This window comes from Silene latifolia, chromosome Y (genome assembly GCF_048544455.1).
Source record: "Silene latifolia isolate original U9 population chromosome Y, ASM4854445v1, whole genome shotgun sequence".
In the NCBI taxonomy this organism is placed as follows: Eukaryota; Viridiplantae; Streptophyta; class Magnoliopsida; order Caryophyllales; family Caryophyllaceae; genus Silene; species Silene latifolia.
Genome location: NC_133538.1, coordinates 201,589,252 through 201,661,340, shown reverse-complemented (window position 1 = coordinate 201,661,340; position 72,089 = coordinate 201,589,252). Strand labels below are relative to the sequence as shown.

The following is a 72,089-nucleotide window of genomic DNA, read 5'->3' as shown; positions in this document are numbered from 1 at the left end:
TGTGAATACTAGACCGACTCATACTACACTATCATGTGAATCACATAACATCCAGGAATCAAACTCTATCAACCATAGCCGGCTTGCATCTCACCTTCTATGATTCATAGAATCATCAACAAGAAAGGACAATATATCTAGAGACAGGCATAAGTTCCTAGTACAGTCAATAATCACTCTGTAACTCGAGTCTATACCACGAGGTAAGGTAAACACCCTAGTCCTAAACCTGCGCAGACCTAGTGACATGCGGAAAGTACCGCATCCAAGACCCATGATCACACACATGAGTACCCCTAAGGAGTCAACCAAAGGGTTGGCTAGTACTTAAGCGGACCAGATACTTCTAAGAGTACGTCAGGAGGTCATGCCCTAACTTGGATATAAGCCCACCAAGCTAAGACACAAAGGCTATTAAGCTGTGAACATACACTCGTCAAAGACTATAAGGGCCTATCTATGACGAAGGCCGAAATACTCACCTAGGACCTAGTCCCAGCTTGAATACTTTAGCCCACACCACACAAGACAAGTAGGACACCCAATTAACCATAAGAGGTGCAAAGAGTCCAAACTTGCACACACGCAAATGATCATACACACCCTAGCATATGAAAGACTACGCAAGAGCATATTCAGCTGACAATCCAACAATATCTCCAATATCAATAATAATCCAAATTCCAGCTAACCAACAGTACCATAATCCATGAGAACAAGCTAAAATGGCAGAGAGGCAACAAGACTCAAGCATAAGGCATCCAAAGCATACAACAACCAACATGTGAAATGATAATTTCAAATATCAAGGCATAACATAAAACATCCAATAACAACCAATCTCACCTTAAAGACAAACCCTCGACCCGAGTCCCGCGACGGGTCATCGGTCAAATCGAGGCTGACCGGTTTAAATCTAGTTTGACCAAACTCGTTTGGTCAATCTGGCCCAGCTCAGAGTCTTGGCCTACTTTGGCCCAAATCACAAAATTCATCACAATATCATTCTCATACCATTTCCAATTTCTATCATGTCAAAAACTATTAACATAAGGAAATATATTCCAACTTACAAAATAACTAATTCCACAAAATTCTCGCATAATAAAATAGCATAAATAACCGTCTCACACAAGGGTAAACTTTTCTATAAATTTTTAATCGATAAAACGATGCCATTTACTCATACGGACTCCGAATTGAGTGATTCAAGTGGCTAAACCACCTAATTTTTCGATGCCGTTCAATCTGTCATATTTTTGGAAACATTGGAAACCATCTCGGTCCAGTACTGATGCGTTCCAGCCAAAACACGGACTTGTCACAACACATAATTTCTCATCCAAATTTGTTCCAAACAATAATATACAAATGGGTAACATAAATTAAACATAAGCATACTCATCTTACTCCATTCATTCATTTATCAACAAGATCGTCTCAAACAACAACAAACAACAACAAACAACAACAAACAATAACAAACAACAAATACAACTACTAATGTGACATTAATTCGTCGAGTAACTCGGAATAGTTACCTTAAGCTTGCAAAGAGACAAGTAATAACTTGAGAAAGCTTCTAAAACCCAAAATTACTCTTCATCTTCAACAACATATGAGTCACCTAACTCAACTTCAAATTCTTCACCTATAAGAACAACAAAAACACAATTATTAAGCTTTAAATTCGAAACCCTAAAAGATGAGTCTTAAAATAAAATTGGGGGAAATGAAAATAAATCTTACTAGTAGATGAGGATTGAAGAGATGATTCCAAATATATAATTTTTATGAGATTTGGTGGAGAAATGAAGGATTTATGAAGTATTTTGAGATTGTAAGGAGGTTATTTTGATAGATTTTTGGTGTTTGATGAAAGGAAGAGAGAGAGAGTGAATTATGGAGGAAATGAAAGATGAAGAGGAGACCCATGAAGGATGGAGGTGCATGGTTTGGGGTAGGGTGTTTGGGTGAGTTTCAATTGTTTACGTTTTGGTTCGTTTCGACGGAAATTAGAAATATTCGTCGAACGCGATTTCCGAGAAAATTAAAGTTCTTAAACACGATTTTACTAAAAGATTAAGTACTCATATGCCCAATATCCAAACTCGTTTACCCAACGACCGTAAGAAATGGGAAAATCCCAATTTTACGACTTTTATCCAAAATCTATTTTATCAAGGGAAAAGGTTTAAATATAGTTTAAATCACTTTTAAACATTTCTAAACTATCAAAAATAATTACATTTCTTCAAAATAAAATAAGATTATATTTTATCAAATAAATTTTATTTCAAATAAATTAATATAAAATTAAAATAGATTAAAATATTACTTTTAAAATATAATAAAGGTCTTCAAATTTACGGGATGTTACAATCATCCCTCCTTTTAAGAAGCTTCGTCCCCGAAACTTAGAAGAAGGAACATTGTATATATGTAGGTCTATCTCTTTAAAATCAAGTAAACAAAGTCTTCAAAATATGAACGTATGAAATATAAGTGTCTTTTCAATGGAACGGAATATTCTCGTCGGCCGTTCAAGAACATCAACATCCCAAATCAAAGACATAAAAATATATATTTTTACACCAACAAATGAGAAAACCAATTATCGGACGTCTCCAATAACGAGCTTTACCACTCATTGACGTTAAAACCAGTGGAAAACACTGAAACATTTTGAAAAATCTTTAGTTCGAAACTCTATAAAAAGGATAATAACTCCACTAGCTATGACCAAACTCAAACTACGACTTTTAAACAACTAAGCAAGGACTACTAACGCGGAGGGTATTTAAGAGAAGGAGAGGAACACTCGAAAGGATAGCTAAAACTCACAAGAATTAGATAAAGGAAAGAGGATTACCTCACGAGAAAAGTTCGGGATATTTAGCTAACATAGAGGATTCAGGCTCCCAAGTTTCTTCTTCGACATTTCCACAACGCCAAAGTATACGAACTAGGGGCACCACTTTGTTTCTAAGTTGCTTGTTTGCCCTTTCGAGGATTCGGATCGGCCTTTCTTCCAAAGCCAAGTTGGGTTCCAAATCTGGGATTTCTTCTTGTATAACATGGCTCGGATCACTAATGTACTTCCTCAACTGAGATACATGGAAGACATTATGAACCTTGCTCAAATTCGGGGGCAACTCCAAACGGTAAGCAACGGGGCCAATCTTCTCAAGTACACGGAAAGGTCCAATGTATTTGGGACTCTGCTTTCCTTTTACACCAAACCGTTTCACCCCTTTCATAGGTGATACCTTAAGGAACACTCGATCATCAACTTCAAAGGCAAGTGGTCGACGACGGACATCGGCGTAAGATTTCTGTCGGTCTTGAGCGGTTTTCATACGCTCTCGAATGATCTGAACTTGATTGATGGTCTCAGTCACCAAATCGGGTCCCAACACATGAACATCTTGGACCTGATCCCAACAGACCGGACTACGGCACTTCCTACCATACAAAGCTTCATAAGGTGACATCTTGATAGAAGTATGATAGCTATTGTTGTAGGAGAATTAAACAAGAGGTAAACATTTCTCCCAAGAAGTGTGGAAGTCTAAAGCACAAGCACGGAAGAGGTCCTCTAAAGTCTGGATAGTCCTCTCAGTCTGCCCATCTGTAGTGGCATGAAAAGCGGTACTCATCAGTAGCTTACTACCCATGGCTTCTTGCAAAGCATTCCAGAAACGGGAACAGAATCTAGGGTCACGATCTGAAACTATATCCTTAGGCACTCCATGGTAGCGTACTATCTCTTTCACGTAGGCACCAACTTGGACATCTAATTTCCATGTCTCCTTGATAGGTATAAACCTAGCACATTTGGTCAATCAATCTACAACCACCCAAACCGCATCTTTTCCGCTAGCAGTCTTAGGTAAAGCCAACACAAAGTCCATGGAGATGGACTCCCATTTCCAAAGGGGAACATCCAAAGGTTGTAGCAAACCCCCGGGTTTCTGATGCTCAATCTTCACTTTCTGACAGGTAAGACACTTGCTAACATACTCTAGGACATCAATCTTCATCCTAGGCCACCAAAACTGTAATCTCAAGTCTTTATACATCTTGTCACCACCAGGATGAATAGAGTAAGGAGAAAGGTGAGCTACATCAAGGATCTTCTTCCTCAACTCGGCTACTCTCGGAACATACATCCTACCTTGGTAACGAAGGTATCCATCACTATCCACCACACAATCCCTAGCTTGCCCAAGTTGGATTTTTACTTGAATGGACTTGAAAGTAGCATCCTCAGGTAGGCAAGTACGGATCTCACGGTAAAAATCGGGTTCTGCACTCAAGGCACTAAGATAGTCAAAGCCCTTCCCAACAAGGCTTATCCCTAACTTTTGAAATTCAGTGGTAAGTTCGTCAGGTAACACATGGATAGTGCTCAAAGAGTGACTAGTCTTCGTACTCAAAGCATCGGCCACCACATTTGCTTTCCCTTCATGATAAATCAACTCGGCATCATAATCATTCACCAACTCTAGCCATCTTCTTTGCCTCATATTCAATTATTTCTGGGTGAAGATACACCTCAAACTCTTATGATCGGTATAAATGCGGCAATGAACTCCAATAAGGTAATGCCTCCATGTCTTCAAGGCATGTACCACGGCGGCTAATTTAAGATCATGAGCAAGATGAAGCGAGGAAAGGAGGTGTGAACGGTAATGCTTATGGTCAAAGAAGAAAGAAAATTAGACAACAAGGAAACGCCAGGTACTCAAATCTCACACAACAACATCAACCTAAGCGGTTCCGAAAACTTCTTAGCAACAAAACTTATAACCACATCACTCCCAAGGATTTCCTCAAAACGCTCATGTTAGTTCATCCTAATCTATTCCCTGAAATAGGGTACTCCACTATAAGTGTGATTTCACCACTCCAAATCCTCAAACATCCACAAACAACTTCCACAAGATCAAGGTCAAAGTTCCAACAAAGCTATACTCATATCCAACTAGTGTCAACCATGGGTTTCTCAAAATAGTAAAATCCTCAATCAAAGATCCGAATACCAAGCTATAAATTCCCAGAAAGGGTTCCTCAAATATTCCACCATTCAATTCCATCCATTTAAAGTCAAGTACCAAGCACTAGTATCCCAAGACATGTCTCACTACACTCCCCAAGGCTCTCAAATCCCAAACCTAAACAACAAAGCCAAGTTCTATAGCCTTAAGAACAAACGCAACTCACACTTGACAACACAAAATCCACCAATCAAGAATACTCACTTTATCAAGGAACTAGGTATAGGAATCACCAAGTGTGTCTCATCATCCTACCTCAGTCTTCCTAACATCACAACCTCTCAAAACCAGGGTTATGGGTTAACCACAAACAATCTCCTCAAAAGTCGAATTTTCCAACCAAGGCCAACATTTCTTAAAAAAAAGAGTACTATCAAAAGGCGTTAAGGGAGGATAAGCATGGAACAACGGACAAGTTAGGAGGGTACAAGAGTAACTTTCAAGGAAAGAGAAGAGGGAGTTTAGAAGAAGAATAGGCGCCAAGAGATAAAAAGAATAAGGCAAGGTACACAAAGAATGAGAAACATCTTCGAGGAAGTAGAAGCATTCTTCAAAGGTGAACAAATCTTCAGTCCTTGGCAATAGGCACCAAATCTTGATCTTCATGTAGGTAAGCTCGCTGTCATTGATCCAAGGGTACAAAAATAATTGACAATCAACAAACATGTTAGAACCTACCACGAAGCATACACAAAGAGACTACAACATAAGGTCCTAAGTCTACCCATCCTACCCATCTCTCAAGTTTATTATTTTAAGGTCAAGTTATTTATATTGGGGTTGCACAAACGTGCGTTGGGAGCAAATATGCTCTGATACCAACTGTGACACCCTCATTCATTGCGGAAAAATAAACACGTAATTCTAGAATAAAACTGCATGGATATGTTTGTAATAGGTTCATTTGGGTAAAAACCTGTAATTTTTAAAACCTGAACCTGTTATAAAAATATCCAAATGGGAAGGTGTCACACATGCAAGGTCTAAAATAAATCTCATAATAAAACATCGCTAAAGTCGCGAAACAAAGTTATACAACCCAAATATGATAAAGAGAGACATATGTCCCTAAAGAGTATATAACATAAAAATTGTTTACGGGTCAAAATAAAATAAAGCCAATCTAGGTCCAAAGGTTACTTTGCTCGCTAGCTCGTCCATGTACCCGATATATGCATCACCTACCTGTCAATCGCATTTTATACAAATACGAAAGCCACAGTCAGTGGGGAGTAACTCCGAGTTCTCCCAGCCACGAAATGTCATAATTAATATAACATGTAAACATAAGAATATGAATATGAATAACACATAGCCTTAGCATATAGATGCTAGACAATCGTACTCATCATGTGAACAACAATATAACAACACATAGTCCTAGCATGTGAATACTAGACCTACTCATACTACACTATCATGTGAATCACATAACATCCAGGAATCCAAACTCTATCAACCATAGGCGGCTTGCATCTCACCTTCTATGATTCATAGAAACATCAACAAGAAAGGACAATATATCTAGAGACAGGCATAAGTTCCTAGTACAGTCAATAGTCACTCTGTAACTCGAGTCTATACCACGAGGTAAGGTAAACACCCTAGTCCTAAACCTGCGCAGACCTAGCGACATGCGAAAAGTACCGCATCCAAGACCCATAATCACACACATGAGTACCCCTAAGGAATCAACCAATGGGTTGGCTAGTACTTAAGCTGACCACATACTTCTAAGAGTACGTCAGGAGGTCATGCCTAACTTGGATATAAGCCCACCAAGCTAAGACACAAAGGCTATTAAGCTGTGAACATACACTCGTCAAAGACTATAAGGGCCTATCTATGACGAAGGCCGAAATACTCACCTAGGACCTAGTCCCAGCTTGAATACTTTAGCCCACACCACACAAGACAAGTAGGACACCCAATTAACCATAAGAGGGGCAAAGAGTCCAAACTTGCACACACACAAATGATCATACACACCCTAGCATATGAAAGACTACGCAAGAGCATATTCAGCTGACAATCCAACAATATCTCCAATATCAATAATAATCCAAATTCCAGCTAACCAACAGTACCATAATCCATGAGAACAAGCTAAAATGGCAGAGAGACAACAAGACTCAAGCATAAGGCATCCAAAGCATCCAACAACCAACATGTGAAATGATAATTACAAATATCAAGGCATAACATAAAACATCCAATAACAACCAATCTCACCTCAAAGACAAACCCTCGACCCGAGTCCCGCGACGGGTCATCGGTCAAATCGAGGCTGGCCGGTTTAAACCTAGTTTGACCAAACTCGTTCAGTCAATCTGGCCCAGCACAGAGTCTTGGCCTACTTTGGCCCAAATCACAAAATTCATAACAATATCATTCTCATACCATTTCCAATTTCTATCATGTGAAAAACAATTAACATATTTCCCAACTTACAAAATAACTAATTCCACAAAATTCTCGCATAATAAAATAGCATAAATAACCGTCTCACACAAGGGTAAACTTTTCTATAAATTTTTAATCGATAAAACGATGCCATTTACTCATACGGACTCCTAATTGAGTGATTCAAGTGGCTAAACCACCTAATTTTTCAATGCCGTTCAATCTGTCATATTTTTGGAAACATTGGAAACCGTCTCGGTCCGGTACTAATGCGTTCCAGCCAAAACACGGACTTGTCACAACACATAATTCCTCATCCAAATTTGTTCCAAACAATAATATACAAATGGGTAACATAAATTAAACATAAGCATACTCATCTTACTCCATTCATTCATTTATCAACAAGATCGTCTCAAACAACAACAAACAACAACAAACAACAAATACAACTACTAATGTGACATTAATTCGTCGAGTAACTCGGAATAGTTACCTTAAGCTAGCAAAGAGACAAGTAATAACTTGAGAAAGCTTCTAAAACCCAAAATTACTCTTCATCTTCAACAACATATGAGTCACCTAACTCAACTTCAAATTCTTCACCTATAAGAACAACAAAAACACAATTATTAAGCTTTAAATTCGAAACCCTAAAAGATGAGTCTTAAAACAAAATTGGGGGAAATGAAAATAAATCTTACTAGTAGATGAGGATTGAAGAGAGGATTCCAAATATATAATTTTTATGAGATTTGGTGGAGAAATGAAGGATTTATGAAGGTTTTAGGGATTGTAAGGAGGTTATTTTGATAGATTTTTGGTGTTTGATGAAAGGAAGAGAGAGAGAGTGAATTATGGAGGAAATGAAATCTGAAGAGGAGACCCATGGAGGATGGAGGTGCATGGTTTGGGGTAGGGTGTTTGGGTGAGTTTCAATTGTTTACGTTTTGGTTCGTTTCGACGGAAATTAGAAATATTCGTCGAACGCGATTTCCGAGAAAATTAAAGTTCTTAAACACGATTTTACTAAAATATTAAGTACTCATATGCCCAATATCCAAACTCGTTTACCCAACGACCGTAAGAAATGGGAACATCCCAATTTTACGACTTTTATCCGAAATCTATTTTATTAAGGGAAAAGGTTTAAATATAGTTTAAATCACTTTTAAACATTTTTAAACTATCAAAAATAATTACATTTCTTCAAAATAAAATAAGATTATATTTTATCAAATAAATTTTATTTCAAATAAATTAATATAAAATTAAAATAGATTAAAATATTACTTTTAAAATATAATAAAGGTCTTCAAATTTACGGGATGTTACACAGATGTGAGCTGGCTCGCTCCTTCTCTCGACACATAGGGGCATCGATGTTATGTCATCAGGTATATTGACGAGCGCGGCAAGTTTTGCTAGGGCATCAGCAAATTGATTTTCCTCCCGCGACAAGTGGAAATAATCCACTTGGTCGAAGAACTCGGCCTCTTGATTGATCTTTGCTCGGTAGGGAGCTAAGCTGTCGGATCGGATTTTCCATGATCCGGACACCTGATTGATGATGAGCGAGGAATCGCCGTGGACCCTCAGTCTCTTGATGCCAAGTGTGATGGCTGCTTGTAGGCCGATGAGACATGCTTCATATTCAGCGGCATTGTTGGTGACGGTGAAGTTTAGTTTGACCGAGATCGGAACATGTTCTCCCTCCGGTGATATTAGAAGGATTCCTACCCCGAAGCCTCTCAGATTAGATACACCGTCGAAGTATAGGTCCCATGCGTTGGAATCAGCACAAAGGATGTCTTCGTCAGGAAGTGACCACGTGTCAGTCGTTGGATCCTCGTTGTCGGGATTTTCAGCTAGGAAATTGGCAACCGCTCTTCCCTTGATAACCTTGAGGGGTACAAACTTGAGATCAAACTCAGACAGCATGAGCGTCTACCTAGAAAGCCTTCCTTTAGTATGGGTTTTTCGAAGATGTATTTGACCAGGTCCATCTTGGAGCAGATGTGGACCGTGTAGCTGAGCATGTAATGCCGCAACTTCTTTGTTGACCATACTAGGGCAAGGCATGTCTTTTCCAGTTGGGTATACCTCGTCTCGTACTCAATGAACTTTTTGCTGATGTAGTAGATGGCTCGTTCTTCGCCGTCGATTGTTTGCGCTAACATTGCTCCCATGGCTGTGTTGGTAATAGTTAGGTATATGGATAAAGGGATCTCCGGTTGAGTTGGCATAAGGACAGGAGGTTTGGATAAGATTTCATTTATCCTGTCGAAGGCCTTTTGACAATCGTTGTCCCAATCGGTGTGATCGGAGGCGCGAAGCTTCTTGAATATCGGTTCACAAATCATGGTGAGCTTGGCAATGAAGCGGCTGATGTATTGGACCTGGCCGAGAAATCCCCGCATCTCCTTCTCTTTCCTAGGCCGAGGCATTTGCTGAAGGGCTTTGATTTTGGTTGGATCAATCTCAATGCCTCTTTTGCTGACGACATGTCCCAAGAGTTTTTCGGAGGTGACCCCGAATGCACACTTCTGAGGATTTAGTCTTATGTTATATTTTCGCAGACGGGCGAAGAATTTCCGAAGGGCACCGATGTGGCCGTCCTGTTCTTTTGATTTGACAATCATCTCATCGACATACACCTCTACCTCCTTGTGCATCATATCATGTAGGAGAGTGGTAGTGGTTCTTTGATAAGTAGCCCCGGCATTGATGAGACTGAAGGGCATGACCGTGTAGCAATATGTACCCCACTGTGTAGTGAATGCTGTCTTGTGAATGTCTTCCTCAGCCATTTTAATCTGGTTGTATCCGGCATACCCGTCCATGAATGATAGGAGGGCATGTTCGGTGGTGTTGTCTACCAGAATGTCAACATGTGGCAAGGGGAAGTTGTCCTTTGGACTCGCCTTGTTCAGATCCCTGAAATCGACGCAAACCATAATTCTTCTGTCTTTCTTTGGTACGGGCACAATGTTGGCCACCAAATCAGAGTAATCAGACACTTTGATGAAACCAGCCTTGAACTGTTTATCCACTTCTTCCTTGATTTTTAGGACCCATTCAGGACGCATTCGGCGTAGCTTCTGTTTCACGGGTTTAGCTCCGGGTTTAATGGGTATCCAAAGTGCTCGCAATTTCCTGTCAATCCCGGCATGTCTCTGTAAGACCAGGCGAATACGTCCTTGTATTCGTGGAGGAGGTCAATGAACTGTTGTCTTTCCGAGGGGTCCAGGGTTGTCCCTATCCTAAGTTCTTGAGGTGTATTGTCGGTCCCTATGTTAATAGGTTCGGTCTCCTTAATGATGGGGGTCCTGGTTTCCCATTTGTCAAGTTCTTTGGCTAGGTGAGGTGGGTAGTCACTCAAGTCAAATTCCTCATAGTCATTCAGAATTACATTGCAGTTAAATTGAGATGAGTCATAAGCAAACTTAGCGTTCATTAAGTTGACAGGAGCGAAAAGCTCGGAGAGGACAGACATCTTGTGGTCAGTCAGAGGCGACACAGCAGAGGAGGTGACCCCTGGAACAGGCTCCAGGTTGTCACCTTTCATGGGAGTGGGGGTGACCCTAGTAGATTCGGCCTCTGAATCAGCCACAACTTTGTGATAGGATAGTGGGAATGGGACTTTGACTGGGACATCAGGAGTGTTAGGAGCTATGACAGACTCTGACTCCGACTCAGACTTAGATTCGGATTCTTCTTCACTTCCCTCCTTGAACATAGGGCCTTCTCCAGTTGTGATCTTGAGAATGCGGCCTTCGCGATCGGTCCACTTGACGGTCTTCCTCTAGCCCTGTACAGCTTTCTCTGGGTCAGTGTCAGAGATCAAGGCGGTTGGGTCAAATTGATTGTCCTTCAGGGCGATGTTGATGATGTCCTCATAGTCGAGGTGCTTAATGTTATCTTCCCCAAAGAGGAGAGTGACAACTTGTCCGTCGAGGCATGACGACGGCTTAGACTCGGTTGAAGCAGCTTCGGTGTTGTTGGGGATGAAGTAGCAGTCCTGGAAGACTTCCACACCCGGGTACCTGGCCTTGGCCACAGAGTCATAGATCGGCTCCAGAAAGCCATGGTAGAGCTCGGACTCTCCCTCGGGGACAAAGTATCCATTGAGAGTCAGATGATAGGGACGGAGGATAACTCCGTGCTTCTTGCGTTTTCGGACTAGGAGATTCATCTCCTGGATATCTTCATTGGTAGGTTCAAATCCCAACCCGAAGGGAATGTTGGGGACCTTAGCCTGTTTCAAGGGAGGTAAGGTGCTCTTCAGTGGATTGAGGGCAAACCCGGGAAGTAACCCTGGCGCATCATGATACGGTTGACTGTGAGGTTGGCAAACGGGTCACAATCAGAGGGTGTTGATTCATCAGTTATGGCATTCACGGTTCGGAATCCCCACATTTCATTATCATCTTCCTCAATGGCCTGTGAAGCTATTCTCTTTCTCATGACAGCTTTGATCGGGGAAGCAGGAATTATGATTGTTTTCCCGTTGAAGGGGACCCTGATCTTCTGGTGGAGAGTTGAGGTAACCGCCTTGACGGCGTGAATCCAGGGACGTCCCAAGAGCATATTGAAAGAGGCGTCGATGTCGACCACTTGAAAACTGGTTTGTCTTTCCAGTGGTCTGGTTGTGACGGTTAGAGTGATGAGCCCCGTGACCTTGCGACGAGTGCTGTCGTATGCGCGTACTCCTTGATTTGTCGGGACCAAATCAGCTTTCTTAATACCCAGCTTGTGAGCAGTCTTGAGGGGAATGACATTCACCGCGGATCCGTCATCCACAAGGACCATGGGCACATTCTTCTTGAGACATTGTACGGTAATGTACAGAGCAAGGTTATGATTGGCTCCGAAGGGAGGGATATCTTCGTCAGAAAAGACGACTGGGTTGTTCAAGTCAGGGGCGTCCCTTGTCATATGTGCCACTATTTCTTCAGGGGAAGAGGTGGAGGGCACGATTAATTTTCCCAAGGCCTGTAGCAAAGCCTGTCGATGCTCAAAGGACGTTGCGATCAGTTTCCAGATTGAGATCTCGGCTTTTGTCTTCTGAAGCTGTTTGAGGATTGAATTCTCCGGAGCCCTCGGTTCAGTGTCTACTTCCGGGACGACTTGGTCATTCGTCATTGGAACGACCGTTGGATCGTTCGGATTCTGATAGGGGCGTCCGGACCGGGTAAGGTGACCGATCTCTTTCGCCCGTTTCTCTTTCTCTGGGACAAGGTAGACCTCTTCAACGTCGTCTCTCCAGATGCCGTTGATTTCAGGATCTCGAAGGCACCTTGGAGGGGTATTCCTTGGTGAGTAGTTTTTGTGAGGGATATTTTTGTGAGGGTAATTTTTATGGGGGTAGTTTTTGTGGGGTTGATTATTGTGAGGTGCATGCCAGAATGGTCGCGGGAGCAATCCGTCCTGGTGTGGGTAGTTTTGGGCGCTCGGGGGACTTTCCCTCGGGCGTGGTGGCGGAGGATTGAAGATAAGTCGACGGTAGGCATCGTGAAGTCGGGTGATCCTCTCGGAGAGACTGGCTATGGCTTCCTCAACCTGTTGGAACATAGTGAGCATAGTGGCAGCACTGAACACAAACACTCCATTTGAGGGATCTTTCTCCAAGGCATTCACCTCGTCATCAACTGGCAGGATGAGGTGTGAGCAATCTAATGTTGTCTCATCATCAGAGATGGCTTGGATCCCCATACAGTTTGTTTTGTTTTTTGGCTTAGTCGGCGGGGGTAAAGGCAAATCCCCTTTCTCAATCATGTCTTGGATGATGTGTTTGAGTTCGAAGCAGGTTTCAATATCATGCCCCATCCCTTGATGGTACTGACAGTAGGCGTTGGGGTTCCAGAACCGGGACTTCTTATCATCGGTCGGATCCGGGGTGGGTCCGATTGGTTGTAACTTTCCCTGGTCCATGAGCCTCTTCAGAGCACTTGCGTAAGTTGACCCTATATTAGTGAACACTCTCTAGGGGTGCTCAGCTCTCTTAGCAGATGGTTCATCGATTTTGTTTATTTGGCCGTAGGGATGGGATCCGGTTGAGGTGGATCCTTGGTAGCCTCTGCCAGTAGTCTTGGCCAAGATACCCTTCCGGAGGTCATCTTCAATGCGTGTCCCCAGAATTTGCAGATCCTGGAAGGTCTTGATATTTTGATACCTTAGTAAGTTGGCATACACTGGGCGGAGATTGTTGACGAACTTTTCCACCAAAGTTGATTCACTCAGTTTACTGACCAATTGAGTACTCACCTTCCTCCAACGGGTTAAGAACTCGGTGAACCCTTCCTTATCGTTCTGGGTTAGAACCTCAAGAGTACGGGTATTGGCTTGGATTTCAACATTGTCAGCGTATTGTTTGGCGAATTCAACTGCGACCTCATCCCAAGTGGTAAGGTTTTTCAGATCAAGGGAGTAATACCACTGGCGAGGGATTGGTTCCAAAGAGGATGGAAAGATCCGGGTCATGTAGTCTTTGAAGGCACGGATATGATTGAGTGGGTCCTCCACTCCTTTGAACTTAGGTACGTCAGTTAGGGTGAAGTTGTCAGGTAATTGATCCCCAACAGGCTCGAACCTTCGGTTGTTTTCAAGATGGATATTGTTACCCCGGGCTAGGAGCTATTCTTCCAAGAGCTTTAGCCTCTTCTCAGTTTCAGTCAGAGGTGGAGTATTATGTTCTCCAGTTTCTTTGTTTTCCAGGGCATCGATACCGGTCTCGACGGGATCCAGGGTGACCTTAAGAGCGGTGAGCAGGTTGGCTAGCTGATCGGTCGTGACATCTCTGTTGTTATCATTGTTGTTGTGGTTGAAAGACGAAGTTGAAGATGAGGCCATGGCTCTGAGGCAGAAAAACGGCTCACATTACAACTCAATCCGACACGATTCGAATACTGAATGCAGACAACACAAAGGACGAGACAAAGATCAGACACAAAAGACGAGGGTGATTGTGTGTGGTCCCTCGGTGCTGACTCGATTTATGACGTGACATTGTTGACCGAACTTTTGACACGAGTCCAACATAACGGCCCGACGCCATTGGACGGGTCTCGTGGTGAGACGACTCATAAGTAAAAACCCATAAGTACGTTTGCTTCGACTCGATAGACACGAGGCGGAATTGGAATGGTGGACTGAAGTTTTCGAAAAAAGAAATTTTTAAAAAGATTCATTCGTCGCTTTGTGGATGGCTTCCGAAGATAGAGATCTCTACAAGTCGATCAGTTGAAAGGGTTGTCTTAAGTTAATTTGCAAAAGACGGTTTGAGTTTGAATCGGCTCGTAAAACAGTGTATTGTTTCCCAAGACGGCTTTGAAATTCAAAATTATATGTTTTGAAAAACGAGTTTGAAATGTTTGAAGAGGTCTCGGGGACGGTGCATGGTCCTCGGGATCTCGAAAGTGTCTCGAGAAAAGGGTGTGTGCTTTTCTCGGGTTTTGAAAGAGCCATTGTCGGCGCAAAATGGGTTAAAGTACGTGTCTAGACGCGGCGATTATAACGGCGTAAAAAGGTGATTTGAAATGGTTGTGAAAAACCGGGTTTGAAAATCGTAATTATGACGGCCTAGAAAGGCGTGTTGAAATTGTTATAAAAACCGGGTTTGAAAATCGTCATTACGACGGCCTAGAAAGGCGTGTTGAAATGGTTATAAAAATCGGGTTTAAAAATCGTCATTACGACAGCCTAGAAAGGCGTGTTGAAATGGTTATAAAAAAACCGGGTTTGAAAATCGTCATTACGACGGCCTAGAAAGGGTTTGCAACGGTCGGCGAAAGACCGAGGTTTGAAATGGCCATTATAACGGCGCAACAGGGTGTTTTTTGAAAATGAAACAGAAGGACTTATGATCAAGTAGCACATAAGCACTCACAGTTCATTATATTATGCATTATGCTGACACGGGTTTTGGCTTAGAAGGGTGAAGGTACGTATTGGGAAGCCCGTTAATCAGACACCCAATCCCGCCCGCGGTAGCGGCCTCTACTGATCGATCTTGGTTGGTTGAATGCAAAAGTTGATAAAACGGTTTAAATGCATGAATGCGCATCCAATAATTTAAACCTAACATGTGAGAGCTTTAAAAGTCGGTTGATTTAATCCAAGTATCAAGTATAAGATGTCGAGTTGGATTAATGATTGATTTTCATGCAAAACTAAAATTAAACATCCATTTACCGTATTAGGTTTAGGGTGCATAATGTGATCCGTTTGTCTTAGTAAAGCATTTTTCAAATATGATTTTGAACGAACGAATAGTCGTCTGATCCGTCCTATATCCAGGCTAACCGGAGTCGTTATCTTCCTAGACTAATGCTGGAAAGGGAATATGCCCTGTACCAGAAGACTACATGAGGCGCGAGCCAGCCGGCTGTGTAAAGGGGCCTCCCCTGGTTCTGAAAATAAGAAAGAAAAGGTCTGCTTGAGGCGCGGGTCAGCCTACGGTTATATGCCATGTTCTGATCTTTTGAAAACGTTATAAAACGTGTTGAGAAATGGGTATTTGAACCCGATTTGGTTTGAAAGGGTTGTTTAGACCGCATTTGTTAATTTGAAGAACTAGACTCGAATAATCATCATTATTTTGATAATATTCGGTGTCGGGTTCGACTTGACAAGCTTCTCATGAATAGTTTTGAAAGTGATTATGAACTAATTGTTTTAAGTTCATTTGACTATAATTAGTCGATACTCATCATCGTACCCAGGTTAAAATCCGGCATGGTATGTAGAACCAAGGATGACTTTGTGTTGGTGACTAATATATTTGTTTCGAAGATGTAAAGAAATGATGAAAGGGTTTAAAATACCTCCCAAAATGTAAAGAAATGAAATAAAAGGTTTTAAATGCCTTTTAAATTTCATTAACCAAATATTGTCACCGAAACACGGATTTAACCGTCATGGTATGAGGAACCAAGGGTGAAAAATATTTTATGGTTAAAACAAATGAAATAAAATAAAAAGGGTTTGAAAATATTTGAAATGGTAAAAACCGATTACAAATATGAAAACGAATTAAAGGGGAAAGACGAGAACAAACACGGTTGATCTCTGACCTGAACACCCCATTTAGGCGCAGGCAAACCGGCGAACCAAGGGGCTTCTGTCTCAGGCCAAAAATCAGTTTTGGCTCATTTATCCCATGTTTCGGTTCATGTTATGCACGTTTTAGCATGTTATAGTCATGAAACAAATGAAAACATGATAAAAAGAGGATTTTTACACACTCATACTTACATGTTTGGTTATGGCGAGTGACTGACGTAAGTGTAACAACTCATATGGTCGGAAAAAACTCGGTTTAAAACCGTTTTGGTAAGTAAAAAGAGTGTTTTAAGATTAGTGATGGTGTAGTGGTCGAAGTGGTCGGTCAAGTGATTTAATGCACGATGACGATACCAAAAAATGTGTAAAGCTTGTATTTACGATCGGTAGGTCTTAAATACGCGTCGGATTGTGACTTAAGAAGTCGAGTCGAGAATTTTAAGGGAGAAAAGAGGGGGCGGACACTCGCGTAAGTCTTAAATGGGGGACATTTAGGGCTATTTATAGGGAAATGAGTGGTTGTGTGAGTTTTGAGCGACGTGGCCACCTGGGCTACTCAAAGAGGCGCGAGCCACGTCGCGGGTCTTCGAGGTGAGTTGTCGCTTTCACACAAACGCAATCATGATTTGTTCTATCCTAGGTTTTGTAGTCATATGTTTGGTACTTGACCAAACATAAATCCGGGAAAACTTAAGGTAGAAGGTTTGAAATGTTTTGTTTTTGGTGGTTGACTCGGTTTGACTCGTTGTTGGAGTCGGGATTTGAATTTTTGAGTCGGTTTTTGGCCCGGTGGAGGTTTTGACTCTAGTTAGTGTCATTGCGACCCCGTCGTCGTGCATCAAACACTCCAGGTATTTTTGAAATGTTTTGTAATGTCTTATTTTCGAAATCGTTTTAAGTTTTCCGACGTAAAGTTGTACACAAACTGTCGATCAAACGCCGCGATTCCAAAACATGTTGTAGTCCGATAATCCTCGGGTGTTTGTTGGAGTCTCAACAGATACTGGGTATCTACAGAGATATACGTGACGAGCAAGAGCATCACGACGCACTCATAATAACTCTGTCAATGGCCAACTGCACGGTAAAAAAGGTCCTAGTGGATACTGGTAGCTCGGTCAACTTAATCATGCTAAAAACCATAGAAAACATGGGGTTCAGCGAGAAGGATTTGCAGAAGAAGACCATCCCGCTGGTAGGGTTCAATGTTGAGACAGCCAACTCATTGGGTAAGATAGTAATCCCAACCTACGTGGGAGGAGTCAACAAACAGGTAAGGTACTTGGTCAGAGATGGACCCTCTACCTACAACATCATTCTTGGAAGACCATGGTTGCACCTGATGAAGGCAGTTCCCTCAACATATCACCAATGCATAAAATTTCCCACACCATGGGGAGTAGAAATAATACGAGGAGACCATGAGGAAGCTAGAGGATGCTACAAGAAAGCATTGAAATGCACAACCAGCCCCCCAGCATAGCAATTACAGAAGCAGCATGTCCAGGACGAATACATTAAGCCCCCAGCCGAGGAGTTGGATCAGATCAACTTGGACAAGCTGCACCCTGAAAGGGTCGTGCTAATAGGGGCAGGATGCACAGGAAACCTTAGACAACACATAGTCAAGTTCCTGCAAGCCAATATGGATTGTTTCGCACGGTCGCAGGACGACATGATAGGGATAGATCCATCTATCATAACACACAAACTCAGTGTGGACCCAAGATGCAAACCGAACGAGCAGAGACAAAGAAAGTTCGCAGCTGAGAGAAATATGGTGATCAACTAGGAGGTAGACAGCCTGCTAGCAGCAAACAAGATAAGAGAGGTGAAGTACCCAGAATGGTTGTCAAATGTGGTGGTCGTACCCAAGAAGAATGGAAAGTGGAGAGTATGCATAGACTTCACTGACCTCAACAAAGCATGTCCCAAAGATCCCTTCCCACTACCACACATTGACGCAATGGTGGATGCAACAGCTGGACACGAGATGTTGACATTCCTGGATGCTTGGAGTGGGTACAATCAAATCAAGATGGATCCTGCAGACTAAGAGAAGACATCATTCATGTCTGAGAGAGGAATATACTGCTACAATGTCATGCCCTTCGGCCTGAAAAACGCAGGATCCACATATCAAAGACTGGTCAACCGTATGTTCAAAGAACAAATAGGAAGAACCATGGAGGTATATATTGACGATATGGTGGTGAAATCAGAGAAAGCTACGGATCACATGCGGCATCTGGCAGAAACATTCAGCACCCTCAGAGAATACAAAATGAAGCTAAACCCGTCCAAGTGCACCTTTGGAGTTTCCTCCAGCAAATTCTTAGGCTATATTGTTACTCAAAGAGGAATAGAAGCCAGCACTGAGCAGAATAAGGCCGTATTATAGCTGGAGTCACCAGAAAAACCAAAGGATGTACAAAGACTAGCTGGTAAAGTGGCAGCTTTGAGCAGGTTCATCTCAAGATCCTTAGACAAGGAGCAAGAGGAACCATTGTACCTATATCTAGCTGTCACAGAGGTAGCAGTAAGCGCAGTTCTAGTCAGGGAGCAAGATAAGGAGCAAAAGCCAGTCTACTACGTAAGCAAGTCTCTGCTGCCAGCAGAGACCAGGTACACATCTGTCGAAAAGTTAGTACTAGCACTGGTAGTTGCATCTTACAAATTGCGCCCGTACTTTGAGTCCCACACCATACATGTTGTAGCCAATTACCCATTGAAATCCGTAATGAAGCCTGAGCTGTCAGGCAGAATGTCTAAATGGTCCGTACATCATAGTGGATACGACATCAAGTATGATCCAAGAACAGCAATAAAGTCGCAGGCACTGGCAGACTTTGTGTCAGACTTCAGCCCAGCTATTCAAAATCTGGCAGACGAAGAGATTTTAACCCTCAAAGGGAACAAGGAGGCAATAGTCTGGCAGATGCACATCGATGGAGCCTCCAACCAAAGGGGGGCAGGTATAGGACTATTCATGCGGTCACCGCAAAGAGATCTGATAGCACAAGCAGTGAGATGTGAATTCAAGGCAACTAACAATGAAACAAAATACGAAGCCTTGATACTAGGAATGAAGCTAGCTCTGGAGTTGGGAGTCAGGAACCTGCAAATATCCAGTGACTCTTTGCTAATAGTTAACCACGTGAATGATGAATTCATAGCTAGGGACTCGAAGATGATCGCCTACTTGAAAGTGGCAAAGGAGCTGAAGTAGAAATTCAAGGATTGCAAGCTCAAGCAGATCCCCAGAGGTCAAAATGTGGAGGCAGATGCCCTAGCAACTCTGGGGGGAACTTTCAAGCCAACCGAACTGTCCAGCATCCCTATCGCGTATATGCTGGAACCTTTTATCCAAAAAGTAGAAGAGGTGGACAGGGGAGAACTGGAGGACCAGCAAGATGAGGTGGCAATTCAGACAACTACAGATGGCCAGGCAGCTGCCTAGCCAGACGACCAGCTAGCTGGCTAGACAGTTGACCAGCCAGATGATCAGCCAGATGATCAGCCAGCTGACCAGTCAGATGACTGGGACTGGCGGACACCCTACCTAGATTGGTTGTGACACAACTAGCTGCCATATGACAAGAAGGAAATAAGAGGTTTTAAAATGAAAGCCTCCAGATTCAGACTAATTGATGATATACTTTTCAGAAAATCATTGGCAGGACCCTACTTACGGTGCCTGGACAAGCAAGAAGCATAGACTGTGTTGCATGCCCTCCATAGTAGCGAATGTGGAAACCATGCAGGGGACAGGAGTCTGTCAAATAAAGCCCTCAGACAAGGCTACTTCTGGCCCATAATGAGGGCAGACTCAGCAGAATATGCCCGCAAGTGTGATGCCTGCCAGCGCTCAGCGCCAATGATCCATCAGCCGGCAAAGCCCCTACACCCCATCATTTCTCCTTGGCCATTCATGACATGGGGAATAGGTATAGTGGGTCCTCTGCCTAGAGCCATAAGAAACAGGATATGGATGCTAGCAATGACATATTATTTCTCCAAATGGATAGAAGCAGAATCATTCATAGAAGTAAAAGACAAGCAGGTCATCTCTTTTATTAAGCGAAATATCATCTGTAGGTTTGGTATCCCATCAGAAATCATATGAGACAATGGGTCACAATTCATCTCAAATGATGCCGAGGGATACTGTGCCAGATGGAACATCACCCTAAAGAAATCAGCACCCAGGACTCCAAAATCCAACGGGCAAGCTGAATTCAGCAACAAAATAATCAAGGATAACTTGAGAAGGAGGCTACAGGTTTAAGGAGGAAAGTGGACAGATGAATTGTCACTAGTATTATGCTCAGATAGAACGACACCAAAGACAGCGACATGCCAAACACCCTTCAGCCTGGTGTTTGGTGCAGAAGCAGTAATTCCGTCATAGGTTCTAGTTCCAACTCACACGTATGGATGTATCACAGGGGAACTGTACAGTGCAGAGATGGTCAGAACCCTGGACACGGTAGACGAGCTGCGAGCAAGTACAAAAATACGTCTGGCTGCCTACAAGCAGTCAGTCGCCAGAAGCTACAACAACAATGTAAAAGTCAGGCTCCTGGAGGTAGGAGACCTGGTTCTCTATGAAGTGTTTCAAAACACCAAAAATCGAAAGGCAGGCAAATTCGCCTACAAATGGGAAGGACCAGACCAGGTAGAAGGCGTTGTTGGCCATGGGGCGTACAGATTAATGACCATGGACGGTCAGATCATACACAAACCATGGAACATACTTCACCTAAAGAGGTATCACTTTTAATAATAAGTAGAATTTAGTGTACAGAGTAGTGTGTTAAGAAGAGCCAAAAAAGAAAAAAAAAACGGTGGTAGACATACTACCAATTTTGTGTCGTTTTCTTTTCTTTTATTTCTTTTGAACTTTAAAAAGCTACTATTGGAGTTGTGTGGTCTGTAAGCTTCCTGGGACCACAATTGCTCTGGCACCCCATGAGATGGCATCAGGTATTTCACATCGCTCTGATAAGATTTTCTATTTTCAGGCTTCTTCAAAATGCATCACTTTGAACTCTAATATCTATGGTACATTGAAAGTGTATCTAGCAGGACTATCAACTGCAAACGCGGGGTGACAAGGCACATGGCACTCCAACATGCCTAACCTACATTTCTCCATTAGGAGCACCCTCACCAGGCGTCCTGTGGAACATACGAATGGGAGCCTGGCTGACAGCTGAAAACTTATCCTGCTACCCTGGATACCACCCCCTGGACGTAGATCGCAATCAACGCAATTAATCAGGACCCCAGCATGCATGCACACACATATGGAGCACAGGGATCTCTGAGCTACCAGAATCCTACAACGTTCCATTGGTCCTAGAATGACGATAAACTTGCCTAAGGTACGCCCCCGTTGGCTTTAAATATGATGAACACACCTTGCGTCATGAAGAAGGTTAAGTAGTTAAGTGCAGCGCACGCCTAAATCAGTCGTCAGAATGACACGACAGCTAGCTGTGTCTAAATCAGCCTCCTCAAGCTGACATGATTGGTCTAAATCAGCCTTAAAGGTTGACACGACCATCTCACTCCAAATGTAGCATAAGCCTAAATCAGCCAGCAGGCTGATACGGCAGCTAGCTGAGTCTAAATCAGTCCTTTCACACGCTGACACGACTAGCCTAAATCAGCCAGAAGGCTGACACGGCAGCTTCCTAAGCTAAGTATAAAACAAAACACACAAGATATGATAAAGCTTGCCAAAATAAGGCAAGGGGCATTTCAAAAGTTGGCCAAAAACATGGCCCCAAGTTCCAAAACCGCCACCACGGCGGGAAGACGCAAATAGAAAACTGTTTAAAAATTTTTACAAGTCTGCCCACAAAGGGTCAGACCACCATCCAAGAGTTCAAAATAGAAACTTTTAACTTTAGGTCACATTGATGACCTCAACTTAAGGCACCTCCTCTGCCTCCTTCTGCTTACTCCCCATTTCAGGTATAGGACCAGCTTGCACGCCCTCGGCAACAACGGCCTCCTGAGCTCCCTCAGCAATAGCAGCCTCCTGAAACGAGCCAGCATCCCCAGCAGCTACCTGCTCCGCCAGTGCATGAGAATTCACCTCGCCAATTTCAGGCATCAGGACGCTCAAATCAGGCTGAACCGGGTACAGGGTCTCTAGCTGCCTTTCTTCCTCCTCAATAGCTTACAGAGTTGGAGGCTCGTCGAGTGCAACACACATCCCATTGATCTTTCCCCGCCAGGTAGCATAGGCAACAATATTGGTGGCCAGGGAGATCAGCTCGCTGATCCTCTCGTCAAAGCGCTTGAGAGAGTTAGAGAAGGTAGTGCAGACTTCCTGGGTATGCGCCAGCTGGTCAGCTCCCTCCTTTAGCTTCTTATTGGTGCCCGCAAGCTCAGCTTTCAGCTCCACCACCCGTCCCCTCAAGTCAGAATGCTGCTGCTCCAACTCAGCAATAGTCCCCATCAGCTCCTGGTTCTTGGCATTGGTAGCACGACTGGTGGTCTGTACCACGTTGATCATCTTCCTGTTGTAGAGGCCTGACTGAAAGGCCTGAAGGCAGAAAAAGAAGAGTTAGCATGATGGATATGAATAGTTCAGAGGGGGTAAAGGAGGAAGGACGCTCACCATAAAAGCGTTGTGCACATCATTTTCAGCCATCTCCTCTGGGGGAGAATTCTGAGAAAGCCTCTACCAGTGAAGGGAAGAGAATCTGGTCGATTTCAAGCCACTAGGGCACCTTGTAACCGTCCCCAAAACCTTCAAGGAAGTGGGCAATAATGCCGCCACTAACAGCAGCAGGAGGACTAGCAGGTGGGATAAGAGGATGACAGGACAATGGCCTGACTTCTAAGGGCTCAGAACGAGCAGCGCTGGAGGGGGTAGAGGGAGACTGGAAGGAAGAAGCAGGGGCACTCCTCTTGGAGACAGAAGCTATGTCGGGGCTCGCAGTAGATCGCTTTCTTTTAGCACTCTGGAGGATGGCCTCTAAAGGGTCAACTTTTGAACCTGCAAGCAGCCAAAATTTTAGATGCCAGAAGCACCAGATAGGCAGCAAGATTACGTATAAGCAAAGATAGCACGAAGTGGCTTACCAGAGGACATGCTGTGGGCTGATTGCTGTGGATTGGAAGAGGAGGCAGGTGAGAAGTCGGGGCAATAGGTCAGGGAATTTTCTCTCAGACTGGGGGATGCAGAATAGCTTGTTGCAAGCAGATATTGGGTCGCCCAGATGAGTCAGGTGGCAGGGACCTACACGAAAGCAACAAAGTAAGCCAGTAAGCATTAAGATGAACAAATCAGGCGTCAGGAGAGCCACTTACTCGAAGTAATGACTCATTTCTCGAAGATGTAGTCAGCAGGCGGTTGAATAGAAGCCTTCCTCATATAGAAGAAGTCTTCAAACCATTTCTCATCCCTGGATTTTGACACGTGCCTGAAGGGGGTCTCACCAGAGCCCCAGAAGGAAAATTGGCCTCTTCCCAGAGACCTCATCTCGTACATATGGGCCAGGTCGCCCAAGGAGATAGAGCTGCCGGTATCCTGACTAGTAGTCAGAGAGTAGAGGAGAACCCTCCAAATGTCGGCAGAATGTTGTGCCATGGCAAAGTTGTTGGTGCAAAGGAAGTCTTGCATAAGTTTTGGGAAAGGAAAACAAAGGTCCTACCTAAACGGATAAAGGTAAAAGCAGACCCATCCCGGCCGAATGGCATCCGCCTTCTGACCTGGCTCCGGGATAGCAATATCAACCCCGTCACCGAGACCAAGCAAACCCTTAATCAAGGGGATATCGGCGGTAGTCAAAGAAGAATTGCAATCATTGGGGTGAACGAAAAGATTCCGGAAAGGGAAGATGGGTCTGGCTTTTGGTCGATTAGGGCAGAAGTTGACGCGGCATGATGAGTTTTACCCATGGTCGGAAGGGAGAGAAAGGAAAGGATTAAAGAAAATGTGCAAGAAAAATACCTGAAAAGGGGAGGCGAAGTTGGCGGCAGGGGAGACGGAGTCCGACGAAGGGATAGAAAGGAGGAGAAGGGTTTTGGGGAGATAAGGGGGTTTGATTTTTGAAATTAATGAAAGTGGAAGGGAGAGTTGAGGTTATAAAGGAGGAGAGAGAGAGGGGGCGCGAGAAATGAGAAAGGGTAATGATGAGTGTTTGGGAAGTTGTGTGGAAGACGGCGCGGGACTTTTAAAAAATGTATGCGTAATTCCTTATTCGACGCCTCGAGACGTATCTCATAAGGAATTAGGGGCAAACTGTTTGGGCTAAAATCTGCACTTTAGCCTAGCAGGAGATGGACCCCTTTGAAGAATTGGGCCGCGGGGGTAGGTCAATCACAGGAAGCCCAAAGGCAAGAGGAATCCACTTAAGGAGTTGGGCCAAGAAAGCAAGCAATATAGGAGAAGCCTGCTGATAGAGGAGTCCCGTGTTTTGGAAAGCCTTCAGAAAGATCTTAGGGAGAATTCAGGGAGATCAAGGAGAGTGGAGGGAGACGACCCGTTATGGAAAGAGTTGCAGTAGAAGTAATATTCTTTACCATAAACGAGAATTCAGGGAGATCAAGGAAGAGCATATCCCCGGTGGCGCCCAATTTGAGTACCACCCCGTGGCGCCATCTCATTTTTCATATTTAAACCCCAAACACTTAGGTCACTCGAATATTATTAAATATTCTAACATTCTCGCACTTGGCCTTTGTGTTGACTTGATGGTTCAATAAGTATAATGTGCATTTTTATGTTAAGCTCGGTAACTTTTATATCCTTAATCGAATTAGAATTAATGGGATCATGGCGGTCACACGTCATTTATTAATCCACATGATTTCTTTTATGTATCACAAATCAATTCTAAATCTAAGTCACCTTTAATTTGAGAAGAACATTAATTCTCACAATTAGTCACATGTAGTCTAATAACTGTAATGTATACATATACTATAATGATTAACATGTCTGTTATAACATAAACAATACTATAAGTGAATTCTAGATGTCACTTTATTACAAGCATATTAACTTTACAATAATAAGGCCGCCTTTGATACAACACTCATGCGCTCTACATGGCCAATGAACGCCTTTGGTGTTAATCCCTTAGTTAATGGATCTGCTACCATCTTATCGGTTCTTATATGTTCAAACAACACTCTTTGCTTCTGTTCCTCCTCCTTGACCGATAAGAACTTTAATTCCATGTGCTTAGCACCCTTGGAGTATTTATCGTTCTTAGAGAAGAAGACGGCTGCAGAATTATCACAATAAATTCTCAACGGCTTGGTTATGCTATCGACAATCCCAAGTCCCGAGATAAAGTTTCGCAACCACAATGCATGAATAATGGCGTTAAAGCATGCCACAAATTCGGCTTCCATAATAGAAGTAGCAATAACAAACTGCTTTCCACTTTTCTATGATACTGCCCCTTCAGCTAAAAGGAACAAGTCTACAAATATTATTATAGCTTGTCTAAAAATAATAAGCTTATTTTCTTTTTTGCGCATCTTATAGATGACAATAACACGGGATATCGAAGAACGTTGAGAGGCATCTCCTTGAACGACTATGATGGTGTAACTGCCAATACCAAGCACGACCCTCGCCCTCACAGTCGAGGTGGTCGTGGTGGTGGAAGACCAAGGAAACCATAGATTGAATTTTTATGTGTTCTAAGTTCTAACTAACTACAAGCATTATTTTTTCCTATTCTTATTCAGGATGAATTTATTTGAAATACCCTTTTTAGGTGATTATGTAATTGATAGTAGTAAATTTGTAACAAACAGAATACACGCATAATCAAAATTCAAAGTTTTATATATGTACCTTGATGAACCAAACGAGTTTTAAATAATATTTCCTCCATTCAACTCCACACTACACATTTGCTTTTTTACATTTGTCAACGCGTGTTTTATACTGTAAATATCTTTAACTACATATTTGCAGAAAATATAAAAGATATTTTTAATATACTCCTAAAGACAAACCAAACAAGATTCCACATAAATATATTTTCAATTATCTATTGATAGAAAATTGAAATTGAATGCTCACTTGTGAATAGTGTGCAAAATAGAAATGTGTAGTGTGGAGTTGAATGGAGGGAATAGATGTCCGATAAGTCTGAATGAGAGGGGGGGGATTATGAATAGCTGAGTACACTGTACATACATCATATTATTCATTTGCAATACGATCGACAAGTACGTAATTTGTAACTTGATGTACCAAATTTACAGTGTTATTTAGGATAAATTAATCTTTACACCTTTATAAAATCAACTTTTTAAACTTACACCCTTATAAATTTTTTTAATATTTTACACCCTTATAAAATACTTCTGTTAAATCTTCCCAACTTAGTCGGATTCCAATGAAAAAAATGGAATATTCCGTCAAATTTTAAATATTCCTTTTAAAACCCATAATTTGTGACGAAAATGCCCCTACCCTTATTTCTTTCTTCAATATCTCCCTCTCTTTCCTTCTCTCTTGTAACTATTTCCTTCTTTCTACCTTCTTTATCTTTCATTCTATCATCTATCTATCTATCTATCTATCTCCTTTCTTCTACAATCTAATCACTCTATCAATCTTGCGACAAAAGTATAGTACATGAAAAATAAATGCAACGATTTGTAGAAATCAAAAATAACATTGAGAATTTTTTTATTATCAGTTAGACACTACTTTTTGTTTATCCAATCTTTTTGTGAATACTTAGAAACAAGTGCCAAAAGTGTTACCAAGTGCTCTGATGAAACGATATCCTCTAGCTTAACTAAATTGGAGAGATCTCTCACGACTAAGCTGAGAAAGTAGTCAGCCAAAAATGTAGTGTAGGAGAAGGAAGTCGACAAAAGACAAAAGAGAATAAGAGTATGAATATGAGCTTAAGTAGGGATAATATTGTAAATTCAACATGTTTTACAGCGGAATCAGAGTAAAGGTAGCAATATTTGATATAAGTGTTTTATAAGGGTAGTGTAAAATATTGAAAAAAATTTATAAGGTGTAAATTTAGAAAAGTTGATTTTATAAGAGTGTAAAGATTAACTGACTTGTATGATTGGTTACCCCTCTCCTATGATAAGTGCAAGGGACTTAGGCATACAACTGATTTGTGCAGGGCTGATGGCAAAAAGCCTCAAAAAGTTTGGCGGCCAAAGGCAAAACCACAGGTTAAACCTGTTGTTGCTAGCACAAAAAATGCCAAGGCAACTCAGACACCCACTGCAAAGCCTGTACCTAAGCATGTATCTCCTCCTATTACAGTGGTCACTGTAACACCTGCGAAATTCCCATTTTGACAATTATAATTTATTAAACCGTTTAATCACTCTATTTTATATTTTTGAATTATTCAATTTAATTAATGTTATTTCAAACACGATTTTCATAAAAGTAATATATATAAAAACTCATTTATATAAAAATACGTATTATTAAATTATATTTTTGAGGCATAATTTATATAAGAATACATGCATACATATTTTTGGTCGGACATTATTATTATTGTCTTAATTTCCGTCTAGCTATAGACCGTCACATTTCCACTTGTGAGACTAATCTTTTCTCGACCTATCCCATATCGACAACACATCACACCCACCTACCCTCTTACACTCTACCTTTATACATAATATTATAATTCATTTATTATTATTATTATGGGTAATGATAAATACAACCCATTGGGTTGTATTTAAGAAACCAAAAGAGAAAATAATTTCTTAATATATGCATTAATTGTATTGGTTAATGTGTAATTTAATTCCTAATTCCTAAATTAATACCCAAATTAGAAGGTATTTAATGCTTAAATACAACCCACTGGGTTGTATTTAGCATTACCCTATTATTATATATTATTATTACTAACCCTTGTGTAATACGTGACCCCCACCCCTTCCTTTCCCCTTTCTTTTTCGTTGATGTTGAATCAGCAGCACAACAACAACATTCAACACAACCTCACGCCATTTCTGCCGTCCTTACTCCGATCCCGTCCCTATTTCTCAACCAAATTCGATAATTTTTGTACCACTCTCTTCCCCTTTCCTTCCTCCTCCTTTCAAGGTAAGAAAGTCTTGTTTTTGTGGTAATTTCAGTTAGACCCGTCTCATGAAAGATCTGATTTTTTTTAGCTCTTTTATCTCGTTTTATTTCCTCTAGTTGAAGAAACTGAAGACCCGGTGGGAGGCTCGTACTTCTTAGACGTTTTCCTCGGAGTTTTGAAGGGCAAAAAGGTAACGGTGATAGGTTACTCGACAAAATGTCGACTCCGTCTTATATGTCATTTTATATACTCTTGTTTGATAAAGTTTGAGTCTTGGAGTTTTTCTCATTTGTATGTTAATTTCCGTCTCGAATATGCCCTTTGATTTCCCGTCTGAAAACGTGCGCTGCTAGGCTGCTCATTCCTATCTTATTTTCTGTTTTGCTGCGTTTGTTCTCTGTTTTGGGACGGACGAATCAGTCCCTTTGACTTATTTTCTTGCTTATTTGCTTCATGTAAATATCGTCATGTGTATACTTGAAATTCTTGCTTTAAATTGTCGTGCCTTGAACGTATGTTGCTGCGGTTTTCTTTCCTTTTCTTGTGAATGACAGTTTCTATCTCTGAACTCTTATATTCCATTAGCTTGGTATTACTTCATTTGTCAAGACTCTGGTCAGTGCTGTAGATTTTATTGCCCTTGTTGGAGTAGCTAGCTGTTAAAGTGGAGAGTGGAGAGTAGAGGCATAGTAAAATGCCCACTGAAGGTTATCCGGGGGTTTTGTGAAATATGTAGCTGCAGGGACATCTTTGCCATTTAGGCTAGAATGCTAGATGGATTACTAGCTAAGTTGAGTTCCCCTTAACTTACTCTCATGACTGAATTTGGGACTGTTTTTGAGTCCGCTTTGCAGGTACTTTGGGACAGTTTCGGGACAGATAAAATGGTGTCCTTCGGGACTGTGTTTGGGGTGTGAGAGTGACTGTTGTGGGACGGGTTCTCTGTGCATTTTTGGGACCGTTTTAGACAACCCATTCACAGCTGCAATTAGTCCGTATTGGGACAACTTTCCATGATGAATATGGGTTATTTATGGGACGGTCTAATGAGTATTATGCGAGTTGTTTTGGGACTGTTTTGGCGCCGATTTTGGGTCGGTGTAATGCTTTCTTGTGGGAATGTTTTGAGTCAGTTTTGCAGGTTTTCTGGGCAGGTTTCTTGGCTGGCCTGACATGTTCATATTGGGCAAGAGTGCGGACGGTTTGGGACGGTGTTAGGATGGTAGAAGTGGGCTGTTTTAGGACAGTCAAGCATGGGTTTTCGATGGCTGAGATGGGTAGTTGTTTAGGTAGAGTGTTGGAGCGGCCTATGGCCCGAGCCGGGCGCTGAGGCCTGGTCCAGGGCCGCTGCGACCTTGGACAATGGCTAGGGCTGGCCAGTTATGGCCCTAGTCATGAGGTTGAGCCGTGGCCTAGCCTCGGGTTGTGTACCTTCTTGAGTCGATATAAATTCGTGTTTGGTCTATTTAAAACCCGTCTCACGCTTTATATAACTTAATTCGTTAAATACCGTTCATTCATATATTTTTCTCACATTAATCATAAATGTGGAATTTATTATTTATTCAAGTCAAAATTTGATGAAATGTCTTATTTACCTATAATATGAATTTTTAATCCGTTCATTCTCATTTATTTATCGTATCTCAAATACGAGTGAATTATTCTACTTGTTTAATTAAATTGAGTCATTTGTAATAATGCTTGTTTTGCTTGTTATAAATGGTTTATTTCCATTAATTTACATTTTTATTCAAGTGACAAATATTGAAGAAATGGGTTACCTATTCATGTTTATGAATATAATTTGGCATGAAATGTCTTATTTGGATTATCATCGGCTCATTACATTATTAGTCCCTTTTCAAGTTGATTCGTATTTCTTGGTTGAGTCGTATTCTCTTGATAATGCCTTTATGCTATACCTTTTTGCTTGACTTGTCTTTACGCCTCTTTCGGACTGTCCTGCCGATTGTGGGTTTAACTCATATCTTCCGCCTCTTTCGGACTGTCCTGCCGATTGTGGGTTCTCGATTTCCGATCTGTCTTGAGTCTTGGATGCGGACTGTTCTCGCCGCATGTCGAATCGGGAATCTGTCTTGTCCCGAGAGTCTCGGCCAGATTTAGACTAGGGTCGAGTCTTAGGAGTACCATTGTCATCCTACCAGGGGAATTATATATTTATATATGAGTAGTAAAGGTCTTGCTTGGTTATAGATATTGGTATTTATCTTTCAAAGCAAGAGTTATGCCTTGTGTTATTTGTCTTGGTCCTATCGGATACTAGGGGTGAGCTATAAGCCCTCTAGTTGCGATATGATCGTCGGGATTGATGCTCCCATCCGTTATTATGGTGAGATGCAAGCCATAAGTATGAATGTGACATTAGTGGCCACGTCCCGTGAATTGTTTGCTAAGTGGTTTTCCAAGTAATGGCTACAGTTTCTATTCTTGTAATTTGCATTGATTGATCCCTACTTAATCGCTCCACATGGTTCAGATTCTATCTCATATATATGTTGTAATTTCTTGAAATGTGTGTTTTTGCATAAATGACTGTATCCTTGTCTTTCATATTATTTAATTGTCTCACATTAATAATTGAATCTTTATTATGCTAATGTTGGTCTATCTTGTTCCATCTCATTTAACTGCCATGTTTACATATAAACTTGATCTTCTTATCTTTTGTAAGTATCTGATATGACTTACTTATTTTAGTTCTTTGTTATGTTCGTTTCGACATTTTGTGGCTGGGAGAACCTTGAGTTACTCCCCACTGACTATGGCATTCATGTTTACAAGAATGACAGGTATTAGATGGTGCATCTATGGGTTGAAGACATGTGTGAGCTAGCGAGCACTTTGGCCGAGTAGTTGGTTTATTAGGATTGTTTAGACTCACCTTTTATTGTATTGTCAATCGTGGGATATATTTTCCCTCACCTTGACTATCACGTTTGTATAATTTAAACTTTATTTCCGCATTCTTTACTTATGTTTTGGATTTTAATGAACCCGCGCTTTAAATGTTAAAAGTTTCAAAAAATTTCCTAATTTCCGCTTTAATTTATTAGTTATATTTTCCGCTTTATCGCGGGGTGTCACAGTTGGTATCAGAGCCTATGTTTCTCCCGACGCACACACGTGTACCCCAAATTTAAATTTGGACTTGACCTTGAATAATAAATGAGAGATGGGTAGAAATAAGGACCTAAGTTGGTAGTCTCTTTGTGTATGCTTCGTGGTAGGTTCTAACATGTTTGTTGATTGTCAATTATTTTTGTACCCTTTGATCAATCACCGTGAGCTTACCCGCGTTGCGATCAAGACTTGGTGCTTATTGCCGAAGATGGAAGGTTTGTTCAACCTTTTGAAGAATGTTTTTTCTTCCTCGAAGATGTTCCTTATTCTTTGTGTATTTTGCCTTATTTTTTTTACCTCTTGGTTCCTATCCTTCTTCTAAACTCTGTTTTCTTTTTCCTTGGAAGTTACTTTTGTACCCTCCTAACTTGTCCTTGGTTCCTTGTTTATCCTCCCTTGACGCCATGTAGATATTTCTCTTTCTTTTGTGGAATGTTAACCTTGGTTGAAGAATTTGACTTTTGAGGAGATTGTTTGTGGTTGACCCATAACCCTGGTTTTGAGAGGTTGTGATGCTAGAAAGACCTGGGTGCATGGTGTGATGAGACATACTTGGTGATTTCTATACCTAGTTCCTTGATAAAGTGAGTACAATTGATCGGTGGATTCTGTGTGTCAAGTGTGAGTTGCCTATGTTACTAAAGTTATAGGACTTGGTTTTGTTATTTATGTTTGGGATTTGAAAGCTTAATAGGTTAGCGTTGTTACCTTAGGAGTAAACATGGAGTAAGGTTTATGATGTGATTTTGGAAAGATATACCTTTAGGATGTTGATAGCCATACATAGATTGGTGTTTCCTTTTGACGTTTGTTGGGTATGAGTATATCCTTGTTAGTAATTTTGATCTTGTTTTGTGGAAGTCGTTGTGAATGTTTAGTGATTGTGAATTGTTGAATCACAAGTGTGGTGAAGTACCTTGTTTCATGGAATAGATTAGATGTAGAGTAGCGTAAGTTATCTTAAGGAATCCTTGGAACTAATGTGGTAGAGAGATTGATTTTTATTAGGAAGTTTTCGAAACCGTTTGGGATGAGGTAGTGGTTGAGATTTGAGTACCTGGCGTTTCCTTGCTGTCTAATTTCCTCTTTTCCTTGACCATAAGCGTTACCGTTCATACCGCTCTTTCTCACTTCATCATGCTCCTCCTTTAAATTGGATGCTGGTAACCTATAAAATTCTATCTTTGACATCCTTGTTGACCTTACTTTACTTCAATTCTTACCCCTAGGAAGTTCATCATAGCTATTTTGTTGGTTAGATTTGAACCCTCTTAGCGTACTTTGTATTTATGATTTCTAAGTTACTTTTCATTTCATACAATTTCTAAACAATTGAAGCTATCATTTTTTTTTATTCGTTGTTAAGAGTTTATGTTACTTTTACAAAACCTTACCTATTTTAAAGGTTTGAAAATGAAAATTTAATTTAGTTCCCTATTTGTTCTTTGAGTATAAACTTATTTACCATAATTTTAATTGCCAAACCCGAGTACTTTTAATTTTGCTCAATTTCTGACTAACTTCGATCTATTTACGATTTCTTTGTCAAAGTTTAATATTATATTTTCAGAATTTGACTCCTTTTTGAAGTTCAACGGTGAATCTTTCAATTTCCATTTGGCTTTTGCAAGAAAATTTGAGTGAATTACTTTTCCTTTTGATTTTAACGTTGATGGGATGTTAGGACACGTTATTAAAAGCGTCTAATAACCTGTCCTACGCTTGTCGGCGAATGATTTTTGTTTTAAATTTGTCTTTGACTTGGAAAGTTAGCGTTCTTGTGTGCACAACAAGAGGAATTTCGTTCCATGAATGAGACTTATACTTTTGAAAACTCTTCATTAATTTTATTGAAAGTATTTTGATTTTCGATTTATACAAATGATTTGCTTTTTGACCTTATCTTTGATTTGGAATGTGATGTTCTTGAATGCGCAACGAGAGCACTTCCGTTCCTTTGATGATAATCTGGTTCTGTCAAAAAAATTTATTTGAAACTTTGAAAGAATTTTAATTCTTACTATTCGTAACCTTTTAATGTTGTGGGTTACCAATTTCAAAAGTCCAGTTTTACCTTTAACCTTTCATTCCTACTTTCAAGTTTCGAGGACGAAACTTTTTAAAAGATGGGGTGATTGTAACACCCGCGAAATTCCCATTTTGACAATTATAATTTATTAAAACGTTTAATCACTCTATTTTATATTTTTGAATTATTCAATTTAATTAATGTTATTTCAAACACGATTTTCATAAAAGTAATATATATAAAAACACATTTATATAAAAATACGTATTATTAAATTATATTTTTGAGGCATAATTTATATAAGAATACATGTATACATATTTTTGGCCGGACAGTATTATTACTGTCTTAATTTCCGTCTAGCTATAGACCGTCACATTTCCACTTGTGAGACTAATCTTTTCTCGACCTATCCCATATCGAAAACACATCACACCCACCTACCCTCTTACACTCTACCTTTATACATAATATTATAATTCATTTATTATTATTATTATTATTATATATTATTATTACTAACCCTTGTGTAATACGTGACCCCTACCCCTTCCTTTCCCCTTTCTTTTTCGTTGATGTTGAATCAACAGCACAACAACAACATTCAACACAACCTCACGCCATTTCTGTCGTCCTTACTCCGATCTGTTGGAAAAATAGAAGCAGTAACTAGAGAAGGACCAGAAATACCGAATATGAAAGGTAGTGACGTGGTGCGGAACCACTGCCTTGAAAACTATTATTCCGGTACGACCGTGGTGGCGATCAGCAACGACCGGTAGTTCCCCAAGGATTACACTACTGCTGCCCTTCAGAATCGCCCACTCAAAACTGACGGACCTGGAACTTATCAGAACTATACCCAGAAATTTTGAGAATAGAGAAAGAGAAAGAAAAGAGGAAGTGTGTGTAATTGTGTGTTGATCTCGCAAGGGACCGGTGTCTTTGTATTTATAGGAAAATACGAGACGGTTTTAGGAGCAAAACGATCTCCTAAAACGCAGCCTTCAACCCGAATAGTGGGAGTAAGACTCTCTCCCACTAACAGATTATTGATCGGATCGTTACACAAGTCCAGATGAACCTGGACAAAGACACACACACAAGACCAAAAAGGTAAAAGAGGGCCTTTGGCCCGCCCCGCAGGGGCTCTACCCAAACCCAAACCCTAGCCTGAGCTCGAGCCGGGCCGGGACGGCGCGCGCGCGCGTGTGTGTTTGGACCCAAACCCACAGGCCCAACAAACACAACAAAACCCACCTTGGTCCATTCTCTTATCCATACAAAGGACAAAGGGATATATAAATCCCACAACTTTGTTGTTCACCACCGATGTGGGATACATAACAAAGCAAAAAGTGGAATTGCCTTTTCTCAAGGCATCAAATCCAACAATCCCCCACAGATGGCTAAGAGAAAAGGAAAGAAATTTCTGAGTAAAGGAAGGATTGGATACTTAGGTATCAATATCTTTCGATTTGAATTGACACTTTAGTGAAGTGAGGAAACAACTTACTTACAGCGAGAGAATATCTTGTGATTTGAATTCTTAACTGAGCTTCAGTCGATACCCCCCACAACACATATCATACCTTCGAATTTGATCGTTCCGCGATTTCAGAGTGCAACGCGCTCTGTAGAGCTTATGCGTTACCTTGGTACTAATAGATGTGTTCACAAGACTTCTCATAGTCTTGGGATCATCACAGCTACGTAGGTGGCTCAAGTGCTTCCCAGTAGCACTTCTCACACGAGCCATTAAGGACATAAGTCCAACCTGGTGTATAATTCATCAAGTGCGTCTCAAAAGCACCACCATAAAGGCTATGAATCATACTACGCCATAGGAATAGAAACTTTGGACCTAGTCAGATATCAATCTTGATTTAAGGACCTAAGCCCCATTCCCTCGACGTGTCAACGACTAATCTCTTAGTCAGCCCCTTAGTAAAGGGATCGGCAAGATTACTTTCGGACTTCACATAGTCCACAGTAATCACTCCGTTCTCAAGGAGTTGTTTAACTGCAGCGTGCCTTATTCGCATGTATCTCTTTTTCGCATTATAGACACTATTCTTTGCAACGCCAATAGCAGCTTTCGAGTCACACAGCATGGAGCCCGGTGTAAGCCGTCCTCCCCATACTGGTACATCAGCCAATAGGTTTTTCAACCACTCAGCTTCTTGTCCTGCCAACTCAAGAGCTATGAACTCCGACTCCATGGTAGAGCGTGCTATACAAGTCTGTTTAGAAGACTTCCACGATATGGCACCTTCACCCATGGTGAAGATATAACCACTAGTAGAACAGATCTCATCGTTACCTGCAACCCAATTTGCATCACAATATCCTTCTAACACAGCAGGAAATTTACCATAATGCAAACACAGATCAACTGTTCCTCTTAGGTATTTTAACAAGCGACGAAGAGCATTCCAGTGTTCAATGTTAGGGTTATGTGTATAACGACTCGCCTACTAACCGCATATGCAATATCTGGTCGAGTACAGTTCATCAAAAACATCACACTACCTAGGATTTTAGCATACTCTTCTTGGGAAACACTGTTACCCGAGTTTTTACACAAATGTATACTAGAATCATAGGGTGTTCTAGCAGGCACAACATCAAAGCAGTTAAAATTTTTCAACACTTTTTCAACATATTGAGATTGACTTATACATATTCCATTGGGGTTTCGGATGACCTTAACTCCTAGGATAACATCAGCTTCTCCTAAGTCCTTCATCTCAAAATGTGATGACAAAAATTCTTTGGTTCTAATTATCACCTCCAAATTATTACCAAGTATTAACATGTCATCAACATATAGGCATATAATTACACAATCAGATCCCATCAATTTTGAATAAACACATGAATCAGAATTGTTAACCACATACCCATTACTTATCAAAGTGTTGTTAAATTTTTCATACCACTGTTTAGGTGCTTGTTTCAGTCCACAAAGCGACTTGTTCAGTTTACACACTTTACTCTCTTGACCCTCAATCACAAAACCTTCAGGTTGAGACATGTAGATCTCTTCCCTTAGTTCACCATTCAAAAAAGCAGTTTTAACATCCATCTGATGTATAACAAGGTTATGAATAACAGCTAAGGCGACAAGAGTCCTAATAGTCGAAATTTTGGTCACAGGAGAGTAAGTATCAAAATAATCAATACCCTTCTTTTGTGTAAAGCCTCTAACTACAAGTCTAGCTTTGAACCTCTCTATTGTACCGTCAGGTCTCATTTTCTTTTAAAGATCCATTTACTTGTAATGGGTTTACTACCTTTAGGTAAATCAGTCAACTCCCAAGTCTGATTTGACACAATAGAGTCAAGTTCACTTTTAATAGCATCTTTCCAAAAATTAGCATCAATGGATTTCATTGCCTCACTATAGGTTTTTGGGTCATCTTCTATTAAAAAAGCTGAAACAAACTCATCACTAGCACAAACAGTGTATCCAAGTTCAGTCAACATAGTTGTATCATAATCATCACCAAAGTTCTTTGGGCATCTAGGTCTTTTACTTCTTCTAGGTTCAACAGGAACATCAATAGAAGTGCTACTACTGCTAGCATGTGAAGACAAATCATGAGATGCAACAGATAAACTAGGAGATGGTACAACAGTTTTCTGAAAAGGAAAAACATGCTCAAAGAATTCGGCATCTCTAGCCTCAGATATAGAACGGTCACTCAAAGACATAAATCTATAAGCAGAGCTATTTTGAGCATAACCTATAAACACACAATCATAGGTCTTAGGTCCAACGGTAGGTCTCCTAAAATCAGGTAAGCCCACTTTAGCTAAACACCCCCATACCCTAAGGAAGCTCAGGTTAGGAGGATAGCCCTTCCAAATCTCGTAGGGTGTCTTGTCAATTTTCTTATGAGGTACACAGTTAAGAATGTGACAAGCTGAAAGAATTACTTCCCCCCACATATCGTCAGATAGGCCAGAACTTAAAAGCATAACATTCATCATCTCTTTTAAGGAGGTATTTTTACGTTCAGCTACACCATTGGATTGGGGTAAGTAAGGTGGACTAGTCTCATGTATTAAACCGTTTGCAGCACAAAAGTCGGCTAGATAACTGGATTTATACTCACCACCTCTATCGACCTTACCCTTTTAATTTTTCTCATTAAGTTGGTTCTCAACTTCATTTTTAAAGTTTATAAAAGATTGTTCAGCTTCATCTTTAGTCTTAAGCAAATAGACACGGGTGTATCTAGAACAGTCATCTATAAACGTAACATAATAATTCTTGCCACCTCTACTTGCAACATTTTTAAAGTCAGCTAGGTCGGTGTGAATTAACTCAAGAAGACTCGTGTTCCTAGTAGTCACAGGTTTACTAGGCTTCTTTGTAAACTTAGCCTCAACACAGCTAGCACACTTAGAGAATTCTTGATTCGTCAAACTCGGAATTAAGCTCATAGTTCTAAGTTTTTTAATGTAATCCACATTCACATGACCTAATCTACCATGCCAAACATCAATAGACTCAACGATATAAGCAGAAGAAGATGCAATATTATTAATAGCAGAATCAGTGTTTAATACAAAAAGACCCCCAGAAAGATAACCCTTGCCCACAAATTCCCCATTACGCGACATTACCACCTTATCAGCCTCAAAAACAAGTTTCAAACCAGCTTTGTTTAACAAGGCACCAGACACAAGGTTTCGACGCAATGAGGGTACAAATAAAACATTACTGAGGGCAAGTGTTTTCCCCGAGGTGAGTTTGAGAAAGATCTTGCCTTTGCCTGTGATCTTTGCAGATGAAGAATTACCTATGTAGACGCATTCCCCATCAGCAACTTCCTCGAATTTAGCAAATAAACCCCTATCAGCACAGAGGTGTCTCGAAGCTCCAGATCCAAGACCCATTCAAAGAACATTACCCACCGATTAGTTTCCACAACCACAGCTGCAATAACATCATCAGTCACAACAACATTGGCCTCAGCAGATTTCTTCTCAGAGCATTGGTAGGCTTTGTGCCCAGGTTTTCCACAGACATAGCAGACAATAGGACCCTTAGCAGCTTTCTAAATCTTAGGAACCGGTTTGGTATGCTTCCCTGGACCATTCTTCTTAGCAGGACCCTGGTTCTTACCCTGACCAACCTTGGCCTTACCCTTACCCTTATATTTCTCAAAGATTAGACTGGACCACCGGACTCAACCAAATTAGCTTTAACAAAGAAGAATAACGAGAAATAGTCACAGATTGACTAGCAGGAAGGTCTTTAAGGCGATTAGCCTCCTCGGTCATCATATGTCCTATAAGTTCTTTAAGGGACAAGTCTTTCTTTTTGTGCTTAAGTTGGTTTCGGTAATCAGACCAGGCGGGAGGGAATTTCTCTAGCAGAACATTAGCTACAAAGATATCATCAAGTTTCATGCCCTCATTCACAACATCAGCACATAAGTTTTCATAGACATGGACTTGATCCATGATAGGTTTTCCGTCAGCCATTTGAAATCCCAACCATTTTCCCACAACATACTTCTTTTTCCCCGCATCATTAGCCCCATACTTAGTTTCTAAAGACTCCCGAATAAACTTAGCAGACTTATTAACAGCAAATAAGTCGAACAAGGTGTTTGTCATATTATTCAGAATGTGCCACCTAGCAGTTTTGTTGTCTTTCACAAATTTTGCAATATCCTCTTCATTAGACTTAACATCTTTAGCAGCAGGAGGGGTCGTTTCAACATCAGTGGGTGGGATAGGTTTAGGCGGGTCATTAAATAAAACATAATCAATTTCTAACTGCTCAAAATACATCAATAATTTCTGGGACCAACGCTTATAATTGTGACCATCCAACGACTCTAGTTTCGCCAATTCAGGAATAATTTTCGAGATAACAGACATGACTACTGCAATAATAATTGTTTTCAAATTGTTGGAAAAATAGAAGCAATAGCTAGAGAAGGACCAGAAATACCGAATATGAAAGGTAGTGACGTGGTGCGGAACCACTGCCTTGAAAACTATTATTCCAGTACGACCGTGGTGGCGATTAGCAATGACCGGTAGTTCCCCAAGGATTACACTCTCGCGCCTTCTTCGAATCGCCCACTCGAAACTGACGGACCTGGAACTGATCAGAACTATACCCAGAAATTTTGAGAAGAGAGAAAGAGAAAGAAAAGAGGAAGTGTGTGTAATTGTGTGTTGATCTGCAGGGGACTGGTGCTGTATTTATAGGAAAATACAGACGGTTTTAGGAGCAAAAACGATCTCCTAAAACGCAACCTTCAACCCGGAATAGTGGGAGTAAGACTCTCTCCCACTAACAATGTGAGTTATGATCGATCATCACACAAGTCCAGATGAACCTGGACAAAGACACACACACAGGACCAAAAAGGTAAAAGAGGGCCTTTGGCCCGCCCCGCAGGGGCTCTACCCAAACCCAAATCCAAACCCGAGCCCGAGCTCGAGCTGGTCCGAGCCGGTGGGCGCGTGCGTGTGTATTTGGACCCAAACCCACAGGCCCAACAAACACAACAAAACCCACCTTGGTCCATTCTCTTATCCATACAAAGGACAAAGGGATATATAAATCCCACAACTTTGTTGTTCACCACCGATGTGAGATACATAACAAAGCAAAAAGTGGAATTGCCTTTTCTCAAGGCATCAAACCCAACACGATCCCGTCCCTATTTCTCAACCAAATTCGATAATTTTTGTACCACTCTCTTCCCCTTTCCTTCCTCTTCCTTTCAAGGTAAGAAAGTCTTGTTTTTGTGGTGATTTCAGTTAGACCCGTCTCATGAAAGATCTGATTTTTTTTAGCTCTTTTATCTCATTTTATTTCCTCTAGTTGAAGAAACTGAAGACCCGGTGGGAGGCTCGTACTTCTTAGACGTTTTCCTCGGAGTTTTGAAGGGAAAAAAGGTAACGATGATAGGTTACTCGACAAAATGTCGACTCCGTCTTATATGTCGTTTTATATACTCTTGTTTGCTAAAGTTTGAGTCTTGGAGTTTTTCTCATTTGTATGTTAATTTCCGTCTCGAATATGCCCTTTGATTTCGCGTCTGAAAACGTGCACTGCTAGGCTGCTCATTCCTATCTTATTTTCTGTTTTTCTGCTTTTTTTCTCTGTTTTGGGACGGACGAATCAGTCCCTTTGACTTATTTTCTTACTTATTTTCTTCATGTAAATATCGTCATGTGTATACTTGAAATTCTTGCTTTAAATTGTCGTGCCTTGAACGTATGTTGCTGCGGTTTTCTTTCCTTTTCTCGTGAATGACAGTTTCTATCTCTGAACTCTTATATTCCATTAGCTTGGTATTACTTCATTTGTCAAGACTCTGGTCAGTGCTATAGATTTTATTGCCCTTCTTAGAGTAGCTAGCTGTTTAAGTGGAGAGTGGAGAGTAGAGGCATAGTAAAATGCCCACTGAAGGTTATCCGGGGTTTTTGTGAAATCTGTAGCGGCAGGGACATCTTTGCCATTTAGGCTAGAATGCTAGATGGATTACTAGCTAAGTTGAGTTCCCCTTAACTTACTCTCATGACTGAATTTGGGACTGTTTTTGAGTCCGCTTTGCAGGTACTTTGGGACAGTTTCGGGACGGATAAAATGGTGTGCTTCGGGACTGTGTTTGGGGTGTGAGAGTGACTGTTGTGGGACGGGTTCTCTGTGCAATTTTGGGACTGTTTTGGACAGCCCATTCACGGCTGTAATTAGTCCGTATTGAGACAACTTTCCATGATGAATATGGGTTATTTATGGGACGGTCTCATGAGTGTTATGCGAGTTATTTTGGGACTGTTTTGGCGCCGATTTTGGGTCGGTGTAATGCTTTCTTGTGGGAATGTTTTGAGTCAGTTTTGCAGGTTTTCTGGGCAGGTTTCTTGGCTGGCCTGACATGTTCATATTAGGCAAGAGTGTGGACGGTTTGGGACGGTGTAAGGATGGTAGAAGTGGGCTGTTTTAGGACAGTTAAGCATGGGTTTTCGATGGCTGAGATGGGTAGTTGTTTAGGTAGAGTGTTGGAGCGGCCTATGGCCTGAGCAGGAGCGGCCTATGGCCTGAGCTGGGGCTGTCTGAGGCCTGGTCTGGGGCTGCCTGCGACCTTGGACAGTGGCTAGGGCTGGCCAGTTATGGCCCTAGTCATGAGGTTGAGCCGTGGCCTAGCCTCGGGTTGTGTACCTTCTTGAGTCGATATAAATTCGTGTTTGGTCTATTTAAAACCCGTCTCACGCTTTATATAACTTAATTCGTTAAATATCGTTCATTCATATATTTTTCTCACATTAATCATAAATGTGGAATTTATTATTTATTCAAGTCAAAATTTGATGAAATGTCTTATTTACCTATAATATGAATTTTTAATCCGTTCATTCTCATTTATTTAACGTATCTCAAATACGAGTGAATTATTCTACTTGTTTAATTAAATTGAGTCATTTGTAATAATACTTGTTTTGCTTGTTATAAATGGTTTATTTCCATTTATTTACATTTTTATTCAAGTGACAAATATTGAAGAAATGGGTTACCTATTCATGTTTATGAATATAATTTGGCATGAAATGTCTTATTTGGATTATCATCGGCTCATTACATTATTAGTCCCTTTTCAAGTTGATTCGTATCGCTTGGTTGAGTCGTATTCTCTTTATAATGCCTTTATGCTATACCTTTTTTGCTTGACTTGTCTTTACGCCTCTTTCAGATTGTCCTACCGATTGTGGGTTTAACTCATATCTTCCGCCTCTTTCGGGCTGTCCTGCCGATTGTGGGTTCTCGATTTCCGATCTGTCTTCGAGTCTTGGATGCGGACTGTTCTGCCGAATGTCGAATCGGGAACTGTACTGTCCCGAGAGTCTGGCCAGATTTAGACTAGGACTGAGTCTTAGGAGTACCATTGTCGTCCTACCAGGGGAATTATATATTTATATATGAGTAGTAAAGGTCTTGCTTGGTTATAGATATTGGTATTTATCTTTCAAGGCAAGAGTTATGCCTTGTGTTATTTGTCTTGGTCCTATCGGATACTAGGGGTGAGCTATAAGCCCTCTAGTTGCGATATGATTGTCGGGATTGATGCTCCCATCCGTTCTTATGGTGAGATGCAAGCCATAAGTATGAATGTGACATTAGTGGCCACGTCCCGTTAATTGTTTGCTAAGTGGTTTTCCAAGTAATGGCTACAGTTTCTATTTTTGTAATTTGCATTGATTGATCCCTACTTAACCGCTCCACATGGTTCAGATTCTAGTCTCATATCTATGTTGTAATTTCTTGAAATGTGTGTTTTTGCATAAATGACCGTATCCTTGTCTTTCATATTATTTAATTGTCTCACATTAATAATTGAATCTTTATTATGCTAATGTTGGTCTATCTTGTTCCATCTCATTTAACTGCCATGTTTACATATAAACTTGATCTTCTTATCTTTTGTAAGTATCTGATATGACTTACTTGTTTTAGTTCTTTGTTATGTTCGTTTCGACATTTTGTGGCTGGGAGAACCTTGAGTTACTCCCCACTGACTGTGGCGTTCATGTTTACATGAATGACAGGTATTAGATGGTGCATCTATGGGTTGAAGACATGTGTGAGCTAGCGAGCACTTTGGCCTAGTAGTTGGTTTATTAGGATTGTTTAGACTCATCTTTTATTGTATTGTCATTCGAGGGATATATTTTCCCTCACCTTGACTATCACGTTTGTATAATTTAAACTTTATTTCCGCATTCTTTAGTTATGTTTTGGATTTTAATGAACCCGCGCTTTAAATGTTAAAAGTTTCAAAAAATTTCTTAATTTCCGCTTTAATTTATTAGTTATATTTTCCGCTTTATCGCGGGGTGTCACAGTTGGTATCAGAGCCTATGTTGCTCCCAACGCACACACGTGTACCCCAAATTTAAATTTGGACTTGACCTTGAATAATAAATGAGAGATGGGTAGAAATAAGGACCTAAGTTGGTAGTCTCTTTGTGTATGCTTCGTGGTAGGTTCTAACATGTTTGTTGATTGTCAATTATTTTTGTACCCTTTTTATCAATCACCGTGAGCTTACCCGCGTTGCGATCAAGACTTGGTGCTTATTGCCGAAGATGGAAGGTTTGTTCAACCTTTTGAAGAATGTTTTTTCTTCCTCGAAGATGTTCCTTATTCTTTGTGTATCTTGCCTTATTTTTTTTACCTCTTGGTTCCTATCCTTCTTCTAAACTCTGTTTTCTTTTTCCTTGGAAGTTACTTTTGTACCCTTCTAACTTGTCCTTGGTTCCTTGTTTATCCTCCCTTGACGCCTTGTAGATATTTCCCTTTCTTTTGTGGAATGTTAACCTTGGTTGAAGAATTTGACTTTTGAGGAGATTGTTTGTGGTTGACCCATAACCCTGGTTTTGAGAGGTTGTAATGCGAGAAAGACCTGGGTAGTGTGATGAGACATACTTGGTGATTTCTATACCTAGTTCCTTGATAAAGTGAGTACAATTGATCGGTGGATTCTGTGTGTCAAGTGTGAGTTGCCTATGTTACTAAAGTTATAGGACTTGGCTTTATTATTTATGTTTTGGATTTGGAAGCTTAATAGGTTAGCGTTGTTACCTTAGGAGTAAACATGGAGTAAGGTTTATGATGTGATTTTGGAAAGATATACCTTTAGGATGTTGATAGCCATACATAGATTGGTGTTTCCTTTTGACGTTTGTTGGGTATGAGTATCTCCTTGTTAGTAATTTTGATCTTGTTTTGTGGAAGTCGTTGTGAATGTTTAGTGATTGTGAATTGTTGAATCACAAGTGTGGTGAAGTACCTTGTTTCATGGAATAGATTAGATGTAGAGTAGCGTAAGTTATCTTAAGGAATCCTTGGAAGTAATGTGGTTGAGAGATTGATTTTTATTAAGAAGTTTTCGAAACCGTTTGGGATGAGGTAGTGGTTGAGATTTGAGTACCTGGCGTTTCCTTGCTGTATAATTTCCCCTTTTCCTTGACCATAAGCGTTACCGTTCATACCGCTCTTTCTCACTTCATCATGCTCCTCCTTTAAATTGGATGCTGGTAACCTATAAAATTCTATCTTTGACATCCTTGTTGACCTTACTTTACTTCAATTCTTACCCCTAGGAAGTTCATCATAGCTTTATCGCGAGGTGTCACAGTCACACCTATGGTGGAGCCAGTTGTCATAATGGAGACTCCAGCTATAGGTAAGGAAAGGATTATGGATGGTCAGTCATTGCCAAGGAGATTCATAATAAACTGTTAAGCAATGATTCTGGGGAACCTCGACTGTTTACTCCTAGAGGCATTACCTTTATGGATGCTCTGAATCTATCAATGCAAAAACCAAGAACTGAAAGTAGAAGGAAACTGGGGTTCCAAGTTACTAGCTCTGAAAATGGGCAGCTTGGGATTTTGGAATGTGCGTGGTATGAATAACCTAAATAAACAACAAGATATTAGATGGTTTATTCATCAAAATAATTTAGGGTTATTTGAATTACTAGAAACCAAAATAAAGGGGAGTAAGTGGAATAATGTTAGGACTAATATTTGCAGTGATTGGTCTCTTTGCACAAATAATAGTCATCATCCTGGTGGGCGTGTTTGGTTACTATGGGATCCTACTCTCTATCAGGTGGATGTCTTCAATATCACTGAGCAGTGTATACACTCTAAAGTGTATGATAAAATGAAGAAGGAGTTTTTCTGGTTCACTTTAGTTTATGGTTTTAACAAGCTCCAGGAAAGGGAAAGTCTATGGGAGAGTATCAAAGGGTATAGTTCAATTGTTGATGGTCCTTAGTTAGTTTGTGGGGACTTTAACAGTATAATTTCTGTGGATGAAAGAATTGGAGGTGCTGCTGTCACTTGGACTGAGATTGCACCTATGATAAGTATGATGAATGTGTGTAATCTCCATGAGTTTAAGGTGACTGGGTCTTACTACACTTGGAATAACAAGCATGATAATGATACCAAAGTTTACGGTAGGTTGGATAGGATAATTGTTAATGATGACTGGCTTATTTCTTATCCTGATTCAGTGGCTCAGTTCCTTCCTGAAGGTCTGTTTGATAATTGCCCGTGTGCGATTACTCTGACTGAGACTTATATGAGGAAGAAGCCTGCCTTTAAGTATTTTAACATATGGTCTATGGCTGCAAATTTTTCTGATGTGGTTAAACAGGGGTGGAATAGTGATGTGCAGGGTACACCCATGTATAGAGTTGTTAAGAAATTGAAGGGTTTAAAGCAGCAGTTAAAGAAATTGGATAAGGAACAGTTCAGTGATATTGAGAACCTCACTCATATTACTGAGTTATCCTTAAAGCATTTCCAGGACCAGCTTATTAGGGACCCTCTGAATCCTGATTTATGTACAGCTAAAAGAGAATGTGCACAGGATTTAGTGAATTTAACTAAGGCTAGGAATTCTTTTCTATCTCAAAGAGCAAAAGAGAATTGGTTGAAAAGTGGGGATGAGAATACTGCCTTCTTTCATGCAAGTATCAAGAGAAGACGGGCTCATAATAGGGTGTATCAAATCAAGGATAAGGAGAGGAAGCTGTGTACTACACCTCAGGAACAGCGTTTGAGGATTATTACATAGGCTTGTTAGGATCTTCAAAGGAGGTGACTCCTGTCCATAAGGGAGTAATTAGATCTGGTAAATGTCTAACAGCTGAGCACATGGAGATACTTACCAGATTTGTCACTGATGATGAGATAAGGACATCAATGTTTTCCATCCCTGGTACTAAAGCCCGTGGTCTTGATGGCTATAGTAACCAGTTCTTCAAGGACTCACGGGATATAGTAGGTAAAGACATTTGCAATTCAGTCAGAAATATGATCAGCTCTGGGAAAGTGTTGAAGGAAGCAAATAATACCACACTCACAATGATTCCTAAAGTTGATGTTCCTGACAGTGTTACTCAGTTCAGGCCCATAGCCTGTTGTAACACTGTTTACAAATATATGGCTAAAGTTCTGTGCTCAAGATTAAGTACCATCTTACCTGACATCATCCACCCATCTCAGAGTGCATTTGTTGCAGGACGGGATATTGTGGGCAACATCTTAATTTCCCAAGATCTCATAAAATTATACAACAGGAAGACATGCTCCCCTAGAATATTGATGAAGATTGATCTCCAAAAGGCGTATGATTCAATTGAATGGAGTTTCTTACATGAAATGCTAGTACATCTCCAGTTTCCTAGTACTAGCATTGATCTTATTATGCAATGTGTGTCTTCCCCTTCTTTTTTTTTTGATGAAATGTGAGATATATATATTGATTTCAGAACAAGAACAAATTACATTAGAGGAGAGATCAGCTGAGAAGCCGAATTCTCCCTAGCACTTATCATAGTTAATCTAATCAAACACTAAACTAGACTACAATGCCCCATTTAAGAAGCCAAGTCCTTTCATCATTCATTATAGCACTCCCCATTTTGGACCTAATCCTTCTCACAGCATCCCCCCTGATCTGCAAAACCAAGGCTTTAGGCGTAGAAAGGATCATGTTCACCCTTGCATTGTTCCTGTGAGTCCAGATATGATAGAAGCATGCAGTCCAAAGGAGGTAATGCATATGCATCTTCATTCTTGCCCCTGCACTTCTGCCACTGTTTGGAAAATCAGTTACTTCAATTTTGAACCCACACCATTGTTCCACTAGACCCAGCACCTGTCTGCTGTATAAGCAGTCAAAAAACAGATGCTCTAAAGTTTCAGGATCCTGATCACAGACGCAACACCTGTTGTCAGGACAGCAGCCAAACTGAAACAGTTTGGCTTTGACATTGAGACCTTGGTTCATCACAAGCCATGATATCAGCTCGTGCTTTGGGAAGTTCCATTTACTCCAGACCAGGTGAACCCACTCTTGCTTAGGCTGTTTATTCCTTAGCCATTCATAACCCTCTCTGATGGAATACCAAGTCTTCCCCTTCATACTCTTTGGCTTTGAATGGGGAAGTGTTTGGGTTTTTTAAAGGGAGAAGAGGTTTAAGACAAGGAGACCCTTTGTCCCCTTTATTGTTTACTATTTGTTTGGACTACCTGAGTAAGTTATTTGGTGTGCTTCATCTCTTTCATGGCTTTAAGTTCCATCCTCTGTGCAATAAACTTAGTCTGAATCGTCTGTGTTTTGAAGATGATCTGATGTTGTTTAGCAGGGGTGACTTAACCTCTATTACTCTCATGTTGAGCGCTTTTAGCACTTTTTCCTTGGCGTCTGGACTGCACATGAATAGTGGCAAATCTAGCTTCGATTGCAATGGGGTGGGAGATAGCATGGTGAAGGATATTGAGACACTTACTGGCATGAAGAGAGGTAACATTTCCTTCAAATATCTGGCAGTTAAAATCATGCCTAAAAGACTGGGGGTGCTTGACTGTCAGTGTTTAGTTGATAAGGTCACTGAGAGGATACAGAGGTTAGGGGCTAGGCAACTCTCATATGCAGAGAGAGTTGTCCTTATTTCAGCTGTACTCAGTTCTTTACACAACTACTGGGCAGATATTTTCATGCTTCCTAAATTGGTGCTGAAGAAGATTGACTCAGTTTGTAGGGCTTTCCTCTGGTATGGTACTAAGAATAAAGAGCGTCCTTATTTGGTGGCTTGGAACCAGATTTGTCAGCCAAAGAAGAAAGGAGGACTTGGTTTTAAAAATCTGTATCAGTGGAACATTTCTCTCATTGCAAAGTATGTGAGGTGGGTGAAGAAGAAAGCTGATCACTTATGGGTCCGTTGGGTGCATGCTATTTATATAAAAGATAGGCTATGGAAGGATTATGAGCCTTCTATAAGCTCTAGCTGGGCCTGGAAACGTATATGTGAAGTAAAAAACAAACTTAAGCATCACATGTTTGATGAGGCATGGAGGGGGAATGATCAGGAGTACTCTGTTCAGCTGGGTTATTCTTGGCTGGCAGAGGAAGTTGCAGATGTTCCATGGTATACTTGGATTAGAAATAGGATAATGCTCCCCAAGCATGAGGTTTTTATTTGGCTGGTTGCTCGGAATAGGTTGCTCACTCAGGATAGACTGATGAAGATGAATATTGTTCAAGGCAATTGTTGTTTTCTGTGTGGTGCAGCTGAGGAAACCATTGATCATTTATTCTTCCTATGTCCTTTCAGTCAGCAATGCAGGCAACACATTGCAACATGGCTAGACTATCCTATCCCCAACCAAACTGTGATTTCTTGGTGGCTCGGATATAGAGATCGGTCCTTGCTGAGGAAACACATTATTGCAGCTTGTATGGCTCATGTCATGTATAGTATTTGGTATGTGAGGAATAGATGTCGGCTTGAGAATGTAATACCTTTACATGCTGTTGTTATAAAGCAGCTGAAGAAGCTTTTTATTTTGCAATTGAAACCTAGCTGTGTAGGATCCAGTATTAGGAGCGTTCAGACCTGGATAACACAGTTGGAATGAGTCTTGTAATGAGCTAGAGAGTTGATCTCTGGCAGAATTTGGATTGTTGGGCATTAATATATTCACTTACATTTCCCCCCAAAAAAAAGATTAACTGACCTATTATTTATTTATTTTTGTGTAAAGGGACCCACGAGTGTAAATATGTTGATGACGGAATTAAACTTAGGTTATTAAAAATTTTTTTGTCAAAAACTACCTAAAATTTACCTCAACTTCGGCTCTGTTTGGTAAAACTGACTTAAAAGGTACCTGAAACCTGAAAAGGTACCTGAAACCTAATAAGGTGACTGAAATTAAAAAGGTATCTGAAAAGCTAGCTGAAAATTGAAAATCGATAAGGTAGCTGATTAATTGTAAAGTGTTTGGTAAAACTAATTGAAAAGGTAACTGATTTTTTGTAAAATGACATAAAAGGGCATTAATAATTATAATAAATTAATTTAAATAAAGGGTAAATATGTAAAGTAGAACATTTCAGCTACCTGAAACTTTAAAAAGCTACCCGGAGTAGCGTTTCATTTCAGGTACCTGAAAAGTCATTTCAGGTACCTGAAATGTACCAAACAGCACTAGGTAAAACAATTACCTGAAATATTAGTCAAATCAGGTTACTTGGTCAAATCAGATACTTGAAATACCTTGCCAAACATAGGTTTCATAAACACTGCCTAACATTTTATTTTTACATTTTATTACCTTATTTTATCAAAACTGTCAACCGCTACCAAATGGTAATTTCCGGCCATTTTGGTTAATGTTACGACGTTGACTCGCCAAAATCTTGACTTTTTTCACCGGAAGAGTGTCTTTGGTGGTATTTGACAAAATAACATACAAGTTAGGCGGTTTAAAGCAAAAAATAGAATGTTAGGTATTATTTTTGGAAATTAGGTAAATACTCCGTACTATGCAGTGTTTCAACAAAAATCCTTATAAATATTACATTTTATGACTTTACCAATTATCTGTATGTTAGGATGTACAAATTCATTATTGGACGGTGATAGGGCGCCACCGAGTTACACCGAATCTCGACGCCACCATGATTTCTAGAAAAAGAAAAATAAAAAATAGATTGTTAATTTTTGTTTTTGCACCAAATATTTAAAGGCAATTACGTAATTTTATACTCCGTTTAATTAATTAAATCAAACTTTTAACTAAATCAATTTTCTAAATAAACTTTTACACCAATTTTATCTTCGTCAGTATTTTTCATCACCGAACTGTGTTCTTCATCTACATAGTTTTGTATCTAATGGATTCTTTATCTACAAGCCAATGAAAGAAAAAATTCAATACAATCCGCAGGTGAAGATGACACTGAAACGAATCGGTCGGGTTGGAATTATTGTCGGTATACTTGACATACAGGTTTGCATACCCACATGAGCACAACCTCACTTAACTAGTGAATTTAAGTCTTGGTAATTTGTGGGCATGAACTTGATCATATTCATCATCATCCAATGGAAAGATTAGGTGGTCTTCTTTGGTTGATGAACAGCTTTAAAATAGCTATAATTATGGCGTTAATGAAATATTGAAATTTTTTTTTATTGTTATAATAATTATATATAAATAATTAATTAATTCATACAGCTTTAGTTTCTTAAACTACCCTTTTCTTCTAAATAATTTGAAATTCAAAATTTAAAGGAGAGACGTGAATATACACAAGAATTTTACTATTATACCCCGGATAATGCTCAATTTAAGTACCACCATATGACGTTATCTCATTATTCTTTGTGGGGGTGTTCATAATTAACCGAACAGCAATAACCGAACTGAAAAACCAAAAAACCATGCATTTATAAGGTTCGATTAACCGAACCGTTTCGACAAAGCGGTTCGTTGAACCGAACCGTTAACTTTATTATGGAAATGGTTCGGTAAGGTTCACAATTTTAGAAAAACGGTTAACCGAACCGAACCATTTCACAAAAAAGTAAGCAAGAAATTAAAATGTAATATAAAAACTGTTCTTTCGTTTAGTTTTCTTTGTGTATCCAAATTTAAAATTTCTTAAATTGATTAATGCTAAATTTTAGCTAATTAACTTTACTGTTGGGTATAATATATACTGAAAATTTAATTAAACTATTAAAAAAAAATAATGAAAACTGAAAAAAAAAAAGGTATATGTAGAACGATTATCGATTAACCGGTAACCGAAGCTATAATACCCCAAATACTTTGTATCGCTTTAATTATTTAAAAAGATATTCTTTAAAAAAAAAAAAAAAGATGTCAAGAATATATATATTGTTTTATTTGGGTATGTATTCCTCTTCTCTGACAATTACCAAATCCCTAATCTTGTTCTTTTCTCATCTACATCTTTATTTGCCATCTTAAGTTCTTTTGTCAACACTGATCTTTATTACTTATGTATCTAATCCTAATCTCGTATGATTTAATCCACCCACCATTAAAATAAGTGGCAATTGGTCTAATCTCACGAAATTCTATGCCTTTGCCTCACAGTATCCACAGTATCATCTAACTTGTGCATGCCTCTGAGTCGCCATGTTATGCCTTTTGATTATTATTAGTCGATTATTGAAGCTTTTGGACTAAGTTCGTAAATTAAGGTAACATGATATTAACCGATTCTAATATTATTATTATTGCTAGAGGTTGCGTGAATATCGTGATAACTTTTATTAATTTATAATACTATTTTATGTGTGCTGAAATTTTATTGAGTTGGATTACTATTGATTGTTATTTTATACCTTTAGTTAATATATTGTACTCCCTTCCATCTACTTTTTTCTTCCTCTTTGAAGTGGGCACGGAGATTAAGGATGTGGAGTATAATATTGATAAAGATATGAGTGATGTTTGGTAATTAGAGAGAGGTATGAATAATTAGGATTAAATATTAATAAAAGAGGTGAGTGGGGTTTGGTTATTGGAGAGAGGTAAGAATAATTAGAATTAAATATTAATAAAGGAGATGGGTGAAGTTTGGTTATTGGAAAAAGGTAGGAGTATAATATTAATAAAAACTTTCTCAAAAAGAAAAGGGGAAGAAAAACCTGAATAACCCTGGCCCAAAATTTGGATATGGGCTGACTTGGGGCAGCAGGCCTGGAAGCATTGCGGGATGTAGGATATCAGGGAGTCAGGGTGACAGCATCAGCAAGCAGCGTAGGATGTGGGCTTTGATCTGCGCGGAAGAAGCGTGTGAGAGTCCAACCTCTTGCCGAATCCAAAGAAGGAAAGTCCTACCCGGTGTCAAATTAGGAATAACTTGGAGGGAAAGCAAGAAACCCTAGCTCATCGAGCTCCCCTATATAAAGAGCCTCAATGCAAAGAAGAAAGATCATCAGGAAATACGAGAACTAAACCCTAGCATTAATAGCAAGCGAACAAACTGTACTTCCTCTCGAATTATAGTGAAAATATTGGTGGGATTCCGTTTCCCCCCGCGGTTGTTTCCCACATCGGGTTTTCCGCGTCACCAAAATTGCATGTGTTCTTTATTTACGTCGCTCATACAGGTTAACATACAACAATCAAACGAATCATAATTCAGACCTAACGTTAAGACTACTTTAACCCTAAATTGGTAGAAATTTCCCAAAACAGTTTGGCGCCCACCGTGGGGCATAGTGGTCGTCTCCGTTAGCCAGTCTACTCAGCAACTAAAACATGTCCGGACATAAGGAAATCAACTCAGGCGGCACCAGCGGAGCCCCAGCAACACAGATACCGCCCCCCTCGACAGCGACACAGGCACCATCTCCCTCGGCAGCAGCGGCAGTACGTACAACCTCAGTTCAGACCACCACTGCTGCTCAGATACCAGCGGTCAAGCAAAGTCAAAGCTCCCAGGCAGCAGCAAGCCCATCTTCGGGGAGGATCCAGGCTAGAGACCCAGGAGTCGTTCAGGGACGGCAGGGAGTCACACAGTCTAAAAGAGGAACACAATCCAGGCAACAGGTTCAGGCTCCTCCGAGTCCCACCAGCATCATGATAAGCGGGTTGGACACATTAGCAAGGACAATCCGGACTATGCAGAGCGAAAATAGAAGCATGAGATCCCAGATGGAAGTGGACAACAATCTCCTCCGAGCGCAGATCAACGAATTGAAGAGCCAGGCCGCTAGTTCGGCCCCTTGGTGAAGGAAATGTAGATTCATATACATGTTAACATACTCTTATATGTCTAAATAATTTGTCATAAAATTAATTACGGATTTTATGCATGCAAACAATAATATAAATAGAGGAGAAATCATGTCCTTACATAGTAGATTTCGGCTATTAGGGCACAAGAGAGATCACCTTTCTCTTCTTGTTCTTGAGCTTTTCCAATGGAAGAACAAAGATCTAAGTGTAAGATCTCTCCCTATGTATTATACCCAAGGCTCCTCTTAATATAATTAATATTACAAATACTAGTTATAATATTAATCAAAGGTAGAAAATTGAACCAAAAATTTATAAAACACTTATATTATTTCGGTTTTATGAGAGAAGATGAGGAGGATTTTTCTTCTCTCTAGAACTTGATTTTGGATGATAATGTTGGAATGAAAATAATACACTACACTTAGTATATTATTAGGTAAAAATTATAGAAAAACAATGATAGTTTTTCTTCCCCAAAACCGTGTAAGAGGAGAGCTATTGGGGAGCCAATGCATGGAAAAATTGTTCTTCACAAGGAACAATAGGCTTGCATGCCTAGACTTGCTTTTTCATCATTATGTTTTATCAACTAAATAAAACAATTAACTAGCTTAATGCTCCCCAATTTTTCGGCACTTTACATAATATGGATCCCATATTATTTTTGTCAATTGTCAATGTGTCACATGTCATATGTGACATAAATATGTTATGTATTTTTAACATATTAAAAATCAACGTATTAATAAAAATACGTCACATACAAAAATCGACTTAGTAATTTCATAATTACTTGTGCCAAAATATTTTACCATAAATTTCAACTGATTGAATTTATAATAATTCATTCATTTTAATTGTTACATTAAACAATTTATTTCATCCGAGTAATTATACAATTTAATTACTCAGACCGTATCTCATTTAATCACATTTCAATTTGATACGTAAATTTTACTTCCAAAATCGTCCGTCAATTTTCAAGTAATTTAATTAACTCGCAACGTTATACGATCAATTAAATAATCAATTAAGAGTGTTGCCCTTTAGGTATGACCTAGGGGGTCAACTGATCACCACCGTCACACGACAAGAATGTCAAACTCTAGTCACCAATCATTACCGATATATGTTGACCAGTTGATGAAGAATAAAATTACTTCCCAATTGTATTCTTTAAAATGAGATTTAATAATGATATTTAAATCATGTGATCGCATTATTGTAGAGGACACATTTCCCAACAATCTCCCACTTGTCCTCGACAAGTGTGCGTCACCAATTCTCTTGTCCTATTACTATCTCCCACTCAATGCAAGGTGTCTTTCAGGTCGTACTTGAAAGTGATCATATCGAGAGTGGTTTCCTCGATCTGGAGAATAACTGATTGACCGGATTTATCCACTCTGGATAACTTCCGAGCGTGGCCACGCATTTCCAGTTCATTACTCCTCGAGTGGCCCTGAGATATTGTTATAACCCTGACTAGGGGTGGACAATTCCTATCGCACTCATTCCCTTCGGCTAGCCACAGCCATCATAACCCAAAATATGCCCATTTGACCCCATTTACGAAGGTCGTAGTAACACAAATCAAAGTTAATCCAAATCGTGCCATCTTAGGCGAATAGTCTCTAGTCAAAAGAATCGACTCATTAGAACACTATAGTAGCTCTCGCCACGACCAGGCTATATAAATTTGCCGAACTCTATAAGCGGTCATTAGGCCCGACAAAATGTTCCTAATGATCGCCTATGTGATCGACTAGTCATCTCACATGACGGTATGGCACTTGAACTTGCCATCAATCGCCTCACACTCTAGTCACTTCGAGACGTCACCTCATATAAGTAACTATGGGCAAAACAATGTTAATCCATGTTCACTTTAACGAGGTTCAATTGTCTCTACAACCCGTTTGGATGTAACAAAGTATAAATTAAGGATAAAAGACAAATGCGATTATGAACATGAACAAAAACAACACTTTTATTTCATTTCAAAATCTAACAAAAATTTGGTACACGTTTAAGTCCCATGGACGCAACATGCCCATCATGCTTAGCCTGCGATAAAGGCTTGGTGAGCGGATCGGCTATGTTGTCATCCGTCCCAACCTTACAAATCGCAATTTCCTTTCTTTCAATGAAATCTCTTATTACATGATACTTTCTAAGTACATGTCTAGATCTATTACTAGACTTTGGCTCCTTAGCTTGGAAGATCGTCCCACTATTATCACAATAGAGAGTGATGGGATCATCGGCGGTAGGTACTACTTTTAGACCTTCCGTGAATTGCTTGATCCACATAGCTTCCTTGCGACTTCGATGCTCTTGCTATGTACTCACCTCCGTTGTCGAATCCGCGGTTCTGACTTCCTTGAAGCTTCTCTAGCTTACGGCAACACCATTGAGCATGAAAACAAAACCAGCTTGTGATTTCATGTCATCTCTATCTGTTTGAAAACTTGAGTCCGTGTATCCTGTAACACGCAACTCAGTGTCTCCTCCAAACACAAGGATAGAGTCCTTAGTTCTTCTCAAGTACTTAAGGATGTTCTTGACAGCAATCCAGTGACTCTCACCTGGATTTCCTTGATATCTACTCGTCATGCTCAAGGCATACGAGACATCAGGACGTGTGCATATCATGGCATACATGATTGATCCAACAGCGGAAGCGTAAGGGATCAACTTCATGCGTTCAACATCATGGGGTTCGGAGGGACATTGAGTCTGGCTCAATATCGTTCCGATTACCATAGGTACCAAACCCCTTTTGGATTTGTCCATGCTGAATCGTCGAAGAATCTTATCAACATAAGACTCTTGACTTAGTGCCAATATCCTCTTGGGTCTATCTCTATAGATCCGGATACCTAATATGCGTTGTGCCTCTCCTAAATCCTTCATTTGGAAGTGGTTGCCTAACCACTTCTTAACAGAAGACAACATTGGAATATCATTTCCAATGAGTAGTATGTCATCGACATACAAGATTAGGAACACAACATTGCTCCCACTGAATTTCATGTATAAACATGGTTCCTCAACATTTCGAGTGAAACCATTTTCTTTTATAACATGATTGAATCGATGATTCCAACTTCTAGATGCTTGCTTAAGACCATAAATGGATCTCTTAAGCTTGCACACTTTGTTAGGATTTTTAGAATCAACAAAACCTTCGTGTTGTATCATGTACACCTCCTCTTCTAAATGCCCATTTAGAAAAGCGGTTTTGACATCCATTTGCCAAATTTCATAATCATGAAATGCGGCGATCGCTAACAAAATCCGTATGGATCTTAGCATGGCTACGGGGCGAAGGTCTCATCATAATGGAGACCTTGGACTTGGGTAAATCCTTTTGCCACTAGCCTAGCTTTGTAGACATCGTCATGTCCTTCTATGCCATTTTTGACCTTGAATATCCATTTGCATTGGAGGGGTCTTGCCCCTTTAGGCAAATCTACCAAGTCCCAAACTTGGTTTTCAAGCATAGAATCCATTTCGGACTTCATGGCTTCAAGCCATAAGGTGGAATTAGGACTAGAGATTGCGGCCTTGTAGGTGGCGGGCTCGTCACTTTCCATAAGCAACACATCGAGCGTTCCATCTTCTTCGATAAGTCCCACATATCGATCGGGATGGCGAATAACTCGGCCCGTCCTTCTTAGTGGAGGAGGTACAACCGCGTTAGACGACGAAGGAACATCTTCTTGCGTCTCTATCTCGGTTTGTGGCTCTTGAACTTCGTCAAGTTCAAAATTTCTCCCACTCTGTCTCTTAGAAATAAATTGACTTTCTAAGAAGACAAATTTCACTAGACACAAACACTTTGTTTTCTTGAGGTTTGTAGAAGTAGTAACCTCGAGAGGTCAAAGGATAACCTACAAAGATGCATTTTTCGGATCTTGGGGCAAGCTTGTTGTCGGGTTTAGCCTTGACGTAAGCATCACATCCCCAAATTTTCATATAGGATAGATTAGGAACTCTTCCTTTCCATGTCTCAAATGGAGTCTTTTCGGTGGCCTTAGTGGGACTATTATTTAAAGATAGAATTGCAGGTTTGATTGCAAATCCCAAAACGAGTTCGGTAACTCGGTTTGACTCATCATGGATCGAACCATATCAAGTAGGGTTCGATTCCTCCTTTCGGCAACACCATTCAGTTGTGGTGTTCCGGGTGGAGAAAGTTGTGATATAATGCCACAACCTTTCAAGTGTGAATCAAATTCAAGACTAAGGTATTCACCACCACGATCGGATCGTAGTGCCTTAATCCTTTTGTTCAATTGGTTCTCTACTTCGTTTTGGAATTCCTTGAATTTCTCAAATGCTTCACTCTTGTGTTTCATTAAATAGATATACCCATATCTACTTAAGTCATCGGTGAAGGTTATAAAGTAGTCATAATTACCACGAGCGGTGATACTCATTGGTCCGCATACATCGGTGTGTATGAGTCCTAATAGTTCACTAGCCCGTGTCCCTTTACCACTAAAAGGATTACGAGTCATTTTGCCAAGTAGGCAATATTCGCATGTACCAAATGATTGATAATCAAATGGTGTAATCACATTAGTAGAAATTAATCTTTTGATGCGATTCTCGTTTATGTGACCTAATCGACAATGCCAAATGAACGCTTCACTTGGGTCACTTGTTTTGAGTTTCTTTGATTGAATGTTATAAATATCATTAGTCGGTTTTGAGGTCTCTAAAATGTAAATGCCATTTATGGAAGAAGCTTGGCCAATAACCAAATCATTCCTAGAAATAGAGCAACGATTGTTCTTAATGACAAAACAAAAACCGTCCATGTCTAGCATGGCGATTGAAATAATGTTTTTAGAGAGCGTAGGAACATAAAAACAATTATGCAAATACAACTCAAAACCGTTTGGCAAAGCTAGAACATAAGTTCCTTTGGATTCGGCCGCTACCCGAGCTCCATTTCCAAGTCGAAGATCCACATCTCCCTTGCTAAGCTTCTCCACATCTCTTAAACCCTGTAAATGATTACAAAGGTGAGAACCACAACCGGTATCTAGTACCCATGTCGTAGTGGAAGTATAATTTATATCAATAACATAAATTTCTTTAGGAATTGTACCTTTTGGAGTAATGAGTCCTTCCCTTATATTTCGCAAATACATAGGGCAATTCCTAAGCCAATGTCCCATGCCATAGCAATAATGGCACTCATCATTAACTTGCTTGAAGTTTTTGATTTTCTTTCCTTTCTTCTTGAACCTCTTGCCCTTTGAAGCAAGAACTTGATTGCTAGAGCTCCCACTATATTTGGCATCCTTATCTTCCAGAGATAAAGACCCTATAGATCGTATGAGGTAGTCTTCCTGAGACGGACTCACACGAGGTCTAGTAGTAGTGGGTGGTTTAGAAGTGGTGATGAAATTAAGGTTTCCATCTGAACCTATCCCGAAATGAAGTTCTCTAGTTGTATCGAAATTATTGTTGGAGCATACGTCGTCAAGAACATGGTGATATGACTCAATGGTTATCGGTGCGGTAGCATTTGATGGATTCATTGTAATGCACTACAAATATGGAGGAAAGGAAATATTAACATTTGTCTTTTAAATCATACTTGCAAATTTAACAAGATATGAACATTTATATAGTGACCTCTACCCAACTATAATAAATGATTCCAAGACCCAAATTCATATCAACTTAGGCACGGGGTAGCCGATGAAACCCTCATCAATATAACTCGGTGGATTAACCTTTTAATCGATTCTACTTTTAGAACTCTTGGTCGATAAAATTACTCTAATATTTATCTATAGCCCAAAACACATCAACAAGGGCACGGGGTAGCCGATGAAACCCTTATCAATTACTTTTGTTGAGTCCAATCCAAATTTCGAATAAATGTGTCCATTGTCCAAACCCACATTAATTTAGGCACGGGGTAGCCGATGAAACCCTCATCAATATGAATTCGGTGGATTTGACATTTATCACCCACTTCCCCTACGTAACAAGGTTTGTACCCCGGGGTAGCCGAGTGCACTCCCTCGCGAAATAGGTTTTCATGGTTTCTACTATTTGGTAAGGCTATGTCTCAATTAGTTGTTTTAGCGAGAGGTCGTGTCAATTTTTTTATCTATCACGTTTTAAGTGAACTAAAGCGGTGAACTACGATAATTCTAATTGACACGGTCGATAAACTCGATAAAAGACAATGCATGTTTAGTTATGGCGATTTAGCGATGCATGTGACATAAAATAAAATGCAAGCATAAAGATAAATAAATCCTAGTATGGCCTTTCCTAAAATAGAAAAACTATTAATCTATTACATATTCGGAAACCAACTCCATTGGTCCCTTGAACTTCGGTTGTGGCACGCATCTCGAGGTAACACCGTCTTTATGTATCGCCATTCTTGAAGTAATCCGTCTTTTGGAACTCCGGAATGAATAAAATTACATAATAAATTACATAATTTCCTATTATACATTTGTAACTAAAATAAAATAAATCTATTAAATTACAAAACGGTGATACGAGATCACAATAAAATTACAACCGAATCGATATTCCCATACATTTCGGAAATACCAATTAAAATCTAAGGCCATACTAAGTAAAATTACATAATTCAAAAATTACATAAATTAAAATTATGACAATCATAAAGAAAATGCAGCATTATAATATGTATGAACATGCTCAATTTTTATGCTAAATCGCCTTTTAATTAGCCAATATCGTATATTACTCGGTTTTTACGGATTTGCGTGATTTCAACATTTTATAATCACAAAAATGCATAAACTCATATTTATGCATAAGTTAATTACCCTAACCTCTTAGGACTCAAAATATAGTCTTCACTAATAATTTGACCATAATTAACCTTTATTTATAAAATTGTTCAAAAATGGACCATAAATTACAAAAATAAGCCATTAAACTTCAAATAAATCTAAAAATTTCAAATAAATTTGAAATTTGAAATTTAAATTCATGAACATTCTGGAAAAATTCCATGACACTCATAATGTTCAAAATCTTAGGTTAAAAATTTCGAAATTTTTTCCGGAAAAACAATGTTGCGGTTTATCGATATTTAATAAAATAATCATAAAACAAAGGGAAAAATTATTTTCATTAACTTTTCAACTTTAGATCTGAAAAATATAATAAAATGCAACATTAGACGTTTTTCCTAAGTCATAGATTATGTTTTAATTAATTTTCACTAATAATGTCACTATTTATGCCATTTTTCTTCAAAAATTCATAAATCATGCAAAAAGACTTATTTATAGCCAATTATTTTACACACATCTTGTAAAATTGCATGTGACAACATATTAATTTTCTATGACCAGATTCGAAATTTAACTCATATTAACCTATTTTTCACTTAAATCCGAATTTAATAAAGAAAAATTCATTTTTCGAGCATAACAAGTCCAAAAATTATGAAAATTTACAGGTTATCTCAAAATATTATATGTGACAACATATCCAAAAACCAAGTGAAAATTCGAAGTATAGCTATTTTTAGACCAAAAATGACATTTTTACTCATAAAATCATATTTAAATGTCATTATTATAAAATATGAACAATAAAAATCCGAAAAATTAACCAAAATATCCTAAAACACTTTAGGACCAGAAATATTAACATGCATGTAATAATTTCGTGATATATCATAATAACACAAATTTTACAAGTTTTATTTTGTTATTCATATAACTCGGAAAAACTTTTAACCAATTTGCATGCAAACAACCGTGGCTCATGATACCGATTGAAGGAAATGTAGATTCATATACATGTTAACATACTCTTATATGTCTAAATAATTTGTCATAAAATTAATTACGGATTTTATGCATGCAAACAATAATATAAATAGAGGAGAAATCATGTCCTTACATAGTAGATTTCGGCTATTAGGGCACAAGAGAGATCACCTTTCTCTTCTTGTTCTTGAGATTTTCCAATGGAAGAACAAAGATCTAAGTGTAAGATCTCTCCCTATGTATTATACCCAAGGCTCCTCTTAATATAATTAATATTACAAATACTAGTTATAATATTAATCAAAGGTAGAAAATTGAACCAAAAATTTATAAAACACTTATATTATTTCGGTTTTATGAGAGAAGATGAGGAGGATTTTTCTTCTCTCTAGAACTTGATTTTGGATGATAATGTTGGAATGAAAATAATACACTACACTTAGTATATTATTAGGTAAAAATTATAGAAAAACAATGATGGTTTTTCTTCCCAAAACCGTGTAAGAGGAGAGCTATTGGGGAGCCAATGCATGGAAAAATTGTTCTTCACAAGGAACAATAGGCTTGCATGCCTAGACTTGCTTTTTCATCATTATGTTTTATCAACTAAATAAAACAATTAACTAGCTTAATGCTCCCCAATTTTTCTAAGACTTTACATAATATGGATCCCATATTATTTTTGTCAATTGTCAATGTGTCACATGTCATATGTGACATAAATATGTTATGTATTTTTAACATATTAAAAATCAACGTATTAATAAAAATACGTCACATACAAAAATCGACTTAGTAATTTCATAATTACTTGTGCCAAAATATTTTACCATAAATTTCAACTGATTGAATTTATAATAATTCATTCATTTTAATTGTTACATTAAACAATTTATTTCATCCGAGTAATTATACAATTTAATTACTCAGACCGTATCTCATTTAATCACATTTCAATTTGATACGTAAATTTTACTTCCAAAATCGTCCGTCAATTTTCAAGTAATTTAATTAACTCGCAACGTTATACGATCAATTAAATAATCAATTAAGAGTGTTGCCCTTTAGGTATGACCTAGGGGTCAACTCGATCACCACCGTCACACGACAAAGAATGTCAAACTCTAGTCACCAATCATTACCGATATATGTTGACCAGTTGACAGTAACAAAATTACTTCCCAATTGTATTCTTTAAAATGAGATTTAATAATGATATTTAAATCATGTGATCGCATTATTGTAGAGGACACATTTCCCAACACTTGGATGCAAGAAGACAGATCTGGAAGGCCACCGGGAGAAAGTGGGGATCGAAGGCAGACACGGGTATTACCACGCGAAGTAGCACTCAGGCTGGATATGGATGGAACACCACAGCCAAGAGAAGGTCTGGTCCCAACAGGACTGGGGGCATTAACACCAGATGAGGAACCAGCACGCCAAGAGCGTACTCCCACATCAGGCGCAGAGGGACATCAGAGAAGCATGGCTACCATTGCAGTTCCGATAACCAGGATGCCAGTTACGAATCAAATTGAATATACCTAGGGAGGCACCTCGGCGGAAGCAACATCGCAGGTGCGCCAAACAAAAGTCTTGGAACAGCAAAACTTCGTACGAGGAGCAGAACGTCAGTCACAGGAGCATCTGCGACCCACCGGGAGAGAGACATACATAGAGCAGCAGTACAAGGAACTACGGAGCCTCCTCCGGAGGGTCCCAGGAATGCCTCTGCCGATGGAGATGGCTGCACCAGAAAGCTACGCTGACTCGCCATTTACTGACGATATAGCTACGGTGGCCTTACCAAAAGGATTTAGCGTCCCAACGATGATCCTCTTCGATGGAACCACAGACCCCTGTGATCACATCAGTCAATTCAAGCAGAAGATGATGGTTACTACCGCCACGGGAGCCTCAAAGGAGGCATGTATGTGTAAAGGATTCGGTTCAACCCTAACCGAGCAAAGATTATAATGGTTCGTCGGCTTGCCTAACGGACCATATCTTCATTCGCCGACCTGGTCAACGCATTTAACCAACAGTTCTCCAAAGAGGAGAACACCCAAATGTGCCAAGCGACCTATACAGGATCGTCTAGGAAATAGGTGAATCAATCAAAGATTATGTCACCAGGTTCAATGCGAGAAAGTCTCAATACGAGGTCTGCGATATGTCCACCGCCATCAACGCCTTCAGCAGGGGCCTGGATAAGGAATCCACCTCTAAAAGAATTAACTATGTACCCTTGTGAGAGGTTCGAAGAAGTCCAACAGAGAGCTACAACGGCATTAAGGTTAGAAGAAGACATACGAGCTCGAAAGGAGTAACAAACTTCGACAAGACAAGCAGAAATTCACAAATGAAAAGAAAGACGAACAAGCTAAGCCATACAAACACCCAATATCGCAGTAATAGCGTAAAAACTCAAAGAAATTGACGACTCTCCGCATCCTCCTAAGCTATCCGAATACGGATTCAACACGAGAATGGAAGGGTCAAAAAGCACTTAGAAGCCTGGGTGATCAGGTGAGGTGGCCAAAGCCTCCCACTCAGGACCGACCCAACGACGACAGAGACAGCAGCAAGAGATGCGAATGGCATCAGGACATAGGTCACAGGACAGAAGACTATTAGAGGTTACGAAAGGAAGTGAAGTTCCAGGTACGCAAGGGAAACTTGGATCACCTGCTATCACGTGGGGGCAAGCAGGACAGGAGGGAAGCAGCAAATCAGGTGCTTCCTTCTGCCCCACCCATATGCACGAAAATTATTAATGTGATAACAGGAGTATCCGAGCTATCAGGTTTGACATATTCCGCCGCTAAGAGGAAAGCCACCGGAAGTAAAGGGGATCATCCTGAAACTTCATACAGGGTAAGCCAGAGCAATTTACCCCCGGTAACTTTCGACGAGACTGACATAGAAAGCGGTGCAGAGCAACATGACGATGCCCTAACTATAACGTTATCCGTTGGCAATTGCACCGTACGAAAAGCATTAGTGGATACAGGGAGCTCTGTGAATCTCATCATGCTCGAAACCCTCAAAGCCATGGGTTTTGATAAAGAGAACCTGATAAAGAAATTTTTGCCCCTGGTAGGATTCAGTGGTAAAACTGCGCATTCGGTGGGTGAGATAACCATCCCAACATATATTGAAGGAGTTAATAAACTAGTGAGATACCTAGTCATTGAGGGTCCAACCACCTACAACGTGATACTAGGAAGACCATGGTTGCATCAGATGAAGGCGGTGCCCTCAACATATCACCAATGTCTCAAGTTCCCAACGCCATGAGGTACGGTCACAGTAAAAGGAGATCGAGAGGAATCCAGAAATTGCTACGCTCAAGCCCTCAAGGCTACAACCAAGCTCCCTTCATAGCAATTACAGAACCGGGGCACCTCGACAGAATATAAGGAGCCTCCCTCAGAGGAACTGGACCAGATACACCTGGACGAGGCACACCCGGATAGGACAAAGATTGATTGGGGGCAACTTACGGTGAAAAGTCACAAGCAGCCACCGATTCAATTTCTCAAAAACAACATGGATTGCTTCGCTTGGTCCCACAATGATATGGTGGGCATAGACCCATCTGTTATTTCGCATAAATTAAGCGTGAACCTAAGCTACACCCCGGTACAGCAGAAGAGAAGAAAATTTGCGGCAGAAAGAAATGAGGTCATTAACAAAGAAGTAGACAGTCTCCTGGCAGCAGACAAAATTAGGGATGTTAGCTACCCTGAGTGGCTCTCTAATGTAGTAGTGGTGCCAAAGAAGAACGGCAAATGGAGGGTGTGTGTAGACTTCACAGATCTAAACAAAGCTTGTCCCAAGGACCCTTTCCCACTGCCACATATCGATGCAATGGTGGACGCTACTGCGGGACACGAGGTACTCACTTTCCTCGATGCCTGGAGCGGTTATAATCAGATCAAGATGCATCCACAAGATCAAGAGAAAATAGCATTCATGTCAGAAAGAGGCATATATTGTTACAAGGTCATGCCCTTTGGCCTAAAGAACGCCGGGTCCACTTACCAACGGTTGGTAAATAAAATGTTCAAACGGCAAATAGGAAAGACCATAGAAGTATACATAGACGACATGGTAGTGAAGTCCAAAAAAGCATAAATGCACTTGGAGCACTTGGCGGACACCTTCCAAACGTTAAGGGAGTTTAAAATGAAACTTAATCCATCTAAGTGCTTGTTTGGGGTGTCCTCAGGAAAATTCTTAGGGTATATGGTGACCCATAGAGGAATTGAAGCAAGCAAGGAACAAATAAAAACAATACTCTAGCTGGAATCACCCCAGAAGCCAAAGGATGTGCAAAGATTAACAGGGAAGGTGGCGGCCCTAAACAGGTTCATATCATGGGCCTCGGAGAGGTGCAACCAGTTCTATGATATATTGAGGAAGAGTCAGAAATTCGAATGGACTGAGGAACATGAAAAAGCTTTCACAGAACTCAAAAGCTACCTAAGCACGCCACCATTACTCGCAAAACCGGAGCAAGGGGAACCACTATTCTTGTACCTGTCAGTCACGGAAGCAGCTGTAAGCGCGGTCTTAGTCAAAGAACAGGAAGGGGTGCAGCATCCCGTATATTACATTAGCAAGTCTCTGCTTCCTGCAGAGACCAGGTACACTTTCTTTGAAAAACTAGCATTGGCTTTGGTTATTGCTTCTTATAAATTGCGGCCATACTTTAAATCTCACACCATCCACGTAATAACCAATTACCCGCTAAAGACTATTATGAGGAAGCCTGAACTTTCGGGCAGAATGACTAAATGGTCAGTACATCTTAGTGGCTATGACTTGCAATTTGAACCCAGAACGGCGATAAAATCCCAAGCCCTAGCAGATTTCGTCTCTGACTTCTGCCCTGCCACCCATGAGGAGGCAGAAGAGGGAATGCTGGCGATAACAGGGAATCGGGATGGTGAGGTATGGACCCTATACATTGACAGAGCCTCAAATGCAAGAGGGGCTGGTGTAGGTTTGGTCCTTCGATCTCCTAAAGGAGATATGATAGTACAAGCTATTAGGTGTGAGTTCAAGGCAACCAACAACGAAGCCGAGTACGAAGCCCTTATACTTGGGATGCAGATTGCGTCAGGGCTCAAGATACTCAGGTGCCGCGGGAGCAGAACGTGGAGGCAGACGCACTGGCCACGTTAGGATCCACCTTCCAGCCCACAGAACTATCAAACATACCGATTACCCATGTGTTGACCCCAGCCATCCAGAGAGAGCCAGATCAGAGACCGGTGAAAGAGGATGTACACATGCAGTGTGCACAGGGAGCCAGGACGCTGGTTTCCACAGTAGGACAGAAGGATGCAGATTGGAGGGTTCCATACCTAAATTGGTTAAGGGATGGGGCACTCCCTGAAGACAGAAAGGAAGCACAAAGTTTCAGAATAAAAGCTTCCAGTTATATCATGATTGATAATATTCTCTTCAGAAAATTATTGGCAGGACCATACCTCAAGTGCTTAAGCAAAGAGGAAGCTGAAACAGTACTGCAAGATGTACACAACGGAGAATGCGGGAACCACGCTGGAGGGCGAAGTCTGTCAAACAAAATCTTGAGACAAGGGTATTTCTGGCCCACCAAGCGCGCAAACGTCGTAAATCACGCTAAACGGTGTGAATCATGTCAAAAGGCGGCTCCAGCAATCCACCAGCCAGCAGAACCAATGCATCCGATTATCTCTCCATGGCCATTCATGATGTGGGGCATGGACATAGTGGGTAAGCTGCCCAGGGCTCCAGGAAACAGAGTATATATGCTAGTTATCACCGACTACTTCTCAAAGTGGATTGAAGCAGAGGCAATGACAGAGGTAAAAGAACAGCAGGTGATCTCTTTCATCAAGCGCAACATCATAAGCAGATTTGGGATACCATCCGAAATCATATGCGACAATGGGTCCCAGTTCATATCAGATAACACCGAAGGCTTCGTGCGATGGAACATAACGCTGAGAAAATCAGCCCCCAGATATCCACAAACCAATGGCCAAGCCGAATCCAGCAACAAAATCATTGTGGAGAACCTCAGAAAACGGCTGGAAGAGCTGGGGGGAAAATGGGCGGATGAACTACCATTGGCACTCTGGTCAGACAGGACAACACCGAAAATGGCAACATGCCAAACTCCGTTTAGCCTTGTGTACGGAGCAGAGGCAGTAATACCCTCGGAAGTTCTGGTACCCATGCACAGATACGGCTGTCAGACGGCAGAGCAAAACAAGATCGAAATGGCCAGGATCCTGGATACAGTTGATGAGCTGCGGGAAAGCGCCTACATACGTATGGCATCGTATAAACAGTCCGTGGCGAGGACATATAACAAGAATGTCAAAATCAGGACCCTTGAAGTAGGGGACCTCATACTAAGAAGGGTATTCGAAAATACCAAGAACCACAAGGCAGGCAAGTTTGCCTACAAATGGGAAGGGTCGTATCAGGTCGAAAGTGTTATCACGAATGGGGCATACAGGTTGATGACCATGCACGGTCAAATCCTGGATAAACCCTGGAACATCCGTCACTTTAAACGGTACTTTGTTTGACAAAGTGCCAAAACTTTAGTGCTTAAAGGACCTTTCAAAAGTCCGTGAAGCAAAAAAAAAAAAAAAAAAAAAAAAAAGGGGGGGGGGGCGTTAGTATATGCTTTAGGTATTGGTGTGTTTCCGAAAACTTTTTCTTTTGTCTTCCTTAGTTTTCCTTTAACCAAATAAAGTCGTTTTTAAACCAAGTAGTTCAGGCTGTGGCTTCCTGGACCCAGGTGTTTCCCTGGAACACCATGAGATAGCACCAGGTAATTTGCACTACTTAGGACTTTATAATGCTTCTACGAAGAAAGGCTTTGATACTAATGTTGGTTACTTGTCAGATAAGGAACACTTTGAGGGTCCAGCCCCTGCCATGTGAGGCTACGAAGACGTTTATCTTAAGTCAAGCCACATGGAGAGCATACGCCGAGGTAGCGCGCAGGGTACGGCATACTAAGACCACCCATACCTTAATGTTAACTCAGTAATCCCATAGCTATGTCGTAGATCAAAGAGTGCACACACGGATTTCAAACGTCTGGAACCACAAGGAACGCAACATTCCTTGTTAGTCAGAAACATTCAATGAAGGTACGCTCTAATCAGCTAACCCTAGTGATAAGATATTTTACGTCATGGGTAAAATATGTTATCAAAAGTCTGCCACCAGGAGCAGGAGCTGTGCACCTGGAGCAAGGTCAACTTCCTGGGTACACCTACATGGAATCAAAACTCCAGAAATCAATGGCAAAAACGCAAGTATAACAAAAGTAAGGCCTAGAAACCTGGGCCCAGAGCTACTTTAAGTTAAGGCACCTCCTACCTTTAGCAGGCGCCATCAGAAGCTCAAAACCTGCACACCGGTAGGCACAAAACGAGCCAAAACAAGAAAGAAAATAAAAAAGAGTTTTTTACAAAACTTGCGCCACACAGGGCCAAGTCCCCAGATAATTTGAAATAAAATTTAAGAGAGGTCAATCCTCTCGACAACTGCATCCTGACCTTTGCTCTACTCCTCGTGCTCTACTTGCTTCTCCATTGCAGGTGCCTGGACAGCCTCAGGAGTTGCAGTGGCGCCATCACCAGTCTCCCCCGCCAGGATCTCCTCCACAGTCCTAGAGATGGTTCCAGAGATATCCATGGCTGTGACATCAGGCTCCGGGTTAGCAGCTTTAGCTTCAGGAGGAAACATGGCGCTCAGGTCCATGCCATTGGGAAATGCGCGGGCAAAGTCGGCCAGCTCCTCCTCCAGGTTCCAGGATGTGTGCCTCCCCTCAGTATAAGCACGGATGCAGTCAATCCGCCCCTCAAAAGCAGTGTAGGCTCCCACATTCTTGGCTAGTTCAGCCATCTCTTCAGCACGGGCCTCCGCCTTTGTCAACCCAGAAGTCAGAACGCAGTTAACTTCCTGCGTCCTCGCCAGCTGGTCTTTAGAAGCCTCCTTCTCTTTTAGAGCCACATGGAGCTGTTCCCTCAGTTTGGCGCAGGTAGTTATGAGCTCCTTATTCTTCCCCACGGAAGCCAGGCACTCAACCTTGGCTCTCTGTAACATCTTGCGAAGGTAGAGAGATGATTGAAGAGCCTGCAATAAGTAAACCGAGAGTCAGGAAAGCACAGGGGCAAAGAGAGAAAGGAGATAGTGAGAGAAGACTCACAAGGAAGCAGTGTTAAGCAGCCAGGTCAGTCATCTCCTGGGGGGCAGTCAAGTCAAATGCCTTAGAGCAAGCCGGAGTCAGGAACCTTTCCAGCGCAGGCCAGTAGTTGGCCTGATCAGCATCCCCAATGTTAGCAGGAAGGCGCAACAGCAGCTCATCAGCATGAAGAGGGGACCCAGGCGCACGCGATATTGGGGTCACTTCAATAGGCTCTTGAGCAGGCCTAGAGGAGGATCTCCTTCTTGAGGAGGCAGGGGAGTTAGAGGAATCAGCAGTTCTTTTTCTGGCATGGCGCATCAGGATCTCAGAGGCAGACGGTCTAGCACTTCCTACAGTGTCACAAGAACGCAAGGGATCAGAATAAAGAACCAATGGGTTAGGAGGTTCTTAAAAATTGAAAGGTATTTACCAGAAGACATGGTTTCTTCAGTAGCGGAGTCGGCTAAGCCAGAGAGCAGAAGGGGAAATAGTCTACGGTCTTCAGGAATGGAAAAGAGCTTGGCAACAGAAGTGTCCTCGTCCTCAGATTTCTCTGGGTTCTTGAGTTCTACATCAGATCAAAGAGTAAGGACAGTGAGTGACAAGAGCAATCAAGAAAAGACATGCGAAATATACTTACTCTTAGCAAAAACCCAGTTCTCGAACAAGTAATCGGCGTGAATGGGAAGAGAGTCAAGCTTGACATAGAAGAAATCCTCGTACCACTCATCATCCTTCCCCTTGGCAGCCGACTGAAGAAAATTCTCAGTCTTCTCCACAGCCCTAAAAGTTTATTGGCCATGGCCCAATGACCGACACTCAAACCTATAGGCCAGATCTGATAGTCCAATTTTAGCGCCCAGGCTGTTGTTCAGAGCAACGGTGGACAAGAGGATTCTCCATGCATAGAGGGCAATTTGGGCCATGGGTAGGGAGTTCAGACGAATGAACTCTTGAATCATCAAGGGAAAAGGGAATCTAAGGCCAAGGGCGAAGGGGTAAGTGTATAAGCAGATCCACCCCGCACGGAAGGCGTCTGCTTTCTGACCAGGTTTGGGGATGAGGATCACCACGTCATCACCCAATCCAAGCAGGGCTTTGATTCTAGGGATATCCTCTTGGGTTAGGTGGGAGTCGCCGGAATACGGTCTTTTCAGAACTCCCTGTGAAGGGAAGTCATCGTTTTTGAGGTCGATGGTGGTGGAGGAGGATGATGTTAAACGGGTCTTTGCCATGGTAAACAAGAAGAGAGAAGCAGAAGTACCTAAGAAGACGGATGAAGGCGGCGCTGGCAGTGAAAGGACGTTGACGAAGAGGGATTTGGGGAGACGGAAATTTGAAGATTTTGAGGAAATGATGATGAAAGAGAAAAAGGCGGACGGGTGAGATTAAATAGGAGGGGGTAGTTGGGGTTTTGAGAAATGTGAATTGAAATGGAGTATACGAGAAGTCACTCAACGATACACTACAATTTCCCGCTCAAACAATTAGGGTTGCACTTTCGCGGAAAATTGGGGGCAAACTGTTAGGCCCAAAATCTGGATATGGGCTGACTTGGGGCAGCAGGTCTGGAAGCATTGCGGGATGCAGGATATCAGGGAGTCAGGGTGACAACATCAGCAAGCAGCACAGGATGTGGGCTTTGATCTGCGCAGAAGAAGCGTGTGAGAGTCCAACCTCTTGCCGAATCCAAAGAAGGAAAGTCCTACCCAGTGTCAAATTAGGAATAACTTGGAGGGAAAGCAAGAAACCCTAGCTCATCGAGCTCCCCTATATAAAGAGCCTCAATGTAAAGAAGAAAGATCATCAGGAAATACGAGAACTAAACCCTAGCATTCATAGCAAGCAAACAAACTGTACTTCCTCTCGATTTATAGTGAAAATATTGGTGGGATTCCGTCTCCCCCCGCGATTGTTTCCCACATCGGGTTTTCCGCGTCACCAAAATTGCCCGTGTTCTTTATTTACGTCGCTCATACAGGTTAACATACAACAATCAAACGAATCATAATTCAGACCTAACGTTAAGACTACTTTAACCCTAAATTGGTAGAAATTTACCAAAACAAACCCGTTTTAGAAAATAGGGAAGAAAAGAGTGGATGGAAGGGACTATAAGTTAATTTTATTATTGGTGAGACGGAGCACATGAGTTTTCTCATACGATTAGGGCGATGTTATATTGTGGTTGGGTGAGGCGGATACGGTAGTACTCTTCAACGTTTTGCTGTAGCTATATAAGAAATCCACTGTTAAAGTTATGTGAAAGTGTATGGGTTATTCTTTGAGCATATTGCTAGATTTAACGGGATGACAGGAGGCATGGTTTTAATGGAGCTCATTTTCTCTCCATTTCCTCAAAAGAAATGGAGAGGCAAATACCTATTAATGGTCCGGATCACATATTGAAAACATCTAACGGTTCTAAATTTACATATAAAAATAAAGGGAAATGAAGGTTAAAGAGGAAATTATTATTTAAGGAGATTGTAAGAGGAAATAGAGAGAAAGGAAATGGAGAGGATCCATTTCCGTTTTAATGATACTATACTTTTAAATTGACAATAGTTTATGAGATTGACTATTATGGATATATATATATATAGCAGTATAGTGATATTGGCATATGATGATATTCGTGAGGGTGAATAGTTAGCATGACATTTATTTGTACATTGAAATATT

At 40.6% G+C, this 72,089-nt stretch overlaps 3 protein-coding genes across 3 annotated transcripts; 2 read left to right on the top strand and 1 right to left on the bottom strand.

Annotated features, from left to right (window-relative positions):
* The first annotated feature begins 45,101 nt into the window (after positions 1–45,101).
* On the top strand, positions 45,102–46,398 carry LOC141629841 (uncharacterized). Its single transcript, XM_074442775.1, has 3 exons — positions 45,102–45,214; positions 45,372–45,563; positions 45,615–46,398. The coding sequence occupies exons 1-3, from the start codon at positions 45,102–45,104 to the stop codon at positions 46,396–46,398; spliced, it is 1,089 nt and encodes a 362-aa protein (XP_074298876.1).
* Positions 46,399–47,184: 786 nt separating this feature from the next.
* Positions 47,185–47,751, bottom strand: LOC141629840 (uncharacterized). The gene has a single exon (XM_074442774.1). The coding sequence runs from the start codon at positions 47,749–47,751 to the stop codon at positions 47,185–47,187; it is 567 nt and encodes a 188-aa protein (XP_074298875.1).
* A 209-nt stretch (positions 47,752–47,960) lies between these two features.
* LOC141629839 (uncharacterized) lies at positions 47,961–49,247 on the top strand. Its single transcript, XM_074442773.1, has one exon. It carries the CDS (start codon positions 47,961–47,963, stop codon positions 49,245–49,247), a length of 1,287 nt encoding a protein of 428 aa, XP_074298874.1.
* Positions 49,248–72,089: the final 22,842 nt, after the last annotated feature.

What these genes read in the sequence shown, in the direction of transcription:
- LOC141629840 (XM_074442774.1), bottom strand. Translation starts at nt 47,751, where the DNA reads ATGAAGGGGAAGACTTGGTATTCCATCAGAGAGGGTTATGAATGGCTA.
- LOC141629839 (XM_074442773.1), top strand. Translation starts at nt 47,961, where the DNA reads ATGTTGTTTAGCAGGGGTGACTTAACCTCTATTACTCTCATGTTGAGC.
- LOC141629841 (XM_074442775.1), top strand. Translation starts at nt 45,102, where the DNA reads ATGGATGCTCTGAATCTATCAATGCAAAAACCAAGAACTGAAAGTAGA. An exon ending in GGGATTTTGGAATGTGCGTG is followed by an intron (nt 45,215 to 45,371) that starts GTATGAATAACC and finishes CACAAATAATAG; the next exon opens with TCATCATCCTGGTGGGCGTG. An exon ending in CTATGGGAGAGTATCAAAGG is followed by an intron (nt 45,564 to 45,614) that starts GTATAGTTCAAT and finishes GGACTTTAACAG; the next exon opens with TATAATTTCTGTGGATGAAA.